This window comes from Urocitellus parryii, chromosome 9, assembly GCF_045843805.1.
Source record: "Urocitellus parryii isolate mUroPar1 chromosome 9, mUroPar1.hap1, whole genome shotgun sequence".
Lineage (NCBI taxonomy): Eukaryota > Metazoa > Chordata > Mammalia > Rodentia > Sciuridae > Urocitellus > Urocitellus parryii.
Window position 1 is genome coordinate 32,028,205 of NC_135539.1, and position 71,876 is coordinate 32,100,080.

Sequence of the window (71,876 nt, forward strand, 5' to 3'; positions counted from 1 at the left end):
TAGCACTAGTCTGCCATTCCCAAGATGAAATACAATTTTTTGCCTAACTAATTTGACTTGGTTGGGGTAGTTTCAAGGGCTTCTGCCACATCCCACCATATTCCTAGCCTTTTTCTTGTGAAGACTTTCAATCATAAAGATGTTAATCAAGGGATTACTTTTCTACTACAATAGCTCTTAATCTACAGGTGTAGGTATCAAGATGAAGGCTCTACCATGTAAGCGTGTCCATTCTACTCACACACCAAGAAACCTAGAAAAACACCATGAAGTGTGCACCCAGGGGATCTAATGGGATATAAACCTGGGGTAGGACTCCATTTATTATCTGACCCTCTAAGAAAACAAAGGGGGAAACAGAGAGAGGAAATGATGGAGCTTCGGGTATTCTCCTAATTCCTCATGTTCAGTAAATGACCATGGGCCTTTTTAGGAGAAACAGGGAAATCACTCTGTACTTATTGCCATCATGTTGCAGGATCTTTCCTCAAGGCAACTAGACTCACCTCTTTTTTAGTGTGGAGGGTACTGGGTATTGAACCCAAGAGTGCTTTACTACTGAATCACATTCCCAGTTCTTTTTATTTTATTGGTGAGAAATAATATTTAAAGCCATTGCGATTTTGCAGGTTGTCAATCTTAACTAATTAATGATAAGGGTAGGGAAAAACTCAAAATTCTCATCAGATTTGATTTATAATAAACTAATTCAATATCTTGATGTTTGTCCTTCATTAATTAAAGATATTGAGCTGACATAAAAACATGCCCATTGATCAATGACCTTGCCCTGTATTCAAAGGTGATGTTATTGAATCACTGTTGGAAGAACATTTTTTAATTTGTCCTTTTTGAGGACAGGACTCTTGTTTTTTGAGACAGGACTTGCTAAACTGCTAAGGATAGCCTCGAACTTGTGTTCCTCTTGCTTTAGCCTCTTGAATCACTGGGATTACAGATATGCACCACCATGCTCGGCAGGAATTAGACTTACTTTTAATCCATGGGTTCTTCGAATAGGTTTAAACCTACAAACTGAGCCAGTTTTCAATGGAGTGGTTGGCTCCAGACTTCTGTTCACCCTTATCTCTTCTAACTATGTTAAGCAACATTCTTGTTTCATTAGCCATCTCCATGTAGCCCTGAAGTCAGCTTCCCATCTGTCCATTCAGACCTTGCTGCCCATTATAGTAATTACACCCACTTAGTTTCTAACAGTTATATACTGCCACCTGGCTTCTGCTATTCCAGGATCCATCATCCCCTTTGCTACTAAGGAGCCCAGCACTGTTAAGAGCATTTCTTACTATCAGGCCCAGCAAATGAGGACAACCACTACTAGGCTTCAAATTGATACTGACGGCCCTACCACCACTGTGGTCTTTATTACCTGTGTACAAGGAGTGCTCCCCAGACCCTCCCAAGAAACGTAGCTGATGGTGGTAGTCCCATCCTAGATCTTCTATGAACTTTTAATCCTCTGTTCAGGGGTTATGGCACCTTTATTTCATTTAATGTAGGCCATTAGCCTTCGTAAGCTTTCAAGAATCAGCAGCACATTAGACTCCTCTCCCTCTTGTCATATTGCTAAGTTCTGTCACACAGGGAGTATCTTCATGTTGTCAGATGTTCCCATTCCAACTTTGACCTCTGGTCAGCACCCTCGGGATCCTCTCTCTGGCATGGTCTCCTGGTCCTGCCAGCACATGCTAACCAGGACTTGCAGCTCCTTCGGTATGGAATCTCTGTGCTCCTTTAGCAGGCCCAGTAATTAATGTCGGATTGTGGTGAGACTTGATCTTCCTAACCTGTCTGGGAGACCAGTAGGGAGGTTGAAGGTCAGCATTGTCTTGTAGATCACCCACCTCATTTGAGGCATCTTGGTTTATCAAGCAGGGGGAAAGTTCTATATTAGTGGGCCACTTTTGCAGGGATAAATCAAGGGACTCTATGGATTTAAATAAGTACAGCTACCCAGAGTCCCATCTTTTCCACCCCCTCCCCACCAGAGCCCTGTCTTTGGTTAGACCTGTCTCAGTTGTGAATTCAGGCTTTGTTGATGTCCTGTCATTCTTAATTAAGCCTTTTACCTGAACTTCTGTGATTATGTTTGCAGATGAGGATCTTTTTAAATCCAAGGAGGCCTCCAGTCACTCACACTTTGTAGTTTTTACTTTTTGCAGTGCTAGGGATCAAACCCAGAGCCTCATGCATGCCTGGCAAAGGCTCTACCAAGGAGCCACATCCCCGGCCCCCATACACTTTGAATTGGTGGCTATTTAACCAATTGTCGTTTTCTCTCAAGGAATCAGTGGCTTTCAGCAGAACTACCCAATTCTATAATCCTTTCCCCCCTCCACCGTTTTCCCCAAACTTTATACAAGTTAGTTCATCCCTTTCCACCCAGTTCACAAGTGAACATCTCAGAGACTGAAGAGGTACCACATGCCAAGGACTAGCAACACTCCACACTCTATCAGTAATAGTTCCACAAGCCACTCCTTTTATTTGGTGGTGCTTGAGATCAAACACCCCCAGCCCTCTATAGGCCATTCTTAGCTTTTTTAGGTCCACTCATGGCACCAAATGTCTTAGATCAAGTTCAAGTTCTCTATAGTACAGCCTAAGACAGGGCTTCAGAGTCAGTAACTAATGGAGGGCATGCTCCTCAAGAAAAGCCCTTGAAGAAGGAGGAAAAGAGAAGACAGGAAAGGAAAAGAGCCAAGTATGGATATGGCTTAAAGTTGACTCGGTCTGATCCTCAAAGAAGGTTCTGGAGCATAAAGTACACCATTAAGTTTCCCCATTCAGGCAAGGGAATCCACCTTTTGTACCCCAAATCAATCAATCAGTGGCTAGGGGTGTGGAGGGGAGAACTCCTGACTGAAGCAGCTCCCATCTTCTGAGGACAAATCCCCAGTATCTGGAGCAGATCTGTGAGCACTTAGCAGCTAATAAACAGAGCAGCTGAGTGGTAGGTGACAGTGTAGCCAAGGGGTCTAGACAGGACACCATCATGTGCCACACATCCAATTAACAATACTTAGTGGGCACTTATTGTGCACCAGGCAAAATCAGCAGAAGTACTCTTGCCCTTTCTGGCAAACAGGTTCAAGTCAATGTTCTTATCCATGTCATAACAAGACATTCCCACACTGTAGAGCTAACTAACCATGTTACTTTCTGTTCCTTGTTACTATTTTTCAATTCCAGCTGCAATGTAAACTCATTCTACCTGCCATCACCCTATCTATAGGGGAGATCTATTCCCAGGGTAGCTAGGATTGACACACACATTGCTTGGGCCAAGGTTTTTAATTCAACTTGGATTTAGCTGTCCTTTTCTTGTAATATAATATAAACCATCTATAGTTCTGTCTTCTCAATCACCCAAAGGTTTCTCTCCCATACCATAATATGTTCTTGGCCAGCACTGTCTCATAAACTTAAAATTTAACTCCTCTAGCTAATCTTGTTGTCAGTAGAATCAAAACTAATGTTAGTATTTCATGGAGAAGTTGTAATAAGGTAGTAGGAACACATCCCATCCAGTCTCAGAACCCCAATCTGCCAAAACAGAAATACCTTTAATCAATTTCTTTTCAAAGGGTTTAATACTCAAGATGAGAACAATGGAGTATTCTAGTGGTAGAATAATAATTTCTAGAAAAGGTTCATTGCTGAGGTACCAAACGGATATCATGCTAGAGTTCTTTCTTTCACTGCACTCTTCCCTGAATAGATATACGGTCAAACAAGGCCAAAACTACAAATAAAGCTTATTTCTACTGCATTCATGAGGCTTTTCCCAGTGTCAATATTCTGAGTCTCAAATAGACTGTCATCTAAAGGCTTATCCTTCATTGGGTGTCTTCAGAGATTCTTTTTGTCTACTTTCAAGCATGAGGATGCTAATCAAAGTGCTTCTCAATGGGAAGAACAAACAGGGATTTCTTTATTGTGATGCTCCCGGTTCCTAAAGCCAAGTTCTAACTGAAGGATTTAAAACACCCATAGGTTTGATGGTTACACTGGAGAAATGCTTGACATCATTACCACACTCATTATAGTAGTTAAGGTTTCTCTTCAGGAAGGCTGTTGGGCTAAACAGCAAAAGTTGGGCTGTTTTTCAACAGAAACACCTACACACTTAAGTTGTTTATGGAATCTGTCCTCTCATGGCTCCTCAGATGTTTAAAGAGGCTGCAACTCCAACTGAAACTCATTCCACATTCTTTACACTGAAAAGGTTTTTCACCAGTATGGATTCTCTGATGTTGATTAAGATGTGACTTCAAAGTGAAGACTCTTCCACATTCATTACACTGGTGGGATTTTGTGCTGGAGTAGATTTTTTGATGTTGTTTTGTGTGAGAACACTGGCCAACATTTTCTCTACATATATCACATTTATGGATTTTCTCTGCAGTATGAGTTCTGTAATGCTGAATAAGGTCTGAACTGTAATTAAAAGCTCTTCCACATATATCACACTTATAAGGCTGCTCTTGTAACTCAATCTTCTTATCTTCAATCACTGTCAAGTTCCAACTATATGCTTCCTCACAAATGCCATTTTTTTCATTTTTCTGACCCATGTGGAGCACTTGATGTTCAATTAGGCTAACATACTGGAAAAAGATCTCCCCACACTCATGACACTGATGGGATTTCTCCCTTGAGTGAAGTCGTAGATGTCCAGCAAGGTGTGACCGTCTCCCAAAGCCTTTCCCACATTCATTACACTTGAAGGGCCTCTCCCCGCTGTGCACACTCTGATGCTGAACAAGATGGGACCTCACTCTAAATGCTTTCCCACATAAATGACAAGTATAGGGTTTTTCACCAGTGTGAACTCGCTGATGTTGAGTAAGGTGCACACGCTGATTGTAACTTTTTCCACATTCATCACACCTAAATGGTTTCTCCCCAGTGTGTATTCGTTGATGTTGAATGAGATGTGCACTCTGAATAAAGCTCTTCCCACATTCATTACATTTATGTGGTCTTTCTCCTGTAGAGGATTTTTTGTGGACATAGGAGACGTCACTACAATTCATCTTCTTTGAAGATGGTTGTCCTAAAATTTCTTTCATGGGAATTCCCTGCTTTCTATCTGCCTTGCCTTGGTGTTCATAGCCTTCTCCAAAACCTTGAACCTGAGAGGCATTCCTCTGGATTTTTCCTGATAGTTCTATATCTGCTTCTGAAAGTTCTATTTTCTTCTTAACATTCAATTTTGTATTCTTATTTCTTTTGTCATTACCTTAAAAAAAACAGAAACGTCATCAATTCTTTTACAAAACAAAAAATAACAAGAAAAAAGAGGATAATCAGATGAAATTATGATGTAATAGGTGTAACAAAGGGGGGGTACATGTAGATACTTAATGCCAATAGGAATAAAAATAGAAAACTGCTCAATGTTGTGGTACATGCCTATAATCCCAGCAACTCAGGAGGCTGAAGCAGGGGGGTTGCAAGTTCAAGGCTAAACTGGGCAACTCAGTGAGACACTGTCTCAAAGGAAAAAATAAAAGGGCTCAGAATAAAGCTCAGAGGTAGAGGATCCACTGGATTCAATGCCCAGTACCACACAGACAAAAAAAAAAGAAAAAAAAAAACTCTTCTGCTTATTCATCTTGTTAAAAAAAAAAATATTTTAAGGCTGGGAATGGTGGCACATACCTATAATCCCAGCAACCTGGGAGGTTAAGACAGTAGGATGACAAGTTAGAGGCCAGACTGGGCAACTTAGAGAGACCCTGTCTCAAAATTAAACTGGGGATATAGCTCAGAGTTATGGCATTCCTGGATTCAGTCCCCAATAAAAAACAAACAAATAGGACTGGGATTGTAGCTCAGCAGTAGAGCGCTCTCCTAGCACAGGCAGGACCCAGGTTTGAACCTCAGCACCACATAAAAATAAAGGAATTGTGTTGTATCCATCTACACCTAAAAAATAAATAAAATTTTAAAAATAAATAAAATTTAAAAAATAAATAAAAAAACAAAAAATAATACTATGGTAAAAAATTAATAAAACTGAAACTCACATGTGGTACATTTATTTTAAGAAGCAATTTGGGAGGCTAGGGTTGTAGCTCATTGGTAGAGTGCTTGCCTTGTATGCATGAGGCCCTGGATTCGATCCTCAAAACCACATAAAAATAAAGATATTGTGTCCATCTACAGCTAAAAAATATATTTAAAAAAAAAAAAGAAGCAATTTGGGGCTGGGCACTATGGCATACACCTATAATCCCAGAGGCTCAGGAGACTGAGACAGGAGGATTGCGAGTTCAAAGCTAGGCTCAGCAAAAGTGAGGCGATAAGCAACTCAGTGAGATCCTGTCTCTAAATAAAATACAAAAAATAGGGCTGGGGATATGGCTCAGTCATTGAGTGCTTGCTTAGCATGTACAAGGACCAAGATTCTCTCCCAGCACTGCTTAGGAAAAAAAAAAAAAAGGAAGAAGCAATTTGGTGATATGTATACAAGGCAAGCACTCTACCACTAAGCTACAACCCCAGCCTCCCAAATCAAGAGCCATAGAAATATATTTTGTCTTTTCATTACTAATTCTACGTCTATGATCTATAATAAGGAAATAATCCTAAATACAGGAAAATTCACAGATATAACACAATTATTAGGACAAAGAAGAAGATATTAGAAGTTTAACTATTGAGGAACAGTTAGGTAAATTATAATTATGTCAACAATGGCAGGTTGTCAAAAATAAACAGGAGGGCTAAGCAACACTGGATATTGTATATGTCTAATAATTATATCCTGTGAGTACAACTATGTAAAATAGACTCATGAAAAATAGAGAAGGAAACACACTAAATAATAATAGTTCTCTTGATTAGGATGGTGGGATTATGCGGGTAATTTTTTTTCTACCTCCTACTTTCCTCCAAACTTCCTACACAACTGTTATTTTATCATTTTAAAATAAAATGAGTGAAATGACTAAACTGCAAGAAGGGGAAACCAACAAAGAATCATGTAAGAGAACCAAAATCCTCATTTACTACAATATAAAGTCCACAGATAATGTCTGTGCATGAGTCAAGCGATAGCGGTATTAGTATGCAAAATGGAATTATCAAAGAAACAGGTAAGACCTGGAGCAGATAAATGTAGGGAAAGGTGAGTTATTCAATAGTGGGTTTTGCCTGTCAACTTGATAATTTAAGTTTAAATAAGAATAAAAAACTATTCATCTTTGCCCCTTCCTACTGCTCCCAGTATCACAACCTATCTGCCCTGTGGTAACAAGTTCATAAAACAATTTTTGCCTCCATTTATTCCCCAAGTACAAAATCCTCACACATACATCTTTGGGATTTCTCTCTGAAGTGGCGTTTCAGGTGTTCGATCAGGTGTGAATGGCGGCCGAAGTTCTTCCCGCATTCGTTACACCCATAGGGCCTCTCTCCACTGTGGACGCTGTGGTGCTGCACGAGATGGGAGCTCACCCGGAAAGCCTTGCCGCACACCTGACACTTATAGGGTTTCTCACCAGTGTGGACCCTCTGGTGCTGCGTGAGGTGCACGCGCTGATTATAGCTTTTCCCACATTCACCACACTTAAATGGTTTTTCTCCAGTGTGGATTCGTCGATGCTGAATAAAGTTTGAAGCTTGAAGGAAAAATTTCCCACAATCGGTACATCTGTGGCCCCTCTCACCATTTGTGTTCTGCTTACGGTTAATGGCTGTGCTGACACCAAGATCTCTTTTCTGGGAAGGATTCTGTCTGGATTTCCCCACAGTGGGGTTTACCTGCCACCTCTGTACCATTCCTTTAAGGTCACTAACTTCGGCAAACTCTTGACTCTGGGGTGCATTCCTTTCAGGGCTTCTTGGTGCCATCCAATGGGTGTCTGCTTCATCAGAAATCTGCTTTACTATGAGCTCCATATCATTGTCCCTGGACTCATAATCTGAAATAAGACAAGGAAAATGGGGGAGATTAGCTATTCCTTGCATTAGAAGAAATGACTGAGGGATACTGGATAATTAAGTGAAACCCATACATCTAGAAATGCATGACTTTGTAAAATGACCTGCCAATACAAGGACGGAATAAAGAATAGCCAAGTAGAAAACTGAGACAGGGGAGTAAACTGAAGAGTTGGCAAGAATGGTTCAAAGATGAGACTGGAGAGCAGTCGTTCTAGTCATTAATGAAGAGGAGAGCTTCTTGGTATGATACACAGAGGAACTATTTGTGAACACCTGTGCACTACTAAGTAAAATAGTCTTAATAAAGATTTGACTTGGGTTATGCAGCTAATCCAGTCTTTACTTTCCTCTTCCTTTGAATTCACAGCTTGAAGAAGAAAGGTGAACTTTCTAGTTTTTCCAATTTCTAAAGGATTTCAGTGTGGTAGGAATTAGTCTAAAGAAAAAAAAAATTCTTTCTATAATTAAGTACCTACTGCTTTTAAGAGCTAGGTTAACATACAGTAGTCACTGATAAATATATCATGTTTAAACGACTACAGCCCGTTCCCTTGTGACATTGTATCAGCAACTGATATTTTACTCAAAAGACTGAAGATTAATATAGTTGGCAAAGACAAATCTTTAGTAAATAACAAAAATCAGGCAACATTATTTTTTAAATGCTAGGGAGATCATGGCCTATTGAGAATTTTCTAATAAAATTTCTTGTGAAAAGAATTTTCAATATTACATAATAATAGTAATAAGAGGTAACATTTAGCTAGGCACAGAGGCACACATGGTATTGCAGCGACTTGAGAGGCTGAGGCAGGAGTTTCAAGCCAGCCTCAGTAACTCAGCAAAACCTAATCAACTAGGCAAGACCCTGTCTTAAAAATTTTTTTAAAGGGCTGGAGATGTAATTCAGTGATAAGGCACCCCTGGGTTCAATCCCCAGTACCCCCCCAAAAGCTAACATTTAACTTATTGAGTGCTTGCTGTGAGCCAGGCACTATCCTGAGTGTTTTACAATTTATAGCACAGTTAATCCTCATAATGATATTTTGAGGTAGACACTATTACTATTTTTTTGACATAGTCAGGAGTTATAACTCTTGTACTATGAAGACATTTTAATTTACCATAGAGCTATTTTTATTTAATTTCTCTTTCTAAGGATATTTTAGCTGTGTAAACAAATATATATAAACAAAAAACACTCTCATAAAACCAGACTTTTTTTTTTTTTTTTGGCAGTACTAGAGATTGAATTCAGGGTTCTTGCACATTCTAGGCAAGTGATCTACCAATGAACTATGTCCCAAGGCCCAAACTAGACTTTTCACATGTTTTTCTCTCCCCCATTTAACTAATGAGATGATCCCAGGTACCACAATATTTTTTCTCTTTTATTCATATTACATATTTGTTTGGGTTTTTTTTTTTTTTTTTGGTTCCAAGGATTGAACCCAGGGGTACTTAGCCACTGAGTCACATCCCCAGCCCATTTTATTTTTTTATTTTGAGACACAGTCTCACTAAATTGCTCAGGGCCTCACTAAATTGCTGAGGCTGGTTTTGAACTTGCAATCTTTCAGCCTCAGCCTCCTGAGTTGCTGGGATTACAGGTGTGCACCACCACGCCTGGCTCACATATTTTATTCTTAGAATTTTCATGTTCCAAAAATCAAATATATACATGGCTTTCTTTTTGCAGGACTGAATTTGAAAAAAAAAAAAAATCCACAGTGCATGTACCTCCTTGGGGCTATTAACAACGGTCCCTTTCCAGGGACAGGGATGACACAGGTTGCTATACCACCTGGCTTACACACCAGCTTCTTGCCTCTTCCCCAGCCTCTTCTTAGTGTGCAGGACAAGCTTTCTGATGATTTCCCTGGCTTATCTGCATATGAAACATAGAACTTTCCTTGTTCAATGCAATCCCAGGCTACTGAGTAATGTAGTTGGGGGCTGTAGGTATATGAACACATCCAATCAGACAGACCTGGTGCTTTACGAAATCATCATCTTCAACTCCACAGTGTCCTGTTTGGCATGTTGTTTTCTAAGTCTGGCTTCTCTCCTCACTCATTGTTCTTAGCAGCTATATCAAAACATTCCATCATAAACTTCCAGTTATATCACTGTAGTAAATAAAGGAAGCTGGGCCAGGCACAGTGGTGCATGCCTATAATCCCAGTAGCTCGGGATTAAAGGGTGAGGCAGAAGGATTGCAAGTTCAAAGTCAGTTTTAGCGACTTAGTGAAAGTGTGTCTCAACACAAAATATAAAACAGGTTGGGGATATGGCTCAGCGGTCAAGTACCGCTGGGTTCAAAAAAGAATAAACAATGAAAGCTGGGCATGGTGACATGTGCCTAGAAGCCCAGTAACTCAGGAGAGGCTAAAGTAGGACATGAGTTTGACGTCAACTTGGGCAGCACTGTGAAACCCCATCTCAAACACACACAAAAAAACAAACACAAATAGTGCATATGAACCTACATACGTATAGAATATGTCCAGATCTGATAATAGTTTTGCCTCTGAAAGGAAAACTATTTTTCACTTTATATCCATTTTAATATTTGAATTTTATACTATGGTGCAGTATGCCCTTTTAAAATAAAAATCAACGTTCTCTACTGCATTGAAACCACTACTCTACCACCTACTTACAGCCTATGCTGTCATCTCTGAACAGGGACTTTTTCTCCTATTTCAGGGAAAGTCAAAGCTACCCAGCCAAGAACTCCTTTAAATGTCCTTTACCCACATCTCTGAACTTACTGGTAGTCTCTTCTTTCCTCCTCCCTCGTCTCATAATAGAGAGATCTCTCTCTCCCTAGCCAAAGCCACCCCGTGCTCCTTCCTATACCCCGGACTTCATGCTTTCTTTAGTCCTCCCTACAGCACATTTCTTCTCTCACCATGTATTAAACAATGAGTTATTTCTCAGGAGCATTGAAATATGCTTAAAACTTCTCCATATAAAATATCCATCCACTCAACCCATGTACTCTTTTAGTGATTAGGTCTCTTTCTCTTCCTCTTTAGAGACATTGTTCTTGAAGTATATATCGTAATAGCTCTTTCAAATCCTTCTCCGTTGTAGTCTTCACAGACATTGTCTTATGTTCCCCGATCTACACCATGGAAACTACTGTTTCCAAGATACATTCATTTATTTTTAAAAATCTCATTTCCAAACACAATAAACATCTTTTAAAATTCTGACTTTCTGTGATACTGTTAGAAAGCCACAGGCATGAAAATAATCAAATGTGGTCTTCTAAGAAAAGTTAAGTGATTGGGGTTGTGACTCAGTGGTAGAGTGCTAACCTAGCATGTACGAAAGGCCCTTGGTTCGATCCTCAGCACCACATAAAAATAAAATAAAGGTATCATGTCCAACTACAACTCAAAACTAAATTAAAAAAAAAATTTAAAAAGAAAGAAAAGTTAAGAAGATGGAAACTACTGAATCTAATTTTAATGTGGAGAAGAATACTGAAACTGTAAATATGTTGTAATGAAGCCAATGAGAAAAAGCAGATGGTAAGAAGTGAGAACTGCTTGGAGAATGATACAGGAAAGAAATACACTAAGCACCTCAAACTCTGGAACCCATGAAGTACTGATACAGTAACTGAAAAACATAAAGCAATATGAATAGACTCAAATTAGAAAATTAGACAAGTGAGCTATCAGAAATTAAAAGAGAATTTAAAAAGGCATTAAATACAACATTTTTATTATATAAATTCATTGACATAAAAGACTACTACTAAGATCCAAATAGATTAATGAACAAAGGACACATAAAAATAAATCAAACAAAAGGAAATACAAACAAATATTAACAGCAACCAAAAAACTGTTAAAAAGAGGAGTCATTTTTATACCTTTTTGGTAAAAGCATGTGAGTGAACTAAAAATCCTTAGACAATGTAGACTGACATAATGTTTCTCAAAAGAAATCTGGCCTTGTATATGAAGTTCACCAGCGTGCCTGATATAGAGTGGTTCTTCTAGAAGAATGAATTTTTAAAAAGTGAAAAACCACAATCTCTAAAATGTTTGCAATAGTATTTAGCTACAGTTTATCACTGCCCCAGACAGCTAACTGAATGTTAGCTTTCAGGATCAAAACCTAGTTACAAATAGGACCTTAGAAACCAAGAAGTGATATGATGGGTAAAATGCAGATCCCAAGGTAAATATCACAGAATAGGGGTTGGTGGTCTGAGGATGGTCATGGGGTGAACAACTAACCATCCACATATGAAAGGGAAGGAAACAGTGTTACTAAAGAATCATAAAAACCATTATAAGTTAATCAACAAAGTATGAGAAATTTTCATAAATTAGAAATATTCTGTTAAGAACCACCCAATTTATCAAAGAATAAAACTACCAAAAATTTACTTAAATTTAAACCTATTAGTTTAAACTTTATCTTGTATGTGTGTGTGTGTGTGTGTGTGTGTGTGTGTGTGTGTGTGTGTAGTGTACTGGGGATACAACCTAGGGAACTTCACTACTAAGCTACACCCCCAACCCTTTTTTTAAAAAATTATTTTTGATTTTTTTAAGACAAGAACTCATGAAGGTGCCAAGGCTGGCCTCAAACTTGCAGATTCTCGGGTCTCAGCCTCCATAGTCAGTATGGTTACAGAATGACAGGTGTGCACCAACATGCCCAGTAAGCTTTTTTTTATTTTAAAAAAGCAAAAAGGATTTGCTGGATGGTAAACACTATTCCCCTAAGTACTATCAGTTTCAACTGTACCCTTATGAAGGCAGAAATAACCAGAATATACTGAATAAGAAAAAAGGAGGTTTACTCTCCGGGAGAAAGAAAAAGAAAACCAACAGCAACTAAAACATACAGACATATATGTTTCTTTTTTGTTGTTGTTGTTACTGGGGGTAGAACCCAAGGTCTCATGCATGCTAGTCAAGTGCTGTTCCACTTAGCTACATCCCCAGCCCTTTTCCTTTTTTTCTTTCTTTTTTTAAAATAGATCTTGAGGAAAGATCTCAATAAATTGTCCAGGCTGGCCTCAAACTTGAGGTTCTCCTGCCTCAGCCTCCCAAGTAGCTGGGATTACAGGCTTATGCCACTACAACCGGCCACATATGCTTTTATAGGACGTGCTAGAAATATTCTTTACAAGACAACAAAATTAAAATTTCCTAATCCATGCAGGTGGAAATAAGTCTTACCCATAGAAGTAATACTCCCATAATTCTCCTTCCTGCCTTCCCTATAAAGAGACTTCTGGGACTGGTCCAAATGTTCCCATTCCTCCAGGATGAAGGACACAGCCACATCAGCCACGTCTTCAATTTTCACCAACTTCTGAAACAGGAGATCTCTGCTAAATTCCCAGTCCCTATGTTCAAATCTGGAGTGAGGGGAAAAACTGGGAGCATTAAGGAAAGAAGTCAGGGGAGGGATTCTGCTTCAGAAAGGATTGGAAAGTACTGGGAAGAAAGGAAAAGATAAAGGGAATGAAGATACCAACCCCAGATGGGTCTGGTTGCTGATTAAAGAAACAAACCTCCTGATAAAGATTTGGGAACAAGGTGGCTAGTCTTTAGAGAAGAGATATGGGTCCTCACAAAGGGAGAGGGGGTTCCAGCTCACCTGGGACCCAGCTGAGAGAAGTGAGGCTGTCAGCTCCTGGCTGTCCTTCAGGGGAAGGGAAGGAACTTGGAGAACAGGAAGGGCTGAAGGAGGAGAAAAAGGTGTAAGTGAGAATCTCTGTTTCCTTCTCAAAGCCATCATGTGCCTCCTTTGCTCATGAATCTACAATGACCCCTGCCACACCAGGCCAAATTCTTCTGCTTTGCTCTCAAGACCCTCTACATTCCGGGCCCATTCACATTTACCTTCTTTTTCCTCCTTTCCCCTCAAAACAGACTTCTTGCTCTGATCAGGGTAATCCCTGCTGCCCATTCCCCTGTAAAGGATGTTTTCCACTCTGCTTAGGTAGACCCTATTGATCTCCAAGAATAATCAGAGTTCCACATCTTCCATGCCCACAGCATTTCCTAGTGTCCAGGGCTTCACAGGGGACCCCAATACATGGCAAATTCTAACTCTAGAGTCCTGTGTGGGGCCTGAGATTTTGCATTTCTAACAAGCTCCCATGTGATGCCAGTGCTGCTATCTCTTGGACTACACTTGGATTAGCAAGGCTTCAGTTCAGTCTCTCCCCTCAAGGAATATCCAGTTAGTTTATATTCAGTCAGGAAGTATGCATGTGGTCTATTCTGTGTTATAGAAATAAGTGGAAAACAATTCTTGCCTTCAAAAATTTTTACCTGTGTGTGTGTTGTGTGTGTGTAATACTGGAGATTGAACCCAAGGGCACTTTTACCACTGAGCTATACATCACCAGTCCTTTCTATTTTTTATTTTGAGATGGGGTCTTGCTAAGGTACCTAGGGTAACCTGAAACCTGCGGTCCTTCCGCCTCAGCCCCTCAAATGGCTGCAATTACATGGTGCACCTCTGTACAGGTCTATATTTATTATTTTTAAGTCTTCTGAAGTACAAAAGGAAATTTATTTCCTTTAACTAGGATAAAAACTCTTTAGAGATCCATTGGATACTTGTACAAACCTAAGATACAGTTTAGAATCTGTGTGACCTTAGTTTTGTTATACCTTCAAATACTGTTTCATTTTATCATCCTAAGAATTAACTCATTGTTACTGATCATTACTAATTATTCTCAACAATGCCACATAAGACTGAAATAATGAGAATGGAAAAAATAAAGAAAATATTTTGGATCACAAGAGCAAAATAAATCATTCTTCATTTTTCTCAAAATATTACACGTTGCATCATTCTTCAAGAAGGTAGAAAAGAAGATTGTTGATATCCATAGTTTCATTTGACACAGTTGAAAATTCCGAATTTTTCATTTGCTGCCCATATCAGCAAAGAGAAGAAATTTGCAAAAGACAGTCACTATTATTAAGCAATTCAGGGGCTGGAAAATTAATGAATGAATGAATTAAGGTCTACCAAAAAAATAAAAGTCTACCAACAACTTTAAAAAAATCAATGATAAATGTATTTCTAATTTCAAAAAGGAACTATAGCATTTTCATCTAGCAAATCCTTCAAAAGGAAGGACACCACCATGTCTTTTTCTTTCTTTTTTTTTTTTTTCTTTTTTTGCAGTTGTAGATGGACAACATGCCTTTCTTGTTTATTTTTATGTGGTGCTAAAGATAGAACCCAGGGCCTCATAAGTGCTAGGCAAATGCTCTGCCACTGAGCTACAGCCCCAGCCCCACCATGTGGTATTTTGCAACAAGATCTTGGACCATCCCATTTTGCTAAAAGGACAGTATTGTGTGATAGTATTCTTTCATCTTTTATAAGATTTTTATGTCAAAATATACTTGATACTGATTCAATAAAATTTCTAAAAGATTATTTCTTGCTATCTTTTGCATTTTATGTAAATTATTCATGAAATGACTTAAAATATAAAAACCAAAAAGGTATTGACCCCAAATAGGACCATTTTTCCTGAGCCTCTGAAGGCTAAATGAAGTCCAAAAGGTGAAAAATACTTAGAACAGTTTCTACACAACGTACACACTACATAAGGAAGAGCTATTGCTGCTGCTGCTGCAGTTTAACCAGCATGGAATTAAAGCTGGAAGAGATTAGGGCAGTGAGGTATGTCAAAGGAAATACCTGACCACCTGTAGGAGCACAGAAGAAAGTCTAAGGTCAAACAGAGAAAACATAATCCCTTATTCACAACTAGGAAATACAACTCTAGATACCAAAGGATTGTTTTGTTATGTTTCTCTGACGGGATCTTGCTATGTTGTCCAGGCTCATCTTGAATCATGAGTTCAAGGATCCTCCTGCTTCAGCCTCCCAAAGTAGCTGGGACTACAAACATGCTCCATCATGCCCACCTCCAAAGGAATGTTTTTTCAATAAGGTAGGCATCAAATTAATTTGACAGCAAAAACCTGACCTGATGTGAAGCTATTTCAAGTCTATTTAATCAACTTAATGTAAATATGCACACATTTCACTGCAAAAATATTAATCCTGCTGATAGTGTAACATATGATATAAATCATATTACCTTGCCAAATCTGAAAAATTCTGAATCTTAAAATATATTTCACAGCAAGGGTTTCTGATTAGGGAATATGGATTTGTGGACAAACATCATAATAAATATGACAATCAGGGCCTGGGGCTGTAGCTCAGTGGTAGGGCACTGCATCGCATGTGTGAGGCACTGGGTTTGATCCTCAGCACCACATAAAAATAAATAAATATTTTGTATCCATCCACAACTAAAAAAAAATTTTTAATTATAAAAAAAAATGACACTCATCTGTTCATTTTTCTTCCTTGATATATCTAATGCAAGTAGATAAAATTGAGATGGGAGAGAGAAGAAGGGAAGAGGAAAACAAATGTTCTAAAGGTTTTTGAGAAAGCTGCTTCAAATAAGACTTCCAAGCAAATTTGCAGACAAAAATGAACATAATTGGGAACTGCAGAGCCTTTTCATAAGTATATAACAACAAAATCTATGAAGCAGAAGTAAAAAACTGCAGCAAGATAATGGTACTTTTTTAACAAACTTAGTAGATCTCTGAACAGTACCTGTACTTACTTATCATCTGCATTATAATAATATGTGTTATAGCTTTTGCGATAACTCCTTTTTGGGGGATCTCAGAGCCTCACACATGCTAAGCACAGGCTCTACTACTGAGCCACACTCTCAAGCTCCATTATTGTTTCTGAACAGAAGTGCTACAGTCCTAGCTATCCAAGAAGCTGTGCTTTCTCAATACCAGCCCACCCCAGGTTTCCAGACCTCAGACCCTGCTGGTTGCAGAGAAGCTATCCAACCTCTAGTCTTTTACAATGCCACCTGCCCATGTGGCCAGGGTACCCAAGCTCCAGCCATGTCTGTTCCACTGATATTCTGAGCCTCACCATTTTCCTCCAGAATATGAGGCTTCTGTGGCTCCTGTTCAGGCTGTGTGTCCATGGCCAGGAACTGGGAATTGAAGGACTCCTGCACTGCTCCAGGTGGGACCATCTTCTGAGGAAGCACTTCAGGACATGCAACAATCTAACAACCACAACCAATCAGCACAGTTACATGTGAACAAACACAATAAAATTCCATTGGATTTTCATTTGTTCCCTTACCAAGTATTTAATGTGTATCCACAGTGAGTCGGACATTAATTATGCAATGGTATAACACAGTTTACTTGTAGAAAACTTTCAAGGAATATGTCAACACACAAATAGTTAATTACTAGTTGTGTATATGTCACACAAGGGGAGAAACATGGTGCTATGAGACACAACAGATGAGACTGGGAGGCCAGGGAAGGTTTTTCTGAGGAAACATCTCAAGGATGAGAAGAAGGCATCCAGGGAAAAGCACAGAGAAATGACCCAGGCAGTCAGAAGACTAGCAAACACCTCAGGCAGAAAGAGGATCTTTGGTACAATCCAGAAACCATAAGGAGTCCAGTGTGGGTAAAAGGTTAGTGAAGGGGAGAGATGAGAAAGGAAGTTGGAAAGATCATTATAGGACACAGGAAATCACACTTGGACAGACCAACACTAAGACTTAAAGCTAGTTCCTATCCAGTGTACTACAGGCCTCCACCTTTCTGCTCTTGGCCCTTGCTCAATCCTAGGGTATACACAATTACTCTGCCACAACCATTCTCTAGAATCTACCTATTCTGAAAAATACCAGCTCAGTCCCAGTATACTGGAAGGTAACAGGATCTTGCACTAAAATTGAATTGCTATCTCCCTTTTCCCCTTCCTTAGGTTTCAGAGCACTTTAAATTTTAACCCTCCCAGCAAATATGTCATGGGTTTTACATTAAGAGGTAGCTGGAACATACCTATGGCAAATACCCACTTTGAAAGTTTGTGCATTCCTGTGAGTCCACTCAGAACAAAAGTTCAGATGGTTCCAAGTATGTCAATGGGCATCTGAGCTCCAAAGAACCAAAGTAGCCCTTGAGATCCACTGAGAACAGGAGAAAGGAACCCAAAGGAGTAAGGATGGAGTAAAAAATAAAGCTGAGGAACAAAGTTGGGATACAACAAGGCAGGTAAAGGGAAAGGCAAAGTGAGCTCTGGAGGTCCTTGGGAAAATTTCATCTATGGACCTGAAAGCACTGACTACCACTAAGAACAGATTTTTCTCTGTGTCCCTTCCAAAGATAAGCTGCACATATCACAACGAGAAGGGTAAACATGCAATATGTGCTATAAATTCTCTATTTTTAAAAAATCCTTTTAAATTGTACATTTCAATATCTATTTCTGCAAAACACACTAATGGAAGTTGTCCATTAGTGTCCCAAGTTAGGTTCAGAAAAAGAATAACTGAATGTCACCATGAACCTTTACTTCATGTCAAGACTAAGCAACAGAAAGGTCTAAAAGTTCCCATCTGAAGGTTAATCTTGCAGGACAGCTGCAGGGTCTGGCTGCAGCCATCCTTCTGCTGTTACCTGAATCACAGAGGGAGCTAAACTAATCCATAAGCCCAAAGATATTCTGGAACTCTTAAGTATCCCTTACCCAGAGGGTAGGAACAATGAACTAGTACCTTATGCTTAAATGCAGTGGCTCTAAGGAATGAAGGAAATTCTTTAGCTAGCTTTCAACTCTTATAAACATGACCCCGAGATTAAGATTTTTGTTTGTTTGCTATGGAAAACAAAAAACAAAAATTAAAGTTTAGATCATGAGGCTAGCAGCAAGATAAAGGAATGGAGTTAGTTTATAAATTAGGAAAGGAAAAGAAGATAAAATAATCAGTTCTCCTTGAATTAACCATGATATAATGAAACACCAACAATAATACCAACAGGTTTTTGGGTTTGGTGGAAACTAAGTAAGTAATTCTTAAGTCCATAAGGGGAAAAGAAAACATTGAAAAAAAAAGTGGAGGGATAAGAGTAGTCCTATCAAAGCCGAGCATTTTATACAGAACTCAAATAATTAAAATATCAAAACATGAACAGCCAAGATCATTAAAAAAATGATTGAAAGACCTGAAAAGGACCCCAAACACAAGCAGAAATTTGATATGTGATAAAGGTGGCATTTTAGTTAGTTAAGAAAAAAAGGATTACTATGAGAAAGATGCAGCGGTGCATGCCTATAATTCCTGGGAGACTGAGGACAGGAGGATCACGAGTTTTGAGGCCAGTCTCAAAAACTTAGTGAGACCCTGTCTCAAAAAGTGAAAAGGACTGGGGATGTAGCTCAGTGGCACAGCGTCCCTGGTTCAATTTCCAGTACCAAAAAAAAGATTATAAGTTGGTGGGAAAAACTTATCTAGGAAAAAATTAAGCTGCAACCATGCCATACAACCTACACAAAAATAAATTCAAGATGAAATAACCATTTAAAAGCATAAAAAAAATAGTGGAAAAGAAAATGTTTTCATAATATTGTAGTGAAGAACATCTTTTTAAGTATGACACGAAACCCAGAAACCATAAAATAGACTTATTCTGATTGCATAAAAATCTTAAATCTCCTCGAGCAAAGACAAACAACAAAGTGGAAAGATAATATGTGGAAATCATATGATAGACACAATGCTTATTATTTCTAACAAGTAAGGAACATGTAAGAAACATAAACAGATAATTTGCAAAAACAAAAAGCGATTATGATGTATGATTAACCCTTAAAAAAAACTCATACATGGCTGGTGGGAATATAAATTGGTATAACTTTTATGAGGGGCAATCTGCAACAGCTATCCAAATTTCAAACATACCACCAAGTCAAAAATTTGACTTCAAAGTATCCATCCTATAATTGACATATATAATATATATAATAAAATATATAGGATACTCATTTCAGAAAAGTTTGTCACAGTAAACATTAAAAATTAATCTAAAGGAACAACTTAAATGGAACAACTTAAACTCCTTGAACAGGAGTTAAATAAATTATGATACATCCATACAATGGAATATAAAAAGAGTAAGGCAGATGTATTTGCACAAATTAAGATATAGGAAAAAAGAAAGAGGAAGAAGTGTATAGACTTAACATTTGTGTGTGTTTTTAAAGCACATTATATACATATATGCCAAAATATAAATGAATATGGTATATCTCTGTAAGGATATACAAGTTTCATGTAACAATGGCTGCCTCTGGAGAGGAGAACTAGGCAGTTGGGAAATTAGGGGTGGGAGGAAAACTTACTTTTCATTATAACCTTATGTACCTTTTTGGATTTTGTATCATGTCACTCAAAAAATAAATATAATCTTAAAAATAAATAAAATCGCTGATTGTCTTCTACAGGTTAACACACTGGATATTGCTTCTCTTTGCTGGAGTGGCAGGAAATCTCCACAGTGTACCTAATCCCAGGAGAACAAAAGAATATGAATGAAGCACCACAGGGCTAAAAATCTCACCCCTGCTTAGCAGTTCCTTAACTCTTTCCTCTCCTTCCTCACTGCTCCTGCCTCTTCTTCCACTCACCTGTTGCCTGCGTTCCTCAAGCTCTCTCTGTATACTTTCTATCACAGCCACAGCCTCTTCGCCACTTTCAGGATGATGTTCTCTCACCCAGGCCTGGAACTCTTCTGGCAAGATGGTCAGGAACTGCTCCAGCACCAATAGCTCCAGGATCTGCTCCTTGGTGTGCAACTCGGGCCTCAGCCACTCACAGCAGAGTACCCGGAGTTGACTGAGAGCCTCGCGTGGACCTGATGCCTCATGGTACTGGAAATGCCTGAACCGCTGGTAAAAAGTCTCAAACGGTGGCGGATTGTACTCCTGCATCCAGGTGCAGTCTTCTTCTTCCACCTTCACTATTAGAAGGTCTTCCTGTTCCGGTGAAGTCTCAGCTGGAGGATCTAAGTCTATAACTTCCCGGGATTCTGTCATTATCATTCCAACTCAGAGGGAATTCTCTCGAGGCTGGCTGTGTTACTCTGACCCAATTTGTCTTCTGAAGAGCACTTTCAGTAGTGTGCAACCTACTGATATATATCGGGAATCATTATTAGCAAAGAGAGACGGCAAAGACGTTCTATACAAAAACTAAAGATGACCACTCAACGAAGTAATTTACTTAAAAATATGGACTGCAAGACAGTCGCCACTCCATCCATAAGAAGATTATCAAGAGATTACCTCCAAGATTTAAAAAAAGTAATGAACACTCATAAAAATTTCACATCAGTCTCAATCTAAGACACAATTTTAGAGGCAAAAATACTTGACAGTTCCTATAAATAATGAGACAAAACTTACTATTACAGATGGAGCCCTTCCTTCTCTCTACCATAAATCAAACTTAAGTCAGAATGGGGGTGAAAAACATTAAAATGTTCATAACTGGTTCTGTCCATCAAGCCACAAGAGCTTGACAGACAACTGAAGACTTCATTGGTCCAGAAGAGATATGGTATAAGGTAAAGATTTGGACCTAAATTTTTCTGAAACGCTCCTGACCCCACGACACAGAGACAGCCCGGTCAAGGTTAGGGACAGATTCCCCGTCCGAATACAAAAGCCCTACTCCCTCCCCTCAAGTCCCCAGTCCCAATTAGCTCTCCAGGAAGATCATTCTCCCGCAGCCAAAATTTGGAAGACCGGGAATCGTACAAAACAGGAGAACACTGATGCTGACACTTCCTCACCGGAAGTAAGCAAGTAGAAGCTTAAGCCATAAATCCCACCCACGAGAACACTTCCGAGGCCTCTCTAGGAATCCCGGAGGTCCTCGCCTCGCAGCGGGTGGGGTTGGGGGGTGCCGCCCCTGGCCGCGCCCCAGAAGGAGAGATGACCAATCGACACCGAGATAGGGCGCGGCCGGACCCCCAGCCCACCGCCCATAACCTGGACGTCCCTAGGCCTCTGGGGTGCAAATACAAAGTTACCAGAGTCAGCCAGGAAACCCAATCACCCTCTTCCCCACCCCACAGCACAGCCAAGAAACAGCCGAGCTCCTCCCCCTTTCTTGGAGTGAGGACAAGAGGCGGGGCATCAAGGGTTAGGCAACAGTTGCCGGCGCCTGATTGGCCGCGGTCCTGGCGCCTCCCCACCCCCAACGCTCTGCGCCCCAATTCGAAGTAGATCCTTATCTATCTTTCTGCGAGTCCGTAAGCCTCGGACATCTTATACTTTGAGCACTTTAGGTTTTATTCACCCAAATTCTCATCCCTCCCTTTCCAAACACACCCACCTCTTTACTGCCACAGTCGGCTCACTGGGCCGAAGTCTCCAACGTCACACCCGCAATTCGCCAGCGCGAGAGGCTCTTGGGACTACATCTCCCAGGAAGCCCCGCGCGGGCTACACCAGCTAACCAATAGGGCCACGACTCTACTTCTAGCCTCGTTCTCGCGGACCTATCAGAAAGCAGTAGGGCGGGTGGCGTGTCCACTGGCGCCCGTCTGGAAGACTAGTGGGGGCGCCCGGTGCCTATTGGCCTTAGGGGTCGGGAGAGCAAAACTTGCAAAGGCCGTTGTTTACTCAGGAGTTCCCTAGCTCGAGCTCAGGAGATTTAATAATCTCTCACTTTTAAGTTTGCTCGTTTTCAAAGCTGTCGGACAGACACGACAGATTCACTTATCGCCACTCTTTGGGGCTCAAACGGCTCTGGAACTGCAGCTTCTGCCAACAGATGGAGAGGATATTTAGAAGTTAAAGGACACTTTCCAGACCACTCAAAATCTCATGCATGATAGGTTGCTTCCTATTTAAGACCAAGACCCTGGTGAAAGTCCGCAATGTATTTTGCGTGTAAGTTGACATTTAAAAATAAAAATAGAATCTACGAAGGAGTGTGGTGTAGGATTTTGCAGCTGGGGCTTAATTTTGGTGCTTTTATTCAGTTGACTTAATAATGTATGTAAAATTTGTCTAAGATGGATATCCATTTTTTCCAAGAAACCTACCTCAATTTGAGTGGCTTCGAAATGTTCTCCCCTTTTTGCGGGGCAGGGGCAGGAGCATTCCGCCACTGAGCCACATCCCCAGCCCTATTTTGTATTTTATTTATAGACAGGGTCTCATTGACTTGCTTAGCACCTGGCTTTTGGTGAGGTTGGCCTTGAACTCGTGATTCTCCTGCCCGGCTGGGATTGCAGGAGTGTGCCACCGCGCTCTGCTGACCTTTACATTTTTAAAATGTCATTTATTTCTTAAAGTAGGGAATGGATTTGCATGAGCCAAAATTCAAGTCATTGTTTATTTATTTATTTATTTATTTTTGTACCGGGGATTGAACCCAGGGGTTGCTTAACCAGTGAGCCACATCCGCAGCCCTTTTAATTTTTCATTTTCAGACACTCTTTTGTATGATCCTCCAAAATCAAACATTATTTTGAATAATTATAATCCTGTTCCATACTTGTTTTAGATATTAGAACAATAAGGCTTATAATCCTTAGAGGACTTTTCCAAAACCATATCTGGACCTTTTGGCCAAAGAAGATCCAAATTGTCTCAGTTCTAGCCCAAGGTTTACTGTACTAAGTTACTCACAGTTGAAGAAAATAAATCTACAAGTTGCTCCTAAGGTAAAGATTTGGTGTAAAAAGTTCAAATCAATATAAATAGGAAAAAGGAAAAGTAAGGGTTAGGATTGTGGCTCAGTGATTGAGTGCTTGCTTAGCATGTGTGAGGTATTGGGTTTGATTCTCAGCACCACATATAAATAAAATAAAAGATCCATCAACAACTAAAAGATATTTTAAAGAAAAGTAAAAATAATGGAAGAAAAGACTAGAGCATTAGGTATTGCTGTCCTGTTCTAATACCAGTTCTGCCACTTTGTAACTGAAAACTTTGGGTAAATTATTCTTCTCTGGTTCTCAGTTAACTGCACTAACCCAGAGTGTTTCATTGTGAGGATTGAGATATAGCTCTTCAAACTTCTTAGCACATAATAAGCACTTGATAAGTGTTGGGGTCATCATGAATCATATAAATAGCAGTACACAAAGGCTCCGTGACATAGAAATGAGGAAGTCTGGGGAGTTTTCCAGTGATCATTCTCTGGGATAGGAGGGAAAATTGCTGACTGTTCTAAATTCTTTCTTCTTTTACCCTAGATTATCATCTCACATTTGCTCCTTTTGAACCTGGAGCCTTCTCAGAAATTTAGACAACAGACCTATATAGGGCATATTCTTATGGATTGAATTGTGTCCCCCAAAATTCACATGTTGGAGTCTTAACTCACAGTAACTAAGAAGATGACCGACCGTATTTGGAGATAGGGTCTTTACCAAGTTGAAAATGAGGTCATTAGGGTGGGGTCCTAATTGGTTATAACTATTGTCTTATAAAAGGGAAATTTGGAGATAGACCATGCCTGCAGGTAGAACGACATGTGAAGATGGAGTCAGAGTGGGATGATGCTTTTGCATTTAGCCAAAGAACACGGAAGAGTAACACCAACCACTAGAAGCTGGGGTGAACTAAGAGCAGATTCTTCCTCTCAGCCCTTGGAAGGAAACACTCCGCCAACAACTTGATTTCACACTTCTAGATTCCAGAACTGAGATGATAAATTTCTTAAACCATCCAGTTTGTAGGAATTGTTAAGACATCCCCATCACCCCCTATTCCATCCCCTGCTCTCACTTCATACAGCACCCTGAAGGAGGGAGGAGTTCTGTTACTCTGCTAGAGCTTCAAAGGTCTTAGATGCTCAGGAAATATTCACTGGGCACTTGATGACTGAAGGGCCACAGTGTGCCCTGTACTGTTAGGAGGTGCAGTGACATGTACCAATAATAACAGGCCAGGTCAACTTGTCACTTTCCGGAGAGCAGAAGCACAGCAGTCAACTCGCCACCACCCACTGGTCCAGGGGATTGAACCCAGGGCCTTGCACATGCTAGGCAAACGCCCTGCCACTGAGCTACATTTTCAGTCCTTGGATAGGTTTCTTGAATAGATGAATGAATAAATGAACCAAATAGCTTGGGCGAAGAAATCGCTTTTGGGGGAGAAAAATTACAATAACTGAACATGTATCAGTGGAAAGTGCTCAGTTCTGGCGTTTCAAATGGGCATGTTGGTCTCATTCATCGAGCCACAAGCCTGTTGATTATCAGGCAAGACACGACTTCTTCCAGCCACAGTTTCCTCATCTTTGAGAGAATCAAAGGCCATAACATGTGACGTACACAGAAGCAGTTAAAGTTCTTTTTTGTTTTCTCCCAACTCTGACAGTTCCTTGCTCTATCAACTGCTCCTAAACCGGTTATTTTCTCCAGCAGCAGAAATCAGCACAGGAGTCGCCGCCTCGGGATGGCGGGAGTGAGAAGGATGGTAAACCACCCAGATGCATCTCAGTCCTCCGGGCCGCCTGGAGAGGCCCCGGAAATGCTGGGGCGGGCACCGCAGGGATCGGTGACGCACTTCCTGCGTAGGCTGGGTTTTGTTTTGTTTTTTTTTTTCTATCAAAGGACCTAGAGGATGCCGGGGTATCCCCGGTGCTAGGCCAGTGCCTAGTGGGCGGCGGGCTGCGTGGAGTCGGGTGTGTGGGACACGACTGCCGTGAGCCCTCGCTTTGAGGAGGGCCCATGAGTTCCTTGGGTTTGCTGTCTTCTCATCTGAAGGCAAGACTCTGGGAAAGTCAGCAAGTGCCGGGAAAAGATGGGTTCGAGCTTGTCTGCCCAAAGGCGCGAATGGCCGCGAGATCCACGGTCGCCGCGCAGCCCCTACCTGAGGAGCTTTTCATAGTGAAGGTGGAGGAGGACTCACTCGGAGGTCGGGAGTCCGACCCGCCCGGGGCCTGGCAAGACCCCGAAACTTCTCGACAGCAGTTTAGGCAGTTGCGTTACCAGGAGGTGGATGGACCCGAAGAGGCGCTGAGTCGGCTCAGGGAACTCTGTCGTCGGTGGCTTAGGCCTGAGATGCGCTCAAAGGAGCAGATCCTGGAACTGCTGGTGCTGGAGCAGTTCCTGACCATCCTACCCGACGAACTCCAGGCCTGGGTGCGTGACCACTGCCCAGAGAGTGGGGAAGAGGCCGCGGCTGTGGCGCGGGCTCTCCAGAGAGCGCTGGGCGGGACCTCACCCCCGGTGAGAAGGGGAAAGGCCTGTTCTGGGTGGTGGGAGTGTGAGGGATGCTCCAAGTGGCCGACATTCTTTCTCCCTTGTTACATTTTGTGTGAACTTTGTTTTATTCCGTAGCAAGCAGGGCCTAGTAAGGACTTAGCATCAAGCAAATTACTGGTTATCCATTGCAAGACACCCTCTTCTTTTACTGACTGGAAAAGAATGATGTCAGGATGAAAAGCGGGCTTACGTCCTTAAACAACTTAGAACAGAAATTTCTCAGCATCTTGAATGTGAACATCCCCTTTTGCTTTTTAACAGCTTGGTGATACCCGCCTCCCACAGTGAGGTTGGTTGTACTTTTTTATTTTTCAATTTGCAGACATTAGTTGATATCAGTTGGGGAGTCGGAAGCTGCAGCACTGGTGGGCTTTTTTTTTTTTTTAAGTTGTAGATGAACACAATAATGTTTGTTTGTTTCTTTGTTTATAGTGCTGATGATCAAACCCATGCCTCACACATGCCAGCCAAGTGTTCTACCACTGAGCTACACCCCAGCCCACTGGTGGGTTTTTAGCGAAAGTATATTTGATGTAATAATGATTTGTGGATTACTGTTGGATTTTTTTTTGGGGGGGTAGCTGATTGAACCCAGAGATTCTTTACCACTAAGTTTATCCTTAGCCCTTTTTGTTTTTTTACTTTAGTCTCATAAATTGCTTAGGACCTTGCTGTGTTGTCTCAAACTTGAGCAATCCTCCTGCCTCAACCTCCCCTTGAGTTGCTGGGATTATAGGGTGCCACAGTCCTTGGCTACTGTTGGACTTAAAATGAGCCTTGTTGCATTGAGGGATTCACTGGACCTAATTCTGTACCTTTATGGTACTTGCCATTGAATTCCATTTTGCTGCTGCAGGACTAAAGCCAAAGCTAACTAGTTCTAGTCATCATAGACATATAGTGCAGCCTGGCACAAATCACTTGCCTGTGATTCCAGTGATTCTGGAGGCTGAGACAGGAGAATCGTAAATTCCAGGCCCTCTTGGCAATTTAGAGAGACCCTGTCTAAAAATAAAAAGGACTGGAGACTGTACCTCAGTGGTAAAGCTCCCTTGGGTTCAATTCCCAGTACAAAAAAAAAAAAAAAAGAAAGAAAGAAAGAAAAATGCAGCAGTTGAGAATCAAATTTTTTTAAATATTTTTTCAGTTGTAGATGTACACAATATCTTTATTTATTTATTTTTTTATGTGGTGCTGAGGATGCCTCATGCATGCAAGGCAAGTGCTCTACCACTGAGCTGCAACCCCAGCTATAGAATCAAATATTTTGTGATAAGGTGTCATAACATTAGCAGATCTTTGTTCATTGCTCTATGTCAGTCTTTTATGAATGACCATACATTCTTCTGCACATTACTCCATATTGCTTTTCCACTAAAAGCAAAAAATGATAAAGGGTATTTTGTTGTGTGAGTATTGACACCATTGAACAACAAACCAGAACACTCCAGCTTTGGGGTTTTTTTAATTCAATATTATTAGTTGTAGATGGATAAAATACCTTTATTTTGTTTATTTAGCTTAGTTTAGTTTTTTTGGTGGTGGTTTTTTTTTTTTTTTTTTTTTTAATGAGGTGCTTGGGATAGAATCCAGTGCCTCATACATGCTAGCCAAACGCTTTACCACAGAACCACAACCTCAGCCCTCCAGCTTTAGCTTTAAAGGTAGAAAGAAAGGAATGTCATTGAAATCAGCAGGAGATTGACTTTATTACACAGTACTGGGTTTCCCAATCCTTAGAATCTGAAGATTTCCAGTACTGTGTTTGCAAAGCATTCTCTGAAGTTTCCATCTATATCTCTTAGATAGTTTTTAAACACTGCCCACTCTGAAAATAAGTGATCATCTGTGTCATGGCAGCTTGCTCTTAGGTTTTATTTTGTTTGTAATTATCCACAAGAAATGAAAGTAGTAGCCAAAAGTCATTAATATTTGGTTTTAGCATATGGCCTTTTTTAAAAAAATACTTTTTAGTTGTATAGATGGACACCATATCTTTATTTATTTTTATGTGGTACTGAGGATCAAACCCAGTGTCTCACATGTGCCAGGCAAGTGCTGTACCACTGAGCTACAACTCCAGACCCTAGCATATGGCCTTTTGCAGCAATTGAAGACAAATAAAATCTTGTAGCTAAAAAATACCATGGCGGTGTCGTCCTCTCTCATTTCAGAGATAAATATGAGGCACAGACGTTTAGGGTCAAACAACTGTGTAAAATAGAAAAAGTGTCCATCTGGGAAAGAGGAGATCAAGATTCCGTAACCATATCTATCTGTTTAAAATGTGAGGGTTCAAGCCACAACCTGCATGGCCGAACCTTAGAAACTGGCAAGGACCAGTGGAATGTTAAGAAAAATTCAATAACACTTTTAGAAAGCAAGCTGGGACCAGGTGGGACACTATCCTCTGCTGGAGGAACAGTGACCCAGAGCTAGTACAGCATGTTTATTATGTAGGTTTCATCATCAAAAGGTTATTTGTGAACTGGGTGTGGTGGCACACACCCTTAATCTCAGTGGCTCTGGAGGATCACAAGTTCAAAGCCAGCCTCAGCAATGGCAAGGTGCTAAGCAACTCAGTGAAATCCTGTCTCTAAATAAAATACAAAAAATAGAGCTGGAGATGTGGTTCAGTGGTCAAGTGCCCCTCAGTTCAATCCCTAGTACACACACACAAAAAAGGTGATTTATGGGAAAGTTTCTGCAAAGCCTGAAAGTCATGGCACTTACAAGGCATTGTGGTTATCTTATTATGTCCAGAATTATTTATCCCTGCAGCTGGTGTCTGAGATCAGGGTCAAGACTGATATAGTTCTGTGCCTTTACACAGAGCTTCCTCAGGCAGGATGTTGCCGTAACAACTGGGCAATCTTGACCTGCATCTTTGCACAGAAAGTTCCCAGTACAAGTGCATCCACAGCCACAAGGCAGTCAGAGACCATGATCCAAGTCACCATTCTCTACAGGTTTATTTAACAGTGTCTCCTGCCATTGATTCCTGGTCCTCAGCTGCATACCTATGTACATCTTATTTACAATCCTAATTATTTTTGGTTTTTCAGATGTTAAAATACAACCGTGTGGTAGACTCTTCAGAAGAATACTAGAAAAAAAATAGTACTAATATTCTGAAAGGTACTCCATTACTGGTTTTGAAATATAATTTGGAGACTATAGACAAAAAAGAAAAAAGATGGCCATTTCATATTTTAGCATGATAACAGGCAGAGTTTCTTAACTTCAGCACTATTGACATTTGTTGCAATACTTATTTGTTGTAGGAGCTTGAGACTCCAGAATTTTTAGATTTTAGCCAGGTGCAGTGGCACACACCTGTAATCCCAGTGACTCAGGAGGCTGAGGTAGGAGGATCCCAAGTTCATAGCCAGCCTCAGCAATTTAGCAAGGCCCTAAGCAACTTAGCAAGACTCTGCCTCAAAACAAAAAGTAAAAACAGCTAGAGATGTGGCTCAGTGGTTAAACACCCCTGGGTTCAATTACTGGCACCAAAAAAAAAAAAAGAAAAAGTTTCATATTTTGAATTTTTAGATTAGGACTGCTCAGCCAAGTAAAATTTATGCAAATATTTCAAAATCTGAACTCTAAACTCTGACATTTTTGCTCCCAAGCATTTCAGATACAGGATACTTAACCTGTAAATACACATAGGCATGGGTCGACATATATTACATACACACAGTACAGTGAGTGGAAGAGCCTTGGAGTTAATTTATTACCCACACTAGAACTGGAAAAACATCTCCCTCACCACTTTTAGAATCTTCCCTTTCTATATATTGTGGCATTCACCCACAGAAGTAGTCAGCTTACATTTAATAAGCCATCTCAAAAGAGTGTCTTGTTGCATAATTATCTTATTATAAAGTAGCCAAGGGCAGAGAACAGAAAGGACTTAGCACCCTCTGGTTGGGGTGTGTCTTTTGCTCATAAGGAAACAGCATCTCAGAGTTTCAGCACTGGAATGTGAAACTTTCTGGTTATATATTTCTCATCTATATCAAGTTTCCGTTTTGATAAACCACAGTGATATAACATGCGTTAAGTATTTGCTCCTGCCTACCCCAAATTAGTGTAGGCAGTACACAGAAAAGCTTTTTAGGATTACAAGACAATGTCAGTCCCTTCAAATCTCCCCTCTCAGTACAAGATTCATTGGCCAAAACTGAATAGCTGTGGTTGGTTCTCAGTGCTTCCTCTTCTCAGTACTCTCTGGAGTTTGACCTCATATTCAGACTAGTGATAGTGCTGTCCAGGGACAGCAGGTATTGAATAGGAATCTCATGTTGTTCCAGGGATTGGTGACACTCAAGGATGTGGCCGTGTCTCTACCCTGGGAGGAGTGGGAGCAGCTGGACACAGCTCAGAGGGACTTCTACAGGGAGAATGTGCAGAAGGATAATGGGAGCACAGTCCTGCCTAGTGAGTGCTATTACTCTGCTGATTTATAATGTATGTAATTTGTGAAGGGCTCAGTTCACTGCATTTCCCAAGCCATTCTACCATGTACAGATGTGAGCCAAGAGCTTTAGAGTTTCTTCTGTGACCCAAGCAGGACCTTTCTATTCTCTGTGGCTAAGTGACAGATTCAGCTTTTTGGGGTGGTGGGTACCGGGATTGAATTCAGGGATACTTGACAACTGAGCCACATCCCCAGCCCAATTTTTATTTTATTTAGAGACAGGGTCTCACTGAGTTGCTTAGTGCCTTGCTTTTGCTGAGGCTGGCTTTGAACTTGATATCTTCCTGCCTTAGCTTCCCGAGTCACTGGGATTACTGGCGTGTGCCACCATTCCTGGTTTGATTCAGCTTTTTATTTTTGTTATTTTTAATACTTCACACTTAAGAGAAAATATAAAAAGATAATGAGCAACTGTTTATTTACCACCCAGGCTTATCAAATCTTAATATTTGGCCATATTGATTTTGTTTTCTATTCCCCCCAAAAATAAGAAGTCATAGCTAAAGTGAAGCCTCATGTACCCTCCTTGAAGCTATTCCCCATGCTCTTTCTCCAGAGGTAACCAATATCCTGATGGTGGTATTTATCCTTTCCACGCATGTTTTATATTCTTTATATACATGCAGTCACAGATCAGATATAATTAAGCTTTCTTTTAACACCTTATTTGCTGTGCGAAACTCCAAAATTAACCTTCCATTCTGCCAATGGGCATTTAGGTGTCTAGTTTTTCACCATTACAATGTGACACTGAACACTCTTTTTTTTTTTTTTATTGTTGGTCGTTCAAAACATTACATAGTTCTTAATACATCATATTTCACAGTTTGATTCAAGTGGGTTATGAACTCCCAATTTTACCCCGTATACAGATTGCTGTATCACATCAGTTACCCTTCCATTGATTGACAAATTGCCTTTCTAGTGTCTGATGTATTCTGCTGTCTGTCCTATTCTCTACTATCCCCCCTCCCCTCCCCTCCCCTCCCCTTTTCTCTCTCTACCCCTTCTACTGTAAATCATTTCTTCGATTTGTATTATCTTGTCTTACCCCTCCTTTCCTCTTATATGTCATTTTGTATAACCCTGAGGATCGCCTTCCATTTCCATGCGGTTTCCCTTCTCCCTCCCTTTCCCTCCCACCTCTCATCCCTGTTTAATGTAAATCTTCTTCTCAAACTTTCGTCCCTACCCTGTCCTTGTTTACTCCCCTTATATCAAAGGGGTCATTTGGTATTTATTTTTTAAAGATTGACTAGCTTCACTTAGCATAATCTGCTCTAATGCCATCCATTTCCCTCCAAATTCTATGATTTTGTCATTTCTTAATGCAGAGTAATACTCCATTGTGTATAAATGCCACATTTTTTTATCCATTCATCTAGCAAAAGTTAACAACTAGAATCAACAAATGGGACTTACTCAAACTAAAAAGTTTTTTCTCAGCAAAAGAAACAATAAGAGAGATAAACAGGGAGCCTACATCCTGGGAACAAATCTTTACTCCACACACTTCAGATAGAGCCCTAATAACCAGAATATACAAAGAACTCAAAAAATTAGACAATAAGATAACAAATAACCCAATCAATAAATGGGCCAAGGACCTGAACAGACACTTCTCAGAGGAAGACATACAATCAATCAATAAGTACATGAAAAAATGCTCACCATCGCTAGCAGTCAGAGAAATGCAAATCAAAACTACCCTAAGATACCATCTCACCCCAGTAAGATTGGCAGCCATTAGAAAGTCAAACAACAATAAGTGCTGGAGAGGATGCGGGGGAAAAGGGCACTCTTGTTCATTGCTGGTGGGACTGCAAATTGGTGCAGCCAATTTGGAAAGCAGTATGGAGATTTCTTGGAAAGCTCGGAATGGAACCACCATTTGACCCAGCTATTCCCCTTCTCGGTCTATTCCCCAAAGACCTAATAAGAGCATGCTACAGGGACACTGCTACATCGATGTTCATAGCAGCACAATTCATGAACACTCTTGTTACCTCCCTGTATTCATATATGGGTGATTCCAAAGAGAATATACAGTATGCAAAGATGTATGCCCCTCTTGCTGTCCACAGAGCTTATCACCAATTTATATGCCTATAAGCCACTTATGAGAATTTTTCATTCTCTGCATTCTTCTTAACATTTGGTGTAATCGGCTGGTGGCATGACATCTTCACACAGCAGCCTGATTGTTCCTTTTCAGATGTTGGGTCATGTCACTCAGGACCTACAGTGGCTTTCATTTCATGCACGGTGAGAGCTATTGATTGTCCTTTGATGCTGGGAACCTTCCTCCTCGAGCACCCATCCTTTGGTCTCCCCACTGTCTGCAATCCACTCTGCTCTGACCACACTGCCTGGCTGAACTTGAATGTACCAGACATCCTGCCTCCTGGTCTGTGTAATGATTGCACTAATTGACTTCATCGCCTTGAATGTCCCTCCTCTGGATTTTCAGTAAAGCACACACTGACTCAGCTTCAGGAATTTGCTTAAATAACTCCTTTTCAATGAAGCCTGATCCTGACTGCCTTGTTTAATGCTGCACTTTGCCTATCAAGCCCTCTCTTCCCACACTGCTGATAACTGCTGATCCCTCAGCCTTTTGTTTTTGTTTTTGGTATCAGGGATTGAACCCAGAGGTGCTTGCTTAACCACTGCGCAACATCCCCAGCCCCTCCTCACCCTGTATTTTTTTTTTTCCTTAAGACAGTGTCTTGCTAAGTTTCTAAGGCTGGCTTTTTAAACGTGTGGGCCTTCTGCCTCAGCCTCCTGAGCTGCTGGGATTACAGGCATGTACCATTGTGCCTGATTTTTTTTTATACTAATCCTTTCTCATCTTGGCTGTATAAGGTGGCTTGTCTTTTTACTGTGGCATCTTTTATTATATAGAATTTTAAATTTTTAATATAGGGAAATCTTTCAATGTTTTATTCTGTGCTTTGTGTTATTGAGTCTTTTAGATAAATATCAGACCCTTCTGAATCCAGATTTTAGCTTCTCATAGGCAACTATTTTCAAATCTTTTAACTATTGCTGAGGGTGAAGATTGATGGTAGAGTACTTGCCTAACATGCCCAAGGCCCTGCATTCAATCCCCAGTCCTGCAAAAATTAAAAAAAAAACAACAACAACAAACTTTCAGCTAGCCACTCAGCTATTTATTTTTAAATTTCTAAATAAGATGCTTGTACCCACCTCCCACCAATTTCGATTATTGTCTCTTGGCTGCCTACTGGGGAAAATGAAGAATTTTGTTTCCCCTGCATATATATATATATATATATATATATATATATATATATATATATATATATATATATATATTTAGTGGTCCATAATTCTCTACAGTTAAATTAGCCTTTTATAGTTTATAATTATAGTTAAATTAGTATACCATACTTCAGTATTATCTATATTCACCTATATGTCTTTTCTGTTGCAACTTTTTGTTTCCCTGGAGTTAATAATGCCTCATTTTGCATTTGCCTAGTTTTCCTTTTTTTAATTTTTTAAGAGAGAGAGGAGAAAGAGAATTTTTTAATATTTATTTTTCAGTTTTTGGTGGACACAACATCTTTATTTTATTTTATGTGGTGCTGAGGATCGAACCCAGCGCCCCGTGCATGCCAGGTGAGTGCGTTACCACTTGAGCCACATCCCCAGCCCATCTTTTTTTTTTTTAAATATTTATTGTTTAGTTGTTGGACACAATATCTTTATTTTATTTATTTATTTTTATATGGTGCTGAGGATCGAACCCAGAGCCTTGCACATGCTAAGTGAGCGCTCTATCACTGAGCCACAATCCCAGCCCCACATTTGCTTAGTTTTCTATTGATCTAATCATGGATGTGCTCCCAGTTTTATTTTTCCCCTTGCAGAGATCCTCCTCAAAGCTTCCTCTGCTCTGGTATGAACAGAATGCTTCTTTCCCAGGCCTGTTACACAGCTTTTGTCCTAGGATTCCCTTCGTCATTACCCTGGAAATTCCTTTTCTCTTTACTGGATTCTGTAATAGTTTCTTCCTTGGTATATCCCCTTGATTTGGTAGAGAACATCTGCCAGAGAACATATACTTGGGAACTAAATCTTTTGAAACTTGGCATGTCTGCAGATATTTTTATCTCTCTCACACATTTGGATCAGAGTGTGATGCTTTGGTTGAACATGTTTCCCAAATATTATAATTGGAAATTTAATCCACAAACTCAGCTTGGTAGTATTTTGAAGTGGGACCTTTGGGAGGTGATTAGAAATAGATAAAAGTCAAGAGGGTGGGACCCCCATTGGTGAGACTGGTGGCTTTATAAGCAGGGGAAGAGAGACCTGAGCTGACAACATACTTGCTGTCTCGCCATGTGATCCCTCTGCCATGTAATGATGCAGTAAGAAGGCCTTGCTGGATGCCTGCATAATACTCTTCAGTTCCCACCCTTAAGAACTTTGAGTTAAATGAGTCTTTGCTTTTTGTAAACTACCCATCTCAGGTAGATATATGGCTAGGTATTTCAGGTTAGAAATAATTTTGAAGACAGTTAATTTTCTATCTAGTTTGTCATGTTGCTTTTGAGAAACTCTGATGCCATTATAGTATTTTATCTTTGATGTGTATTTTCTTCATGTTTTTCATCTTTTTGTATATTATGACATTTTGACATCTTAAAATCTTTCTGACTGAGAAAGAGATTGCCAAGGGCTAGCCATTCTGAAAGACAGCAAAGAATTCAGCCAGGAGCATGCCTTTGCTGTGCAAATTAACCAACGCTGAACTCCAACCCAGATCCCCCTCCATGTGGTCCACACAGCCTAGACAGCAGTATTCCAATGCCTCAATCATCCCAGAGTCTGGTACCAGGCAATAAAGGATCACCTTTATGGCTTGGAGCCCTGCTAAATTATTCAGAACAGCCAGCCCTTGCCAGTTCACCCTGCCTTTCTTATCTTTCTTGTCTAATAAGTCATGGTTTAGGTTCTCCCTTACTCCTGTCTCTTCTGCCTCTGCCACTGCTGCTTTCCTATGTGGCCTTACGTGGCATGGTGTGCCTCCTGTCCTTAGGACTGTGAGAATAATAAACTGTTTCCTAGAGCCTCTCCTCAGTCTTCTCTTGTGGCCGCACCTGACAAGTATATAAAAGAACATAGCACAGTGTGTGATCTGTCCTGGGTGGAGACATTTAGGTGTTTTTTTTTTTTTTGTATGCCTCAGTGTGAGATGTATTTTTTAAAAATATTTTTAGATGTAGATGGACACAATACCTTTATTTTATTTATTTTTATGTAGTGCTGAGGATTGAATCCAGTGCCTCACACATGCTAGGCAAACGCTCTACCACTGAGCTACAACCCCAGCCCAAGATGTATTTTTTAAATTTATTGTTCTGAGTAGTTGGTGGGCCCTTATAACAGAAGCTCTGGGGCTCGGGTTGGGGCTGGTGGTAGAGCACTTGCCTTGCACATGTGAGACCCTGGGTTCTATCCTCAGCACCACATAAAAAATAAATAAGTGAAATAAAGGTGTTGTGTCCAACTACAACTAAAAAATAAATATTTTAAAAAATAATATAGAAGCTCATGTCTTTAAATTGTAAGAAACATTATATGTCTTTTATCTATTTATTTTTATATCAACTTTTTTTTTCCTTTTCTGAATTTTCTTTTGTTGCCCCACCCCTGCCCCCAGTACTTCAGATTCAATCCTTTCTTGTCAGCCCTTCCAAATGTACCTTTCAAAAATAATGACCTATCACTGCAGTGGAGTGGGGCTAGGGAAGAAGAGTGGAATTGGTTGACATAGGCATGAGTATAAAAGGAAAGATATGGGGTTTGCACTGGCAAATATGAGCATATCAGACAGGTTAACTAAATAAGGAATTTAATGGAGAATACTTAAAGGGGGCTGGGGTTGCTTTTTTGCTAGTACTTGCTTGTTTTGCTATATTGCACAGAGATGAAATGAATGGTAGCAGTTTGTACTTTAATGTTTCAGGTTTGGAAACTAAAGCTGAGAACAAAGGGTTGATTCCAAAAGAAGAAATTTTAGAAGAAGCAGAGCCACAGGTGTGGCTACAAGAAGTTTCCCAGGGGAAGGCCTCCCTCTTTTCTAAGTGTTACAATATGTGTAAGGAAAGAGTAGAAAAGCACCCGAGAGACCCTGTGTCATTGAAACTCAAAAATTCTGAAGAACAAGGACTCAGATCAAGAACTACCATCTCAGATCTCAACAGCAATGGTTCCACAGAACAGGGAGTCTCCAAAAATAATGAATTTGGGAATAGTGCTAAAAGTTCCAGCTTTGTTCTTGGTCAGCACATCCAGAAATTACTGAGGACAGTTGATGGTGAGGAACAAGGGAACAAGTGCAAAGAAAGTTTTGGTGAGGTGAAACATCACATAGCGAAACCTCACAATTCTGTTGACAGTGACACCCCGAGATGGCTCCATGAAGAAAGACCTTATAAATGTGATCGCTGCGAGAAGAGGTTCAAACAGCGCTCAGACCTCCTGAAACACCAGAGGATTCACACAGGTGAGAAACCCTATGAATGCCAAGAATGTGAGAAAAGCTTCAGTCAGAGTGCTGCCCTGATTAAACACCAGAGGACACACACAGGCGAGAAGCCATATACATGCTTGAAGTGCGGGGAACACTTCAGACAGAGCTCACATCTCAATCGGCATCAGAGAACCCATGCTGGAGAGAAGTTCTGTAAATGTGAGGAATGTGGGGAGACCTGCCATGTTTCTAACCTTTTTAGACATCAGAGACTCCATAAAGGGGAGAGACCCTATAAATGTGAAGAGTGTGAGAAGAGCTTCAAACAGCGCTCGGACCTCTTTAAGCATCAGAGAATCCACACTGGGGAGAAGCCTTATGGATGCTCTGTCTGTGGGAAAAGCTTCAGTCAGAGTGCAACCCTCATTAAACACCAGAGAACTCACACTGGAGAAAAACCTTATAAATGTGTTGAATGTGGGGAAAGCTTTAGACAAAGTACACACCTTGCCCGACACCAAAGGATCCATCAAGGTAAAGTCCCATCACTTTGAAATGTTTTGCTCACTTGGATTTATTTTCGTGTCCAGAAACTATATTCTTTGGCATTTGGAGCATTCAGTCATTCATGAATCCTGTTTCTGCAGGCATCTCACACAGGGTACATTCAGTCCAGCTTGAGTCTCAAGAAATACTTTATGATGGAGAACTTCTGTGAAGGAGGAATGAATATAAACCCTCCAAAAGATTTGTACTAGATATGACATCTGATAAGAGCAAGAGCAATATGTGACAAACTTCTGTCCTTGTCATCACTCTTTCCACTACTGCTTTTGGACAAAATCTTTCCCGTTTCAATTACTTCTCTACTTCCCTAAGAATTTGGGCCCTTGGAATTGTCTTGCTCTTTAGATAGTGAACGAATTTCAACTACTTCATAATTCTAAAAATACTTGGTAAATTTCAACACATACATGAGACACTAGTTTTTACATTTTAAGATTGTGTATAGCCCTCTTTCCCATTCTAGGAGTCTTGATTTCTTTTAAAACAAGAAAAAAAAATCATATAAACACACACACTTCTGGCACAGTATCCTTTTAACAGCTTATTGAATAGGGTTCATTATTTGATAACTTTTGGTTTCTGAAAAAGTTTTTCAGTAAACCATCACTGAACTGTACATGTATGGGCTCTTGTAATACCAAAAAGCCTAAAGCATTTTTCCTGAGGAGGCTTCTTATAGTGTGGAACATAAAGAAGTGTTCCTGGGGGCTGGGGATGTGGCTCAAGCGGTAGCGCGCTCGCCTGGCATGCGTGCGGCCCGGGTTCGATCCTCAGCACCACATACCAGCAAAGATGTTGTGTCCGCCGAGAACAAAAAAATAAATAAAAAATTCTCTCTCTCTCTCTCTCCTCTCTCACTCTCTCTTTAAAAAAAAAAAAAAAGAAGTGTTCCTGGGCTGGAGATGTGGCTCAGCGGTAGCACGCTCGCCTGGCATGCGTGCGGCCCGGGTTGGACCCTCAGCACCACATACCAACAAAAGATGTTGTGTCCGCCGAGAACTAAAAAATAAATATTAAAAATTCTCTCTCTCTCTCTCCTCTCTCACTCTCTCTTTAAAAAAAAAAAAAAGAGACTCAAAAAAAAAATAATAAAATAAAGAAGTGTTCCTGTGGTTTTCTTTGGGGTCTTCAAAAAGAGGGCCCTGAGAACAGAGCTGCTTATTTTGTTAACAGGAGTATTCATTGGCATTATGTAATACTCTGCATTTCTCCATCAATTTCCAAGCACCCCTCCAAGGAATTAAGAACTTACCTTGGGCTGGGGCTGTACCTCACTGGTAGAGCATTTGCCTAGCATGTGTGAGGCACTGGGTTCAGTTTTCAGCACTGCAAGTAAATAAACAAACAAACAAATATCAATCAACAGTTAAAAAGAAAAAAAAAGAAGAACCTACTTCATCCCATTTACAAAGAAAGAAAGAAAGGTAGGCTCACATCAACACTTGAGAACTCAGTAGGTCTCAAGGCTTGCCCAGTCAGTGCAAGGTTATATCTGTACCTGAGTATGTGTCCTCCATCCCATAATTGACTTACTCTGCCCCTGAGTTCTGCCCTTTACTCCAGCTTGATCCTCTGCAGTGGTGGGCTGTGGACCCCAGGAATAGCAGCAGAGGATCAGTTAGTGCATGCACCCCCACCGTGACAGAGAATATGAGCTGCAAGTTTTCAAACTTGATTGCTCCTTCACTTCCCAGCACCCCTGTATCCAGATGGAGGAAGGACATTGGGTTGGCTTTAACATACCTGTAAGGTTCAACTTGAAGCACACAAGTATTTAGTGAGAGAAAGGTAATAGCTAGGCATGGTGGCACACACCTGAAATCACAGCCACTCAAGAGGCTGAAGCAGGAGGATGACAAGTTCAAGGCCAACCTAGCAATATATCAAGACCCTGTCTCAAAAAGGCCTGGAAATGTAGATCAGTACTAGAGCATTTGCCCAGCTTATACAAATGTATCTAATCATCTTTCTAGCTCTGTGTACTCAAAACAAATACTGCATCAATTTTTTTTTCAAATTCTTTGAGAACTTTGACTCTTAAATATATTTAAGAATATAAGCACCTTTCTGGGTTTGGGGGAAAATAATAAAGGACAAATCCCACATGATCAACCTATTATTGGCATTTGGTGGTATTTGCCTGTGATTTTTTTTCTGTGTATTTTGGATGATAAGAACCATAGTGCATTTATATCCTTAACATTTTTTCTTAAGGATCTTGTCTTCAGGTTTTCATAATCTTTATGTTTAATGGCTGTGTTATTTTCCAATTAGGGAATATAACAATTGAAATTTTATTAAATAGTTCAGGCATTTCTCAGTTTTTGTTGTTGATATGCAAGGTGCATACCTTACTGAAAATAGATCAATGACTTGCCCAAAAGTTTACATCTTTCCCAGAAGTCAGCTATTTATACTGTAAAATTTACTTTTGATTTTCTCTTAGTATTTTTGGGTTTTGTGTATGTTTGTTTTGGTACCAGTGATTGAACCCAGGGGCACTTAGCCACTGAGCCACATCCCCAGCCTTTTTCATATTTTTTTTTTATTTTGAGACAGGGTCTCGCTAAGTTGCTTAGAGCCTCACTAAGTTGCTGAGTCTGTTTTTGAACTTTCCATCCTCCTGCCTCAGCTTCCCAAGCTGCTGGAATTACAGGCATGTACCACCAAGTATTTTTGTCTCATAATTGCCTGCCTTGTCATTCCCCCTTTATTTCCTCCAGCTGAGAAGCATTGGCGAGTGGAGAATCCAACTTTGAGAAGAAAGCTATATTTGAAAATGGTAGGGAGCAAGGCCTTGGCTACTATGGGTATGGCCAAAGCTCACCTGGTAATTGACATGGTGTGAGCTGAGTACTAGTCAAGACCAGGTGACAACACGGGACATTTTAGTCAACCCTAATATATAAAAAGTCTGATGAAATGAAAGCATCTACCAAATTTTACCTTTATTTTTAACTGTTTAAGACAAATATGGCAAACACACACACACAAAAACGCTTCACTGGTCTTTTCAAGAAAACATGCCTTTCTATTCAGTGGAATGGTCCATCATGGATTCCAGGCTTCTTTGCCCAGGGTTAGACACCTTCACTGACTGAGCTGACAGTTGCCCAGTCTCTCCAGGCCTGGAGGACAGTGGGTTCAGCCCAACACCCAAACAAGAATGCCAAAATTTGACCATTTCTTCCCTGTTCTCAGGGGGGCTACTTTTGAGCTCTAGTCATATTGACAAATGGTAAAAAAAAACACAAACATCTACTGTCATTCCCATTGCCAATTGGAACTCTTCCCCTGCACCCACCTTCAGTTCTGGGGATTGAACCCAGGGATACTCTACAAGTGACCTAAGCCACCCAGCCCTTTTTTTGAGACAGAGTCTCACTGAGTTGCCCAGGCTGACCTCAAACTTGTGATCCTCCTAAGTGACTAAATCACAGCTATTACCACATGCTGCTGCCAACCTAAACTTTTAGTTGGCATGTTTCTAGCTTCTTGGGGCGGCGGATGGTGGGGTGGTGAGGCTAACCCCACTCTAAGCCCTCTTGAGATGGAATTCTCTTCTCCCAAGCAAGTTAGTTCAGCAAGGCTTCCGACCATCCTTATCCCTCCCTCCTGTGTCCAGGGAATTCTGCTAAATGTTCTAATTTTACAGGGACCATTTACAAAGGTCCATGTAACTTAATTGTAAGAAATAGCACAAAAAAGCTCCCATTTTCCTACTGTTTGCCCACAAGAAGTCCTTGGGTTCTCTCTACCACGGCTATCAAGTAAACCTTTCTGCAGCAGGAATATTCTGTATCTGTGCTGACCTTAAAATGTGGCTATTGTGAAGTCTAGTTTTAGTTTTATTTAATTTTAATGACTAAACAGCCTCATATGACTAATGGCTAGCATACGGAACAGTGCAGCTCTGCATATCCTTGTGACAGAGCTGGCACTAAGCCTGTGTTATACCTCTCTGCTTAAAGCTGGTGGCTCGTGCACCTGATCAGAATGGACTTAGCAGCTTGGACCAGCCTGCTGTGTGCTCAGGCTCGGGAATGCTTTCATTAGGCCCCCATCTCCCAAGGTGGTGACAAAGGGAGCTTGTTTACTCCTCATTGGCTTACTACCTCCTCCGTCTGACATCTCAACCTTATTCTGCTTAGGGATGTTCATTGTGGCAAATCTTTCCTCTTGCTGTTCATGCTGGCCAGCATAAATATACTGGTTAGGTATTTTTTTGAGCCCAATATACAGTCATAATTTTCCTCCCACAAAGAAGTAAGAGTTCCCAAGAATATGGGGTGCCACTTGCTTGTGAAAGTGTAGCAAAATTCCACCTGCATCCTCTTAGGGTCCCTGCTGGGCCCAAGAAGTAGTGACAGATTAACAGGATACAAATTCATTTACTACACATTTTACATAGTACAAGAACTTTCATAAGTAAATGACCCAAAGAAGCAGTTACTTTTATACTCAATTAGAGTACTAAGTTTTCAAGAGGCAAGTAAGATATGGGGGGTGTGGTTACATATAGTTATTTTAGTAAGAGCTGCACAGAATTCTCAGTCTTGACTTTCCATCTTGATGACAAGATGTACAGAAAGGACAGCTTCTATATAGGAATTTAATCTCTTTTTAAAAAATAGCATAAAGATCAGAGTGATCTTTTTGCATCTGCTGGTTTCAAAAGCCATTCGCTTAAATAGTTAAATGTTCCAGAGTGGTATATTTTTAATGCTCATTCTCACTAGAACTTTTTAAAATTTTTATTTTATATGCTAGATAAGAAGTTATGGGGGGCTGGGGTTGTGGCTCAGTGGTAGAGCGCTTGCCTAGCATGCAGGAGGCACTGGGTTCGATCCTCAGCACCACATAAATGTAAAATAAAGATATTGTGTCCACCTAAAGCTAAAAAATAAATATTTTTTAAAAAGAAGTTATGGAATTGGTAGAAGCAAGAAAATAAAATCAAGCAGAAACTAAGGATTGTGTACTATAAGAGGATCTAAACAGCAACAAGGTCTGTTTAGGATATCAAAATAATGGGATATAAAATAAAAAATTTCAAAAGGATTTCTTTCATGGTTGAGCTCTAGGGAGAACTCTACAGTCAACAACCTATTTATCTTGTCAGAATGTACTGGGAGCAAATGTGGAAACAACAAATTTTGAATATAGCAAATTACTTGTGGAAGAGGTGTTAAAACTGGTGAAGGCGGTACAAGACGGAAAGGGGACAGCAGATAATAAGGCAGCTACCACAGGAGTAGCTGAGTGTACTTCCATGGGGAAACTTGAAACAAAACAAATCCTCCAGTGATATTCCACCCAAGGGAAGAGGATGAGCCTGATATTTACATTTCCATCAGTGACTAGTTGAGGGTTGCATGCAGGATGCATTATGCCCTCCAGGCAAGAAGATGCAGACACTGCAGTGTCATATGAAGCACACAGAAGGGGTGAAGCCAGAAGGGCAGGGATGGGACACCAAAAGCATCTGATACAAACACCAACTTAGAACTCAATAGACTGAGCCTGGTGCAGTGGCACATGCCTGTAACCCCAGCAGCTCAGGAGGCTGATGCAGGAGGATTGGTAGTTCAAAGACAGCCTCAGCAACTTAGTGAGGCCTTAAGCAACTCAGGAAGACCCTATCTCTAAATAAAATATGAAAAGAGATGAGGATGTGGCTGAGTGGTTAAGCACCCCTGGCTTCAATTACTAGTACCAAAAAAAAAAAAAAAATTCAGTAGAATCTAGTAACATGCTAATTTTTTATGGTGTCATTTTTTAAATACTTTTATTTTTTTAATAGTGTTTTTTTAAATATTTATTTTTTAGCTTTCAGTGGACACAACATCTTTGTTTGTATGTGGTACTGAGGATCGAACCCGGGCTGCACGCTTGCCAGGCGAGCGCGCTACCGCTTGAGCCACATCCGCAGCCCCTAATACTTTTATTTTTATGTGGTGCTGGGGACTGATCCCAGTGCCTCACACGTGGTAGGCCTACGCTCTACCACTGAGCCACAACCACAGCCCTGCTAATTTTTTATAGATTATAAACTTTAGCTTTTTTTTTTTTTTTTTTTTAAGTGCTGGGGATTGAACCTACAGCCCCACACATGCTAAGTAAGTAAACACACATCCTGAGCTAGGCCCCAACTCTGCTACTTTTTTTTTTTTTTTAGTTTGAGTCAGGGTCTCACTAAGTTTCTCAGGGCCTTGCTATGTTGCCATGGCTGGCTTTAAACCTGCAATTCTCCTGCCTCAGACTCCCTAGCTTCTGGGATTATAGGCATGCACCACTGTGCCTGGCTGTAAATCATGGCTACAGCAGGAAAATAAGGTACACATAGGAAAACCACTTCAGTTCTGTTTATTACTTTTCATGAAACTTGTTATATATACTTGCAGGAGATGATAAGTTCTAGTCTTTAAATGACAGCTCTTCTGATACCATTATGTACATCCCTGTCCTTTGTGTGTACCCTGATGCTTAATAAAACTTATTCGCCAAATGAAAGATTTACCACACATGTCACATCTATAAGGTCTCTTTCCAGTGTGAATGATCTCATGTTGATTAAGATTTGTCTTGAAACTAAAAGTTTTTCCACATTCTGTACACTCAAAGAATGCCTCCTTGGTATGGATTCTCTGGTGCTGAAGGAGATCCACATTCACTGCACTTATAGAGTTCTGTTTACTATGAATCTGTTGATGGCTCCTAAGGGTGGAAAACTGACCAAAGGCTTTTCCACATTCAAGGCTTTTATGTGGCTTTTCTCCACTATGGATTAACTGATGTCGAATAAGGATTGAATTCTAGCTAAAAGTTTTTTCACATTCTCCACATTTATAAGGTTTTCCTTTGGTATGAATCCTCATGTGTTCAACAAGATATGCAAGCTGACGGAAACACTTTCCACAGTCATGAGTTACGTGGGTTTTTTTTGCAGGTGACATTGTTTATGGTCAATAAGAGTTGACCGTTGTTTGAAGGTTTGCCCACATATGGAACACTCAAAGGGATTCTCTAAAAAGTGAATTCTTTGCTGTTTATAAAAATTTGCCTGATGCCTAATGTTTTTTCCACATCATTCATAAGGCTTTGCTCTTTTAAGAATATGCTCATACCTCAAAAATAATGACCTTGGGTTGAGTTTCCCACATCTGCCCTGTTTCTTCCATGTTCGAGCATTCTGATGTTGAATAAGATCCAGGTTTTCAAGAAAGTCTTAATATCCATTGCTACTACTGGGGAGTACAAACTTGCTACTGTCCACAACTTCATTACATCTATATAACTTTTCTGAAAATTTCTTGGTTATATCCTGCATTACCAGTGATGGCTCATATGACTCTAAATCTTCAGAAATTTTCCGTTGTGTAGTTGGCTTTTTCATCTTGTAACTGGCTCCAGGACCTAGCCAAATACAAGGAAAGACAAATGATGTTTTCTACCACTAAAGAGACAGAAGGAAAAGCAGCCAATAGTTTGGGATAATAGACAAGCAAATGATGCTGAGAAGTGCTCATTTGTTTACGTCATTCCACCCAAGAGGACAAAATTCTAAATTCCATAGGACTCTGCTGTTAGAAAGAGTTCTTGGTATCAGCAGACCCACTAAAAAACACATAAGTATATGCCAAAGAATGTGTGAACAAAAAAGTCCATCATGAACTGGGGCTAAAGCTCAGTTGATAAAGTGCTTGCCTTGCGTGCACAAAGCCCTGGGTTCAATCTCTAGTACCATCAAAAAGAAAAAAAAGTCCATCAAGATGACAGAAAGCAACATTCTGGGTACTCAGTAGTGTCTCATAAATGTAGTTTTGAGAGGCAGCACCTTATATTCTAGATAGGCATGCTTTTAATACTTCTGGATGGAACTCCATCTGGAGCCTCTTTGGTTGTCACAACAGGGGTAGGGGCTATAATTAGCATGCAGTGGATAGAGACCAGGAACACTGCTTAACAAGCAGCCTTCCACAAAGAACTGACCAGCTAAAAATGGCAACAATGTTGAGAGTGAGAAAGCTTGAAGCAGAGGGCAGAAGCAGAAAGGAAATGTATCAAGAAATACTGAGGGAATAGGAAAACAATACTACAGCAAGAGAGCAGGAAACGGTATGGGGAATGGATCAGGGTGGGTGGGATGAAGGTCTGGGAGGAGCATGAGAGCTGCCACTTAGCAAACACCAGGCAGCTCTTCAGAGAAGCCATTCCATACTGCAGCAGAAAGAGGATGAGCTTCTCAGACTTGGAACTCAAATCTCAACTGTGAACCTTCTCACTATGTGAGAGACTTCTTCTCTTTCCCATTTCTTTATCTGGAAGAGGTGGGTGATGATCATCCTACCACCTTCCCAGGGCAATAGCAATGAAGAAGTGGGTATATTATATGCTGCACATTTGGTACACAGAAGCAGCTCTTTAACATGCCTTCCCTTTCTCTTCACGACTTCTCTTGCCTGGGCATCCTCCTCACCCACCTGGGCAAGCACTACTAGAAGCTTTCCTGATCCCAGCACTCTGCAGATCCAAGATCCATGGCTTGTCCCAGTTTTCCAGCTGACAGATCACCTCAGGTTTAGGAAACCAAAATCCTACTCATGGAGAAGTAAATGGGAGGTGGCTGTTAATAAACTGCAGAGAGATGTCCCAGGGCTCAGTCTCACCCCTCTGAGTCCACAATGACAAGCAGAAATAAGAATAATAATTAAAAGTGCTAATGAGAACATAAATTAATGCAATCTTTGTGAAGACTGGCAATCTTTATTGAAAGCCTGAACAACATTCATGCCCTTAGATACCAATAATTCACTCTTAGAAATACACCCTAAGGGGGGCTGGGGATGTGGCTCAAGCGGTAACGTGCTTGCCTGGCATGCACAGGGCACTGGGTTCGATCCTCAGCACCACATAAAAATAAAAGATGCTGTGTCCACTGAAAACTAAAATATAAATATTAAAAAAATTCTCCTCTCTCTCTCTCTCTCTCTGTCCCTCTCTCTCTCTCTCTCTCTAAAAAAAGAAAGAAAAGAAATACACCCTAAAGAATTATTAGAGAAAAGATGAACATACCAGAGCTGTTTGACATAGTGCTCCAGCAGTGTAAAACTACAAATTAACTGTGTTTATTTAATAGAGAGACTGAATATAAATAAAGTATAGCATGTTAATACAATGAAGTCCTAAGTATTAGGCAGATATTAAAAATCCATGTGTTCCCTTACTAACATAGGAAAATGTTTGCTCTGTGTGTGTATTTATTTATTTTGGTATTATTTCTTTATTAATCCCCCAGAGATTAAACCAGGGGCACTTAACCACTAAGTCACATGTCACAACCCTAGTCCTTTTTATTTTTTGAGACAGAGTCTCACTAAGTTGCTGAGGCTGACCTCAATCTTGGTGATCCTCCTACCCCAGCCTTCCAAGTCACTGGGATTACAGGCATGAACCACCATTCCTGGCTAGTTATATAATTTAAAGAGAATTCAGCCAGGTGGCATACACTAGTAATCCCAGCTACTTAGAAGGCTGAGGCAGAAGAATTATGAAGTTCAAGATAGATTTTCTGTAACTCAGTGAGACCCTGTCTCAAAATAAAAAAGGAATGTAGTTCAGTAGTAGAGCACCTAGGTTCTAGGTTCAATTCCCAGTATGGCAAGAAAACAACAATAAAGCAGAATACAAAACTTGAGCACATTATTTTCAAATATTATTTTTTGAAAAACCTACATATATATGTCCATAAACTAAGTGAATATGTAAGTAGATAGCAAGACGGACTGACTAGAAAGAAGTAAACCAAACTATTAAGAGTTATTTCCAGTGGGTTGGTAGACTTTTTTATTATCTATTCATTAATGTATTTTCAAAAATTTCTATAATGAGCATTGTTATTTTTAGAACTAGTAAAATCACCAATGGAGTACACTGAAAATAGTGTACTGTTGCTGAAGTTGCTGAAGCTGACTCTGAATTTGCAATCCTCCTGCCTCAGTCTCTTGAGCCACTAGAATTATAAGTATGCACCACTGTACCTGGCTATAATACTTTTTTAAAAGAATAATCAATTTTTAAAAATTCAGGGTGATTGGTTGTACCTACAAGAGGTAATCAAGACCTTTCTATCAATACCAGGAGCCAAGCATATTGCCTGAGAAGGGGAACTATCAAGGCCACTTGTGTTTCAGAGACTTTGCTGCACAAGACCAGGGCAGACTGCTGGAAAGATGGAGGTCACATGATTCAGAAATGGAGTTGAAAATCATTTCCTGGGCACTCAATAATGTCAGAGACAAGGAAGCTTCCCTTTTTCAGAGAAGAAAGAAAAAGATTTCAAGAGAATAAGAAATGAGCCTTAGGAAATTTAATTAATTAAATTAACCATAATTTTTCTAGCTCTTCAAGTTCTTAAAAGATGTGAAAGAAGGGAGTAGGAGTGGAGCATAGATTCATGCTCTGACCCCTAAAATAAAACACAGCTATTCTATGTCCACAGGTCCTTATCTGAAACCCTTGGGGCCACATGTGTTTAGGGATTCAGTCCAGACATCAGGAAGGTGATTTGGTGTGTGTGTGTGTGCTGAGGGCCATTGTCAAGTAGGAATGATGCTTCAAAATTTCCTTGCCAGCGTACCCCATGTTAAATGGATTTCGCTGTTGACATTGCATGTAAGGTGACCCTGCTCAAGGACCAAGGCGGATCCGGGTTTAGAGCTGATCAGGTTTGAGGAAGTATCCCGCTCCTTAGGATATTCCCGGTTTAAGACAAAAGGAGTTTTAGGGAAGTGGGAGGTTGAAGATTATTGCTGCTGGGAGTAGGGCGTGCCTGCTGCCTGAGTTCCAGCTGAGTTCTCCTGGAGAAAAGGTATTTAGTCTACCACGCGGCCTGCGCAGTGGTTTCATTAATGAGGTTCTAGGCATAAAGTTAGTTAGACGAGATCGAAATAAAAACACAAGACTCAGTTACCTTAATTCTATTGCTAGGTCCGAGACGGCTCCCCTCTCTGGTTTGCTCCTCTAGCCGCCCAGCAGGGCAGCAAGGATTACTCAGGGCTAGCAGGAGAGAGAGAGCGAGCACGCCGGGAGTAGCCTTTTATTAGGGAACCAGAGATTCAGGGGAGAATTCCATCCAATGAAGGTTGAGGGGGGGCTGCACTCCAAGGTCAGGGTCAGCGATTGGGTCCCCGGGGTCAGTGGTCAGGCACACCCCCACACGGATGGGCTCTCTCATCAGGAGAGGGACGGGAAAAACTTCGACATTTGCCAAAGTGCCTCAGACCCTCAACGGGAGGCACCCGATCACGTGTGAGAATGGCGTCCCACAATTTAGGACGTGTATTGTGGGGGAGATTGAGATTTTCCCCTGAGCGTGTGTGGAGGCTGGTGTGAGATCGGGAATAAAGAATTGCTGTTTGAACCTACAAAGCTGTGTGGTGGCTCGTGATCTTGTGCCAAGCATTGGCATTTGGCGTGTGTGTGTGTGTGTGTGTGTGTGTGTGTGTGTGTATGTGTGTGTGTGTGTATGTGTGTATGGTATTATGAACCATCCCCAATAGGTTTTAGAGCTGTGTCCTCGACCAAACACATGGACATTTCCAAAGCTAAGTATACAGATATGCATAGGAGGTGGGAAAATCACAAAAGGCAGTGGCTTCACTAACTGGTCACTTCAACTAAAGCTCTGTAGTCAAATAAGTCATGAAAAACAGGTGGTTTCCAGCACTCTTGCATTTTGGAATTGCAGATAAGGGACGGAGGAACTGTGCACTTGCGTAGACATGGAATATACAAACAGCCATTACCCAGCAAGATCATGTTCCTGTGGTTCCCTAGCATCACATCTCTATAGAGGTTCTTCTGAGTCCAGTCAAGGTGAGCCTACTCATCTCTGGTGAAGTACATTGCCACATCCTCAAATGACAGCAACTCCTGAAAAAAGAAACGACCATTGTAACTTCAGTTCTTAAAATCAGTTGCAACTATTATTGTTCTTCTACTGACAAAGGTGAGGTCAAGTGCCCTGGTCACTCAGTAAGTGATAGATTCAGGACTCCAATCAGACTGCTAGCCCTCAGACCAGGCATGTTCTTCCTTCTGTGCCATGGGTTAATAAACTTGTTCTCAAAAGGGCTCTGCAGCAAATATTTTGGGTTTTTCAAGTTATTTGGTCTCTAGGGCAGCTAGCTATTCAACTCTTGTTACAGCACAAAAGCAATCACAAACTACAATAAGCAAATGGGTGTGGCTGCATCCCAGAAGCACTTTACTAACAGGTCCAGGTCATTCTCCTGACTCCTGCCCCTGGTGCCCTTAGGAAAGAGACAAAGTTGTGGTTAGTACATAGACTACTTACAAAGGAATGGACAGGCCTAATGAATACCAACACCCACTAGATTTGAAGGGGTAAGTTAGACGAAGGGCCACCAGATTCCAGAAAGTTGGTGGAGTAGGAGCAAGGCAAGGGCCTCACAGAAAGGTAGCCATCACCATTCCACATCCTGGCCAGGGGAGAACTGTAGGAATAGACATCCAACCTCAGTTTCCTCCAGGCCTCTGGTCCCTTGTCCCCACTCCATCCCATTGCCCAAAGTCAAACAGTAGGGGAACACATTGCTAGTGAATATAAAAGATATAGACCAATGTGCAAAGGAGTATATCCAGAGAAGGCAAACAGACCCTTCAGCCCAGTGGACACAGAAGTTTTCACTGGAGTTCAACTCATGGACTGAGAACGCAGGGCGCCTCACCCTTGTGTATGCACTTATACAGCCCCTGGAGCAGAGGCTGGGCACTATCCTCAACACTCCTTCCTCTACAAGGTACACTGGGTTTACATTCTCTATCATTATAACTAACCAGTAACAGGAAATATCTTCATCCTGGGAAGCATCACAGAGCTCCCCTCTGCAGACAAATACTGGAATCTTCCAAATCATGTGGCCTGTCTTTCTTCCCCATTAAACCTAAAGTTCACATCTACAGTTTCACCACCATCCTGGATGCCCCTCCTTCCACCAGAGCAACCCTGCAGTCTCCTCAGCCTGAGCCACTCACCGTCTATGCTCTGCACCTATGCGAGGGTGAACAAGAGCTGGGAAGTGACATGGCTTAACAGCCCAGGGTCCTCTCCACACATTGAGTTGGCCCTGCACATTGCTGCACAGGGCTTGCTCTCGCCTTCCTCACACTCATTCCTTCAGGAAGCACTTACCACAGCATGTAGCTGCTCAGGCTGTGCCCTGCTCAGCTCCAGAGCAGCTCCTATCAGCCATGAATGAGTCCCCTCAAGGTGCTAGATGCACCAGCTACACGACCCCATGGCAGCCCTGGTCCCTGTCTCAGGGAATGAAGGCTTGAGTGGAAAAGTCAACATGGTACACAGTAGCCATCCATCATCAATACCCTGGATCCTTACCCCACCAAGGGTAATCCATGGGGGCCTCCTGACTAGGCCCCACTCTCAGAAAACACTGCCAACCCTATCCCAGAGATCAGCCCATAGGCTACTTACTCTTTAACTCTCCTCACTCCCCTCAAACACTACCTAAATTTTTACCTTTCTTACTCTCATTTGTCAGGAGGAGGAGGTCCCCTCCTAGTAATCCCCCCTCCTCTGCCTTTGATTCCACTCTCATCTCCTCCAATGTCTTGATTCAACACTCAAGACTTTGACTCCACAACCCACCAGTCCTTTTTATTTTGAGACAGGGTCTCACTAAATTGCTAAGGGTTTCCCTAAATTGCTGAGGCTGCCCATGAACTTCTGATACTCTTGGCTCAACCTCCTGGGCCACTAGGATTATAAGCATTTGCTACCATGCTCAAATCTTTTTGACCTGGCACTGGAAGTTGAAGCCAGGGGGTTCGCTACCACTAATCAACATCCCCAGTGCTTGTTAAAAATTTTTTAAGACAGGGTCTTACTAAGTTGCCCAGGCTGGCTTCAAACTTGCAATCCTCCTGCCTCAGCCTCGCAAGGTGCTAGGATTTCAGGCATGTGCCACTGTGCCTAGCTGCCATGTACCTTTTAATGCTAACAGTTCATAATTGATTCCTATTATAAGAATTTTCTTACATATTTGCCTCTCCAAGCAGATTGTTATCTCCCAGAACAAAACAGTGTCTGTTTTTATACTAAGTACATAAGATTGCTCACTGACAGAAAAAAAGTCAGGAACTCTGATAATATCAGCTAAAGCCTGTGGAGCACTTAACATGTAACTGGTATTATGCAAAGTACTGCACATGCCTGTAGTCATCCACACACTTTTTATGATTGGCACTACTATTTTCCCCTTTTACAGGTAAGGAAACTACAGCCTAGAGTGCTTATGTAACTTGCTGTAAGAAACACATCTGAAACAGTCTGGATTTGAATCCATCTGGCTTCAGAGTAAAAGAAAATTCCTGAAATTGCTAAAGAGGGTTCAGTGTGAATGAAGGAGTTGTTCACAGCAGCGAGGATGAGGAAACCAGAGCTCACCTTCCACGGGGCTGTTGGGAACATCACTTCGCTGGCCTGATCTTACACAAGGGGAAGGAGCTGGCCTGTCAGGGTAGGCTGAAGAAGAGAAAGAGAAAACAAGGCTAGCCCTAATTTGAAGATCTCTTGCTAGGCAGACCTGGGACAGGGTACTCCAATGGGCCAACAAACTAAACTTAGTCCACACTAAGTCACTGTGCTTGTGAATGAGCTGCTAGAATAGTCATCTGGGAGATTTCTGATTTCAATTTCCAAAGCTTTATGCAAGGGAAACTGTAGCCCTGCCCTCCCCTTCTCCCTAGGATAAGTTCCCCAGCACCTACTTGAAACAAGGCACATACAAAGGGACAACTGTCAGACAAAACAAATAGAAGCCAAACCACAACATCTGCAGTGATTGGAACCAATCCAGAACTTGGTCAATAACTGCCATCATTACCCAAATTTTTGGCCCTGTTAACCTAAAATGAGCAACAGGGAAACCAACCCTCCAAAGCAAAGAGTTTATTCAGGAATAAAAAAAAAAAAAAAAAAAAGACTGCAGTCTGGGATATGCATGTTCTGATGTACCACTAGCACATTCAGGGGTCAGGGCAGGGTGGGAGGGATCTTTTAAAAGAAAATAGAAGTATAAGCTGTTTTGAAACAAGTACCATTAGTTCAGGGATTTATCACAGGAGTTGGTGATTGCTGCTGGGTAACTGTCTCAATAGAAGAGGCTTATCTGAAATTCCTAAAAAGTTTCAGAGACTCCTAAAGGTTCTTATTATAGGCACATACAGCAGCATGGGCACTTATCAGTCATGGCCTCCCTGCTCCATTTTGCTAGGGTTTGACTTGGTGGATGCATTTGGGTAAAGACAACTTTACTCCATCCCCTTCAATTTAAGACCAACAAGAGGTCTTAAATTGAAGGGGATGAAGTAAACAAGAGGAAGTAAATATGCTCTTCTATTTACATGGGATGACTTACTTCGACTTAACCTAAAAATCAAATAGGTAATCTAGATAACCAGCATCCCCAAGATAAAAAACCCAAACAAGGCTATTTGAGCATTCTTTTTTTTTTTTTTTCACTATAAAGCTTTCCTCTGCTGTTTTTGGGGCTGTGCCCACACAGTGCTAGTGGTTGACTTCCTTGTTGGAGGAAGCTTTGAATAAAGCTTTGAATAAAGCCATTGCTTGCTCTCATTTGAGTGATATTTATTTACTTCCACATCACATAAACAATTTCAGGAGATCATTGAAGAGTCCAGGCTGCATATAAACAACGAGGCTATTACAGTATTCTATATTGTTTGCTCAATATTGAATCATAATTCAGTATTGTTACTCTCAGGAATACAGATGATTCTAATTTTTTTGTGTTTTTTCTGTATTTTCAGAATTCCTCAGTGAACTTAATGTTACTTTCATCAAATAAACACACTTAGATAAGAAATGTTTTATCATTTTTTTTCTTTAGTCACAAGTTTAGCTGGACTCTTCACCAAATCTAGCCATCTAGCTCTCCAGGAAGTAAGATCACATCTGGTAACATCATATTTGTATTTGTTTTTCTACATGTAGTTATGTATTCCCAACCACGTTCCCACTGCCAACTCTAGCCACTAAAACCACCAGTGCCAGCATACAAATGCTAAAATAAATAAAGTGAGGAAAAAAAAAAACTTTCTATCCTTATCACAAAATAAAAAGAGAAAGAAAATGAATTGGTCAATAAAATTCCCCCTTGTGCTGGGTGAGTTGGCACCCATGATTATCACTTTGTTACTTAAGTCAATTTCAAGCGAAACTGGAAAAACATGAAAAATTGGGGACGGGGAAGCCAACCATGGCGATATTGGGGGTACCCACATTCCCGCTAGTGTAGTGATTTGCTAGAAGGAACTGAGAACTCCACAACAGAAGTAACCGACTAGTCTGCACCACAGGTAACGATATAAATTCTTCTTAAAGCCGCTCACACAGCCCACGTACCCTAAAAGCGTTGTTTGGAAGACCCCACACATACCCTCTCCCTTTCCCCATCCCCTTAAACAAAGTCATTTCAAAACTGTCCTGATCTGTGGCTCCAAGACCGGGACAGAGGCCTCCTCCCTTGCATCATCTAAACTGCATTTGCTGAATAGCTACTGTGAAGACGGTGCTCAAGAAAAATCAAATAGACGCACGGTTTGCGTACAATCCTCGGCCAACCACCCAAACACCACGGAACCAAAACTTAGAATCACCCTGATTTCCCCAAGATGCTAGCACTACATGAACAAAACCCGCTTTTCTTATCCGCATGAAAAGGCCAATCAATCAACTTCAGAGGGTAGGCTTACGCACGTCTCTACCTGCCCTAAGCGGTGCGAGTTTGTAACAGCCACTTAACAACAAGATTGTTGGTGCACCGGCTCGTTGATGCTTCAGAAGCTGCGTCCGCGTACTGTTCCTTTGTGTGCACAATGAACTTTGAGCTGGTGTTAACTTTGGGCAGACTCTAAAATGCTACTGCATCATGATGTGAGCACCTTGGATTTAAAATCGCGTTTTGCTTTTCCCCATAAGAAAACCACTGTGTGCAAGAGGCAGTCATTCATCGGATTTTGTTCCTCCTTTTCTGCAGGAAAGCTGCTGAAAGCTGGCGCCACAGACCTCAGAGACCCTGCGCAAACGCCCAGGAGCTTTCCCTGACGGCCGGGGGTCTTCACTCAGCGGCACCCATAGCTCTCCTCACACTAGTTTCTCCCAAACCTCCACGCCTCCGACATTCCGCCCCGCCGCCTCCGACATTCCGCCCCGCCGCCTCCTCCAGGAAGTCCTCCGCGCGATGCTCGGGTCCACCTGCAGCGGCCATGAAACCTGGGCTCCGTCTCTTCGGGTTCCCAGGCCTGACCAGGAGTCCCCTCCCTTGGCGAGCCCCACCAGAGAAAAAGGTCCCCCGACCCGGCCTCAGGACCGTCCTGGGCGCTTTCGCCCACTCACGCGCACGGGCCGGGCTCCGAGTCCCCACCAGCGTCCACTCTAGGACTGCAGTTTGCAGCTCTCTGGTCCGGACAGGAGCGCCGCGACCTTGCGTTTGCCAGAATCAATCATCAGCAGAAGAAGCCCCAATTCGGTCATGTGACCGCAAGGCCCCGCCCCACTTCCTCTGTCTATCTCAGGGTCCAGCAGCGGGTTTTCGGCTTCTTTGATGGCGCGGGGTGGCTGGGTCCTACGTGTTGCTGGGTATCTTTTTGGTCTGGGGAACCCAGGGACGTTTTACTACGGAGCCGAATCCCTAGTTCTTTTTATTTTGGAAACAGAATCTTCCTAAATTACCGAGGGTCTAGCTAAATTGCTGAGACTGGCTCCAACTTGGGATCCTCCTGCCTCAGCCTTTGGAGTACCTGGGATTACAAGAATAAAGAGTGCAAACCACGCCTGGCTGAAAACTTCATTTTCCAGAATTGCCAAACTGCTAAATTTTAGGATTGGCCACATAAATTTGCATGAGACGTCGAGCGTCAAGCATATTTGAGCTTAGAAGTTGGGTTTAAGAAAAAAGAAGTTGAGTGTAAGATCATAGCTGTTGAAGTTCATGCACGTCATTACCCGGGGCTCATTGTTGATTTGGGGCTGCAGCCTAGTGAGCAGCGGCTTCATCTTTCTCCAAATTTAGGAGAAGGGTAGAAGCTGAAATCCAGCTCCTCTAGATCTTATAGGATCTCCTTAAACTTTTCTGAATCCTGAGTCAGGTTCATTTGCAGCTTTATAGGGAAGCATGGCGTTCGTTTTTTTAGGTTACCTGTATCATCAATGTAGGAATTTGGAGGTGGTGAGAAAACAATGTGGGTCTAGCAAGAGACAGATGCGAGATTCACTTTGTCCTTGTTCTTCTCCACTCCACATCCATCTTCTCTTATCAACTGTCAGCCTAGCTGACTTAAGGCCTAGCACCAAAGCAATGTCAACAGACTTATATTGCTTATCTAGTTTCCAGCTATAAATTCCTTAGTGGTTCTGCTTCTCTGATCTTATTCTAACTAATGTACTTAATGTTCACATATGTTTCCAAGTTGTTAACGGTATCACTCTTAATGATGCACACCTGTAATCATTAATGAGTTTTCTATTGTTGCCATAACAAATTATTGTTGCTTGGGGATACTGAGGCAGGAAGATCACAAGTACAAAGCCAGCCTCAGCAATTTAGCGAGGCCCTAAGCAACTCAGCAAGATCCTGTCTCTACATAAAATATTTTAAAAGGGTGGGGATGTGGCTCAATGGATAAGCACCCCTGCGTTCAATCCCTGGGACCAAAAAAGAAAAACTGTTTTAAAGATAGTTCAGCATTAATTTATAGGGGTTTTGATTAGGTAGCATTTACGAAAACTAATATCCACAATTTTTGGTTTAAGACAGGCTGTTGCTAAGTTGCTGAGGCTGGCCTCAAACTCGAAGTCTTCCTGTCTTAACCTCTTAAATTGCTGGGATTACAGGTGTGGGCCACTGCACCCTATTTGATAGCTCTCAACAGGAGGATACATCCATATAACTCACACTCATGTCAAGATATATTTTTCTCATTCCAGAAAACACCTCAGTGTCCCTTCCCATTCAATTCCTACTAATGTAGACAATAATAATTCTAATTTTTCACTATAATTCATGTATGTGTTTTCTATTGTTGCCATAACAAATTATCACAAATTTAGCAGCTAAAAACACCACAAATTTATTCTCTCTTTTGTAGGACAGATGTTCAAGTGGACTCATTTAGCATTCTGCTTACAAGGCTGAAATCAATTTTTTTCTAGATGCTTTGGTGCTTTATAGTTTACTTTTTACATTTAAGACTCATCCATCTCTAATTAATTTTGCCTATAAAGTAGTATGAAATAGAGGACAAAATTCATTTTTAAGCACCTTCTGATTTTTTGATACCTCTGTTAAAAATCAATTAACCACATAAATGTGTGGGTCTATTTCAGGATTGTGTCCTGTTTCATTGATTATTTATTTAGACTGTACTAATACTACACTCTTAAGTATCATAACTATATACTAATTTGTATAATCAGGTAGAGTTAAGTCCTCCAATGTTGCTCTTCTTTTTGAAGATTATTTAGGCTTATTTGGAACTATTGCATTTCTGTATGTTTCAGAATCATCTTGTCAACCTGCTTAAATTATTATTGGGATTATTTTGACACTATAGATTCATTTGCCAGGAGAGACTTCTTAACAAATGTTGAGGCTTCTAATCCACAAATATAGTATGTTTCTATTTAGGACATTTCAGTGTTCTCTAAGAAACACTTAGGGGCTGGGATTGTGGCTCAGTGACAAAGAGCTTACCTTGCACTATTGGGCACTCAGTTCAATCCTCAACACTACATAAAAATAAATAAATAAAATAAAGCTATTGTGTCCATCTACAACTAACAAAATATTTTTTCAAAAAAGAAATAGTAATGTTTATATATTTTTTTATTTATAGATGGACACAATACCTTTGTTTTATTTATTTATTTTATATGGTGCTGAGGATGGAATCCAGTACCTCACATGTGCCAGGCAAGTGCTCCACAACTGAGCTACAACCTCAGCCCAGTAATTTTTAGTGAGGAGTTCTTGCATATACTTGATAAACTTATTCCAAAGTATTATTCATTGTAAGTGGGTTTTTTTAAATTTTTCATTTCCAGGTGTTTGATCTGGTTAATAGAAGATGAATTGGTCCTCTGATCTCCATAGATATACAGATTAATTCAAATACTTAGTAGATTTCTTAAGATTTTCCAGGTAACCATATTCTCTGCAAATGGAGATAGTTTTATTTCTGCCTTTCAGATTTTTGCCATTTTCTTTTTTTCTGTCTTTATTTCCAGGTCTGCCAATATAATGATGAATGAAAATAGTGAAAGTGGAGATCTTTGTCTTGTCCCTAATCTTATAGGAAAATCAGTTAGTATTTCATCTTTAAATATTATGTTATATGGAGTGTGCACAGCTGTCTTTATTCAGATTGTGGAAGGTTTCTTTTATTCCTGAATTTTGCTGAGCACTTTAATGATGAATAGTTTTGAGTGCTTTTATGCATCTATTAATATGGCCATAGGGTTTTTTTTCCTCCTGTATCTTTTTTTCCCCTCTTTTTGTAGTGCTGGGGATTGAACCCAGTGCCTTGTGCATTTCGGGCAAGCACTCTACCAACTGAGCTATATCCCCAGCCCCCTCCTGCATCCTTTTAATGTGGTTAGTTATATGAACTGATACTCAACCGTTAAGCCATCCTTGCATTTTTGGTATGCTCTCATTTTATAATGATGTATTTTCCCTTTTATATATTTCTGGGATTCATTTTCCCAGTTTTTCATTAGGATTTTTTTTCTCTCTTTTTTTTTTTCTTTTTGTACTTGCTACGTTGTTGAGGCTGAACTTGAACTTGTGATTCTCCTGCCTCAGCCTCCTAAATTACTGGGATTACAGGTGTGTGCTACCATGCCTGGCTTGCATCTACCTTTTGGAGGCATATGGTTTATAATATTCTTTTTAAGAAATGGAGAGAAAAGAGCAAATGCTTATCAGGTTTTGCTAGGAGAGTGAAGCTGGTCTTACAGAACACACTCTTTCCTGAAAGACTATTAAAAATTGACATTCTTTTTTTATTTATTTATTTTTTAGTTATCAGTGGACACAATGTCTTTATTTTATTTTATGTGGTGGGTGCTGAGGATTGAACCCAGAGCCTCACACATGCTAGGCACATGCTCTATCTCTGAGCCACAACCCACCCTAAAATTGGCATTCTTTATTAACTAATGTTATCAAATCTACTGACATAAAGATGTTCATAATATTCCCATGTTGCAGTTGAATTCTTAGAAAAAGTAGTAACTTTTTTTTTTTTTTGCAGTACTGGTATTAAACCAGGAGCACTCTACCACTGAGTTATAACCCTTGCCTCTTTTTATAATTTTATTTTGACACAGGGTCTAAATTGCCCATACTGCCCTTGAATTTGCAAACCTCTAGCCTTATCTCTTTCTCTTTCCTAGTCTCAGTCCCTGGGAGTACAGGCATGCATCACTGCTTGGGCTTGTTTTTAATTTTGACAGTTTGGGGTTGTTTTTTTGTTGTTGTTGTTTTCCTTCGGAAATCGTGCCAATGTTCATCAATTTTATTAATATTTTCAAAGAGGCATCTTTTGGCTTTTATTAACTTTTTCTATTTATTTGTGCTTTTAACTTATTCCCTCTATTATTTCCTTCCATTCATTTTGGCTTGGATTGGTATCTTTTTCTATCCCCATATGGTAGAAACTTAGATTATGGATTTTACACTCCTCTTCTTTTCTAACATCATCCTTTAAAGCTTTACATTCCTTTCTAAAAAGCACTGCCTCACTGCATCTTGCATACAATTAGAAAATTTTCTGAACTGGAGGTATTTTCCACATCATCCAATCAAAACTATTTTCAAGGGCTAGGATTGTGGCTCAGTGGTAGAGTGCTCACCGAGCACATGTGGGGCCCTGGGTTCAATCCTCAGCATCACATAAAAATAAATAAATAAATAGTGTCCAACTCAAACTAAAAAATATTGATATTTTCAAATTTTCCTTTTAGATTTTTTAGTCAACCCATGGATTGATTATAGATTAATTAATTACATTTAATTTTCAAATATTTGGGAGTTTCCTATCTTTGTTTTTTAATTTTAAAAGTTTTGTGGGACTGGGGATTGAACCCAGGGTCACTCTACCACTAAGCCACATCACCAGCTTTTTTTATTATTTTGAACCAGGGTCTCACTAAGTAGCTGTGGTTGGCCTTGAACTTGTGTTCCTCCTGCCTCAGCCTCGTGAGAAGCTGGGATTACAGACATGAGCCAATATATTCAGCTTCTTGTCATATTTTATTGACCTCTACTGGAAGTCAATTGTAGTGGAGAATATTCTCAGTTATTTTATCTTTCAGTTCTTACATTTTCATGTGGTTCCTGTCTGTGCGTGCACAGTGTGTGTGTTACTGGAGATTGAATACAGGTTCACTCTACCACTGAGCCACATCTCCAGTTCTCTTAATTTTTTATTTCATGACAGGATCTCACTAACTTCACCAGGCTGACCTTGAACTTGCAATCCTCCTGCCTCAACCTCCCAATTACCTGGGATTATAGGTGTGAGTCACCAGCTTGTTTCTTTTGCTATAGTAATTTTTTGGCTGAGATTACTCTTCTGCCCATTCATTATGAGAATGTTTTCCTTCAAATCTTTGGACATCTTATTTTTTATAATAGTTGTTTGAAAGTTTTTATCTGCTTGTTCCAACATTTTAAAGTCAGTTTAATTGATGGATTTTTCCCTTTGAAATAGGTCATATTTTCCTGTTTCTTTGTATATTTAGATTTTTTATTGTATGCTGGGCATTATTAATTTCACATTGTAGAGACTCTGGATTGAGTTATAATCTGGAGAGTACTGATTTGTGTTCTAGCAGAAAATTAATTTGGCTATATTCACACTAATTCTATTTCTCCTGTGGCAGGAGAAATATTCAATCAGTTCTTTTAGCGTCCAACGGCCGTTTTCCTGACATCCTCTGGAGTCTCCCCAACCCCAGCTTGCATAGTCCAGTGACCAGTATACATCAGGACAGATTTCATATGCAGTTTAGAGACTTTCCCCCTCTGAATCTCCCTCTTCCCAGGATGACCCTCATTGGTTTTCTAGCTGTTCTGCCAGGTTTCAGTTCTGTCCTCTTACCCTTCTGGTCAATGTGACTTCAGTTTTCTGCTACCTCATGTCACAGATACTGGAAGGTTTCGTTTTACACAAAAATTCATAAGCACAAAATTCCACTTAGTGCATTTCTCATCTTTCACTTATTGACTTCCTTCTAGTTTTTGCTTTCTTTCGTTTATTCTAGGATGCCTTTAAGTGGTTGTGCCCACCTCAAAAGATTATCCAGATTGCGTAGTAATTGCTATGGATGTTAGTCTGAATGAGCTATTCCATTACTATTGGAAGCTTGAACTCTCCTAGGAGCTCTGTTGAAAAATATCTCTTACCCTACTATCATGTCATTCTTCATGTGAACATAAAAGTGTTGGATGGTAACTAGGCTACCCTCTTGGATTACATTTCTCAATATCTCCCTTCCCCGTCTCTGTCTTATACTTGACTTCTTGATCAATGTATTATCTTTTCTTAGACCACAAATGCTAGAATCTCTATCAGTAGCCTCTTTATTAATTGAATTTGAGTATGCATTATACAGTAAGGCTATGGGGGAAATTACATGTGGATAGAAACCACATCCACAGGCTACTCTCAAATCTCTCCAGTCTTATACCCTCCCATTACAACCCAATTCTTACCACCAGTTATTGGAACCATTTGGTGCTGGAGGGTAGTTTACCAAAAAATAAAAATAAAAAAAAGAAAGAAAGAAAAAAAGAAAAAAATCATCATAAACACTCTAGAGCTAAATTTTAGTTTATATACTTTAAGGAAACAGGAGGATGGAACCATTATAGATGTCATGTTCTACATTAGCCAAGAGAACAAGATAATGTCACAAAAGTGGGTGTGTGTCTGCAAAGCATGCTTTCTTTATATGGAAACCTATACTTCCAATTCTTTCAAACTCATACTTTCCAGTTGCAAATTGTAGAATATATCTCAGAACTTGAGTTTACTCCTTACTGAGAGATGATAAATGAGTCTCAGTAAATTCAGCCTCTACAATATGGCACAAGTTCCTATGCTTAGAGGAAGAATAGGACATAATCCCTGGAACACCGTGGGCATTAAAAATTGCCTGCAGATATTCTGGACATGCACAAATTCTGGCCTAGTCTAATCCTGATAAAACCTAGAACAGGAAACATAAAATCAGAGACTTAATCTCCTTTCCTGAGCATGAACAATGCTAACCTAAAGTTTTGTTTGTGCTGCTGTGGCATGAACCCATGGCTTCACACACGCCAGGCAAGTGCTGTACTGAGCCACACACCCAAGCCAATATCTCCTGTGGATTTTCTGCCTCCCATCCAGAAGGCAGCGTATATCAGCTGATCTCTGACAACCAAAACATACTTCTAGAGCACCTGAGCTAAGATTTATAAACATAAGATTCTTAATCTTTGCCCAGTCAGCAGAAGTAATTATTTATGATCAGACAGGACAGAGATGTTCCTAAAGAAATAATAATTGGTATCAGAAGCAAAATATCAATGTAGTGATCTGAGGTTATAGCTCAGTGGTGGAGCACTTGCCTAGCATGTGTGAGGCACCATATAAAAATAAATTAAATAAAGGCACTGTGTCCATCTACAATTAAAAAACCTTTTTAAATCAATATAGTTATTAATGATTAACTAGCCTATGCTATCATGTCAGCTGATCAGAGCTACAAGTAGAACTTTTCTGTATTCATAGAGGCATCTTGAAAGAAGTAGGTGATTATAAATTGATATATAATGAAAGTCAGTATTGAATTTGACACAGACACAGGTGAGACAAAAAGTATTCAGTTATCCACCAAAACCAATAACATGACTTAGTTTAAATCAATCCCACAAACACAAGTGGTAAAGAACTAGCTTTCTAATAATACAGATTAAATCGTTTTTATTAATTAAGGTATTAATGTTCTAATATACCACATTTATTATACTTATAATATTTAATAATCATATTAATTTTTAAATTTGTAACACTACATCTTGAACATTTTAATCAGTTTAAAGGAACATTGAAAAATTCCTCAGTATTGAGTTAAATAATAATAACCAAGAGAAGAATTAAAGCATCTGATCAAAATAGGAATTGATATCATTAATCTATTAATCTAATTTTTATGAATTATACCTTGCTAATTGGCTTTTACAAAGGACTACACAAATGATGGTTATGGAACTGGAGACATTTCCTCTGAGGAGATATTTAGGGGAATCAGCAGCATATCAGTCCTTAAACATTTAATGATTTCTCATGTGGGCTGGACATGGTGGCACACACCTGAAACTACAGAGACTCTGGAGAATAAGGCAGGAAGACTGCAAATTCCAAACCAGCCTGGGCAATTTAGTGAGACCTTGTCTTGAAATTTAAAAAGAGCTTGGAAGTTGCTCAGCAGTAGAGCACCTCTGCCTTCAATCCCAGTACCAGGGGAAGAAGAGGGATGCTGGCACAGTGTGCATGCCTAAAAACCCAGCAACTTGGGAGCCTGAGGCAGAAGGATTGCAATTTTGAGGCCAACCTCAGCAACTTAGCAAGGCTTTCAGTAACTTAGCAAGACCCTATCTCAGAATAAAAAAGGGCTGGGTACGTAGCTCAGCACTAAAGTGCCCCTGGTTCAATCCCTAGTCACCCACTATCAAAACAAAAAAGATTTTTTCACGTGGAAGGATGATTTGTCGTTTGGCATCAGAGGGCAGAGCCAAAAGCAGTAAGTGGACATTATAGAGAAAACTGTACATACAGTATTAGGGAGAATTTTCTGTTAGAACTGTCCAGAAATCTAAGAGTCTTCTTGGTCGAGCAGATAAAGGCATAAGCCAGAAGAATAGCAATACCTCTAGAACTATTTGGCTAGAGGAGGAGATCAAGTGGAGGCTGTTTTGTTCTTTGTTGCTAAGGAATTCTATAAATGGATAGTAGATTTATATATATATCTTATTGGGTTCTACAATTTATGTGACCTACTGTCATACCTCCTACTGAACCCCTCTCCTAGTAGCCAAAAGTGGTTCCTTTCCCAGGAAGAAATAAAGGCAAATCCCTGACATGTGTCCCTCCCCTAAAGCCCTCTGGAGGCTATCTACACATTTGGGTTATATGGTTACATTTAGTCCCCATCATTGCTCAAATCCAAATATTTCACACTATTCTTGATTCCGTGACCTCGAAAAAGTTCCTTTTTCTTAGTGTTAATTTTTTTAAATGTTTGTTTTTTACTTTTATTTGTTTATATGGTGCTGAGAATTCAACCCAGTGCTTCACACATGCTAGGCAAATGCTCAACAACTGAGCCACAACCCCATCCCCATGTTTTGTTTTGTTTTTTGTTTGGTTCTTTGACTAGTCATATTTTTAGGTTTGAAGGCAAAATCATGGCTCACCAGAAACAATGATCCCTTCAGTTGGTCAAAGGATAAATATTTACTCTCCTGATAATTACAAAGGTTCCAAAAGCAGACACAGTGATAGATCAAAGTTACAAATCTCTCTAGAGCTATACTACCTTAATCTGGATAGATGTGCTCAGCTAACACTATATATCCTCCCTGCCACTCACAGAAAACCATCATCACTACAACAGTACAATGATCCCGATGTTCTGTGGAAGAAACAGCTGGAAAGAAAATATAAGAAATTTACATGAGTTGTCTCTTTCTTCATTTCTATACTATTTATAAGTCTTAGCCATTCTATGAACAATCAACTTTTGTATATGTCCATACAAAACAGGTTTTGCATGTCAGCCTCAATTTCTTCATCTATAAAATAAAGGTGATAAAGGTATCTAATTTGTAAATTTTTTTGGTACCAGGGATTGAACCCAGGGGTACTTTCACCACTGAACCACATTCCAAGTTTTTGATATTTTATTTATAGACAGGGTCTCACTGAATTGCTTAGGGTCTTGCTAAGTTGCTGAGACTGGACTTGAACTCAAGATCCTCATGCCTCAGCCTCCCAAGCTACTGAGATTACAGGTGTATGCCACTGCACCCAGAAAACTTGTATATTTTTGTGAGAATAAATAAGTTTACATACGTGAAGTGGTACAATGGTATTGGGTACACAGTAAGCTGTTGATATATTCTGGCTGTCATTATTACCCTGTGTTTCAGACCAGCCTCTCAGTGGCTGACATTGCAACCCTCGCGCCCTCATCTCTTAACACAAAGTGCCTAGGGATACCTAGTAGCTCCCTGATACTATGGACCAATGCTACCAGATCCCCTGTATATTGCATTAACATTTCTGTTTGTATTCTTTTAATTTCCTAGTATGCTATCAAAGGCCAAATCTGCCTCAATCTGGCATTTATCTTCTGTTGTTGCCCTTATATTCCAAGCAGAGATTTCTTCTAAAAGACAATGAGGTCCACATTCCATTGACATAGACACTGACATTCCATTTGTTTTGCCTCTAGATAAACTACACTTGGTTTTTCAATTTCTATTTTTGGTTTTTATATTTGCTTAGGTTGTTTTCTTAGCCTTTACCAATTGATACTTAAATTCTCACTGTCACCTCAAATATAATATAATATAATAATTCTCATGGTCCTGATCAGAAGTTATCAATATCTTTGCCACCTAGGGGCTTCCATGGCATGGAGGTAGCTCTGGGCATAATCAGGGAAGCCAGATAATCCATCCTGCAAAGGGAATGAGAAGAGTCAAGCCTGGGAGCCAATCCTTATCCTGTCATTTACTAGCTGTGCAATCTTATGTGAACTGTAGAACCCTTGGAGCCGTAACTTCCCCTTTTAGAAAATGTGAATATTCTTGGCATATGAAGACATTTTAAATGAGTATAGAAAGGCAGCTGACAAGTCAGGCACAGTGGCAAACACCCATACTCCCAGCAACTCACAAGGCTGAAGGAAGAAGATTATGAGTTGAAGGCCAAACTGGGCAACTTAGTGAGACCCTATCTCAAAATAATAATCAAAACGGGCTGGGAATGTGGTTCAGTGATGGAGCACCCCTGGGTTCTCCAGTACCACTGAAAAGAAAAGAGAGAGACAGCCAGGTGTGCTGGTGTATACCTGTAATTCCAGCAACTCAGGAGGCTGAGACAGGAGGATTGCAAGCTTGAGGCCAGCCTCAGCAATTCAGTGAGACCTTGTCTCAAAATAAAAAAGGCTGAAGATGTAGCTCAGTGGTGGAGTGGCTCTGGGTTTAGTCTGAAGTACTAAAGAATAAAATGTTTTTAAAAAGGCAACTGACATTTCCAGGCAATGCACAACATCTGCTAAACAATTTTGCTTCCCTTTTTGCACTTCTCTCAGAAGCTGAGAACCCCACCAGCCCTTTCTGGAGTCGATCTCAGTTTAGTCCAGGCTTCATGATAGGAACCCCAAGCTCTTTGCAGTTTTGAGCCATATCACCATGTACATTAAAGAACCTAAGATACTATTAAAACAAACTAACAAGACAGGTACAGTGGCACATGCCTATAATCCCAGCAACTCAGAAGGCTAAAGCAGAAGATCATGAGTTCAAAGACTGCCTCAGCAACTTAGCTAGGCCCTGAGCAACTTAGAGGGACCCTGTCTCTAAGTAAAATATAAAAAAGGCTGGGGATGTGGCTCAGTGGTTGCATACTCTTGTGTTCAGTCCCCAGTACCCAAACCCAACACTGTTTTCCCACTTAGCCATAAAACTTAAAAGGGGCCTGCATAGTTATTTGACAATCAGTTAGCAAAGAGAGTAGAGGAGCTAAGGTGGTATCATTCTACTCCAATGGAGGAAGGAAACCTTCCCAGAAGATGGCTGTATAAAGAAAAGCAACATATGACTACATGACCTATGTGATTTTGCATCATGTACAACCAGAAGAATGAGAAATTATGCTCCATATACATATGATGCATCAAAATGCATTCTACTGTCATGTATAACTAATTAGAACAAATTAAAAAGAGGAAAGCAAGCTGAATCTTTGAGGATCTAAGGGAAAATAAACATGATGAAATAATCTAGGACAGATAAAAATCACCCCAAGGGCTTCAGTAGAATACTAAGGTTACCCTCCACACCTACCTTGAGGCTTCTACCAAATTAGAACTTTTTCAATTGAGATAATTCTTTAATACTCACGTCACTATCTACACTGTACTGGATTTCATTATTCTCCTTCAAAACAGACACTTCCATCTATTACCTAAATTGACAGTATTATGATACTAACTATATAAGCTATAGAACCATCATGGTTTACTAAGGTCTATGGACTCCAGGGTCTGCTCTTATACTGTTATGAAAGGGTGGCCCCAGGAATTGTTATGGCTTGATTTTTTTTTATTGTGGTGCTGGGGAATTGAACCCTGGGCCCTGTGCATGTGAGGCAAGCACTCTACCAACTAAGCTATATCCCCAGTCCTGTTAAGGAATAATTCAAACATAATGAGTATTGTTGAAGAAAAACATTCTGTTTAAAAAGAATTTCCTGCACTGCAGAGAAACCATGGGAGACAGAACGCTGGACCCAGAAGGGCTCTTACCAACACACCCTCTGATGTTGGAATATGATGGTAGGTTTACAATGAAACCAACTGCAAGTTCCCTGAGTGTAGGAGCCACGCAAAAAAAAAAAAAAAAAAAAATTACTCCACTCCCCCGTGTCTAGCAGAGCAGCTGCGTGAGTAAAATGATTTGAAGTAAGATTTTGCTCATTCCTGTAAGATTATAAAAATAGATGTTGACCTTTTCCATTTTTTTCTTCTCATTTTTTTGGTACTGGGGATTGAACTCAGGGGTACTCAACCACTGAGCACATCCCAGGCCCTATTTTGTATTTTATTTAGAGAGAAGTTCTCATTCAGTTGCTTAGGGTCTCCCAAGTTGCTAAGGCTGGCTTTGAACTTGCAATCCTCCCTAGCCATAGGGATTACAGGCATGAACCATCGTGTCTAGCTCCATTGTTTTCTTGATTTGCCCTTCCTACCACATGCCTTCCTTGAAATCCTATATTCATTTGTGTACACAACTAAATTTCATTATAATTTCATGGAATGCTACAACAAAAACTATGTAGCTGGAATCAAACTTTTAACTCCAAAAGTCCCTTCCAGTCACTTTGTCTTCTTTACTGATTTCTAGTTTGTAGGTCTCCCTCTAAGCTGTTTTTCATGGTTAACATTTGCCACCACTAGATCATGTGTAGCAAGCCCAATTTGGTACACAGATGTGGTTGAGGGCTATAAACAGGTTTGAAAGAGCATATTGGCGATAATCAGTACGGGGCAGAAACAAAGTTAGTTTCAAGTAGGTCAGTCCATGTGAAGTCAGAACAAAAAAGATCCAAGTGACGGGATCAAAAAACCAGGTCAGAGATGTTATGTAATTAGCAAAAAGAAGCAAAAACAGAAACAAGGAGGCAAAAGAATCTTAAGAGCATATGTTGAGTGTTATCTGTTCAGCTGCACCTAATCCTTGTGCATAGTCTAAATCAATGGTTCTTAATCTTGGCTATTTACTGGAATTACCCGAGGAGTTTAAAAATTCCTGGTGCCCAGGTTGTACTAACATATCAGGTTTCATTTGCATCCTGGAGCTGGAAATCAGGTATCTTTTAAAATTTCTCATGCAATTTCACTTTTCCAAATTTTTGTAAGGATTTTTCAATCTGCTTTTTTTTTGGAGGTTGGGGGGGGGGTACCAGGAATTGAACTCAGGAGTGCTCAACCACTGAGCCACATCCCCAGCATTTACTTTTTTTTTTTTTTTTGGTACTGGGGCACTCTACACCTAAGCTACTTTCCAGCCTTTTTATTTTGACACAAGGCTTGCTAAGTTGCTGAGGCTGGCCTTGAACTCATGGTCTTCCTTCCTGAGGTTAGGAAGGCTAGGTTAACAAATGCCTGGCATGCCCCACAATTTTAATGGGAAGTATCTTCAGCTTTTCACAACTTCATGTGTCCCCTGCCTCAGCAAAACCAACAATCCTCCAACTGTACCAAAAATACCTTGGCCTTGTTGCCACCTAATCACTGTCCTCTTTCTAGGTAATGGCATTTATCTCATGCTCAGATGTTCCATTTTCTAATGTCTGTGTGTGTGTGTGTGTGTGTGTGTGTGTGTATGTGGTGCCAGGTATTGAACCCAGGACCTTGTACATGCAAGGCAAGATTCTACCAACTGAGCTATATCCCCAGCTCCTCTAATACTGTTCTTTAAAAGGATCATAGATATTCACATTTACTCCTTCTTGGTCTTTTCCATACATAGCAACATTTCAAGGAAGAGGGCTAGTGACTATGCAACACAGCCCTTGTTTGTTTTCTTTGTTTTTTGTTTGTTTGTTTGTTTTTGTATTTTGTTCGTTTGTGGTACTGAGGATTGAACCCAACAGCACTCTACCACTAAGCTACAACTCTATCCCTTTTTAAAATTTTGACTCAGGGTCTCTTGCTAAATTTCTGAGGCTCACCCCAAATTCGTGGTCCTCCTGCCTCAGCCTCCAGAGAAGCCTCATTATGTTTTTTAATATTTTAAACAAATCTATACAATCAGGAGAAAATGAATGTTTTGTGAATTTAGTACATTCTATCCATCATGAATTTTTTTATGTTGATGGAAGGCTGAACGGACACTGAAGGTTTTCTCACATTTCTTACATTTGTAGGACTTTTCTCCTGTGTGAATTTTCTGGTGTTGAATAAGAGATGAACTCTGGCTGAAGGCTTTCTCACAATTGTTGCATTTATATGGTTTCTCTCCAGTGTGTGTTCTCAGGTGCTTTGTAAGGGATGAGCTCTGGCTGAAGGCTTTCTCACATTCTTGACATTTGTAAGGTCTCTCTCCAGTATGAATTCTCTGATGTCTCACAAGAGCTGACCGGTCACTGAAAGCTTTCCCACACTTGATACATTTGTAAGGTTTCTCCCCAGTGTGTGTTCCTTGGTGTTGAATGAGAGCTGAGCAATAACTAAATGCTTTTCCACATTCACTACATTCATATGGCTTTTCCCCCGTATGAGTTCTCTGATGTTGAATAAGACCTGACCGGTCACTGAAGGCTTTCCCACACTCTTTACAGTCATAGGGTTTTTCTCCAGTATGAACCCTTTGATGTTTAATGAGGGAAGAAGTGTCATTGAAAGCTTTTCCACATTCCTTACACTTGTAGGGTTTCTCGCCAGTGTGTATTCTGTGGTGCTGAATGAGGTATGTGCTTTGGTTGAAGGCCTTCCCACACTCATTGCACTCATAGGGCTTTTCTCCAGTGTGAATGATGTGATGTTGAATAAGGGCAGACCGGTGACTGAAGGCTTTCCCACATTCACTGCACTCATAAGGCTTCTCTCCAGTGTGAGTCCTCTGGTGCTGAATAAGTGATGAGCTCCGGCTAAAGGCCTTTCCACACTCACTACACTCAAAGGGCTTCTCTCCAGTATGAATCCTCTGATGTAAGACAAAGGCTGAGCAGTAGCTGAAGCACTTCCCACATACACTGCATTCCCATCGCTTTTTCGCCCTGTAAACTTTCTGATGTTTAATTGGGTTGGAGCTCTCCCCAATTTCATGATAATGCTCTGCAGTTTTTCTCTTACGTTTGATTATGACTGGCCTTAAATCTTTCTTCAGATTTCCTGGATGCCTTTCTAATGAGTGTTCACATTCCCAGGCTTCTAACAATGTGGAGCCCCAGGAATCATCCTTTTCAAGTCTTTCTATTACCAGTTCCCTTTCAGGTGATTCCTCTTCATAAACTTCCTGCTTTGAAAAAAACTCTTTAGTTTCAGGCATAGATTCAGAATCTGAAATAAATAAAAATAAAAAATGTGTGTGATTTCTGTGTTGAGGAAACAAAAACTGCTAAGGCAAAATTAAAACGATGCCTATAAAAACATATATGTATATCAGGTACATGTATAAATGTGTAGCAAGGAATCCCACTACCATGTATAATTATAATGCACCAATAAAAAATATGGGGGAAAAACATATTTGAATGACTAATAAAAGGCATTATACTAATAAAAGGTCAGACGATGAGGATGCTGTATCTAATAGAATAGAAAACTGTACACAGAAACCAGGGAAGAGGATGAACAGAGGAATGAGAATAAATGCTAACATAAAAGAACTGAGGAAGGATGGAAAGATTACAACACAGATTGAGACTTGAAGGTTTTTAAAAATAAATCACTCAAAATGATACTACCTGAAGACTAGCACATGTGGCTTTTTATATAGCTCTCTTCAGCCCTCCCCACCTGGTGTGTGTGTGTGTGTGTGTGTGTGTGTGTATTGATATTTTGCTCTGTTATCAGGCTGGTCTTGAACTTTCGGGCTCAACTAATCCTCCAGTCTCAGCCTCCTCAGTAGCTAGGACTACAGACATGTGCCACTGTGGCTCTCAAGTCCTTTTATTTTTTTTAATATTTATTTTTTAGTTGCAGTTGGACACAATATCTCTATTTTGTTTATTTATTTTTATGTGGTGCTGAGGATCGAATGTAGGGCCTCACACATGCTACATGAGCACTCTACCGCTGGGCCACAACCCCAGCCCTCTCAAGTCCCTTTATAAAGACACAGAATTTTTGTTTGTTTTCTATCTGTTTTACATATGATTTTGAGTCTCCTTCTCCTCCCTCCCTCCCTTCCTTCCTTTCCTTCCTTTTGTCACAGCCAAACTTCTCAAGCAGATTCTGCACCTTCCTTTCATCACAAGCTTGCTCCTGTGCTTGCTGCATTCTGGCTTCTCTCCCGACCACTCAGTTGAAAGTTCTCTCACTGAAGTCACTAACCATTTCTACCGTGCATAAATCCAGAGGATCCTTTTCAGTCCTGTGTAGTGTGGTATCTAGGCAGCACTTGACACTGGGGCCAAGCCCTCCTCTCCTGACTCTCTCTCCTGACATTCTTGATTCTATGCTGCTACAGTCTGGATCTGGAATATCTCTCAGAGGCCAAAGGGTTAAAGGCTTGGTTCCCCATCTTGGCACTATTAGGGGGATGGAAACTCT

General features: G+C 40.5%; 4 protein-coding genes across 10 annotated transcripts in view; 1 reads left to right on the top strand and 3 right to left on the bottom strand.

Annotated features, from left to right (window-relative positions):
* Positions 1–3,609: 3,609 nt before the first annotated feature.
* Positions 3,610–22,329, bottom strand: Zkscan5 (zinc finger with KRAB and SCAN domains 5). 6 transcript variants are annotated; one of them, XM_026404156.2, is made up of 7 exons: positions 22,244–22,329; positions 20,533–21,032; positions 16,969–17,107; positions 13,615–13,697; positions 13,191–13,323; positions 7,347–7,955; positions 3,610–5,266 (listed from the first exon to the last, which is right to left on the bottom strand). In XM_026404156.2, exons 2-7 carry the CDS (start codon positions 20,944–20,946, stop codon positions 4,143–4,145), a joined length of 2,502 nt encoding a protein of 833 aa, XP_026259941.2. In that variant the 5' UTR covers positions 20,947–21,032; positions 22,244–22,329; the 3' UTR covers positions 3,610–4,142. The 6 variants fall into 6 exon arrangements, with proteins under 6 accessions (XP_026259941.2, XP_026259938.2, XP_026259940.2 ...); XM_026404153.2 differs by having other exon boundaries at positions 13,191–13,326; XM_026404155.2 differs by having other exon boundaries at positions 13,191–13,326; positions 20,533–21,035; positions 22,244–22,315.
* A 3,142-nt stretch (positions 22,330–25,471) lies between these two features.
* Positions 25,472–38,514, top strand: Znf394 (zinc finger protein 394). 2 transcript variants are annotated; one of them, XM_026404168.2, is made up of 3 exons: positions 25,472–26,099; positions 30,452–30,578; positions 36,620–38,514. In XM_026404168.2, the coding sequence occupies exons 1-3, from the start codon at positions 25,599–25,601 to the stop codon at positions 37,678–37,680; spliced, it is 1,689 nt and encodes a 562-aa protein (XP_026259953.2). In that variant the 5' UTR covers positions 25,472–25,598; the 3' UTR covers positions 37,681–38,514. The 2 variants fall into 2 exon arrangements, with proteins under 2 accessions (XP_026259953.2, XP_026259954.2); XM_026404169.2 differs by having other exon boundaries at positions 25,472–26,012.
* A 5,628-nt stretch (positions 38,515–44,142) lies between these two features.
* On the bottom strand, positions 44,143–49,600 carry Znf789 (zinc finger protein 789). The gene is given in 4 exon segments (XM_026404171.2): positions 44,143–44,624; positions 44,627–45,109; positions 46,177–46,290; positions 49,501–49,600. Coding segments are annotated over 4 exon segments (1,179 nt in total).
* Positions 49,601–69,447: 19,847 nt separating this feature from the next.
* LOC144256967 (uncharacterized) overlaps positions 69,448–71,876 on the bottom strand; it is an 11,262-nt gene continuing 8,833 nt past the window's right edge. The window contains exon 4 of the mRNA XM_077802900.1: positions 69,448–70,661. Within this exon, the coding sequence (XP_077659026.1) occupies positions 69,448–70,661 (1,214 nt within the window). The remainder of the gene's footprint in view (positions 70,662–71,876) is intronic.

Bases quoted from the DNA above. Each gene is read 5' to 3' on its own strand.
- Zkscan5 (XM_026404153.2), bottom strand. From the start codon at position 20,946: ATGATAATGACAGAATCCCGGGAAGTTATAGACTTAGATCCTCCAGCT. The intron at 17,108-20,532 runs GTGAGTGGAAGA...TGTGGTTGTTAG, and splicing joins TTGAGGAACGCAGGCAACAG to ATTGTTGCATGTCCTGAAGT. The intron at 5,267-7,346 runs GTATGTGTGAGG...GTTTTTTTTAAG, and splicing joins CAGAGAGAAATCCCAAAGAT to GTAATGACAAAAGAAATAAG.
- Znf394 (XM_026404168.2), top strand. From the start codon at position 25,599: ATGAGTTCCTTGGGTTTGCTGTCTTCTCATCTGAAGGCAAGACTCTGG. The intron at 26,100-30,451 runs GTGAGAAGGGGA...ATGTTGTTCCAG, and splicing joins TGGGCGGGACCTCACCCCCG to GGATTGGTGACACTCAAGGA. The intron at 30,579-36,619 runs GTGAGTGCTATT...TTAATGTTTCAG, and splicing joins TGGGAGCACAGTCCTGCCTA to GTTTGGAAACTAAAGCTGAG.